Raw genomic sequence first — 72,089 nt, 5'->3', positions numbered from 1 at the left:
TGTTTGTATTGTTGTATGTTATGCTCACTGTATGTTATGTTCATGTTTAATGTGGGTGGATTTGTGTATTGGGGGTGGGTGTTGTGTTATGTTGTAAATAAAATTCCAATAATTTTTTTAAAAAAAAATTACGAAAGAGGAATGTCTTTAGCAGCTGCTAAAAAGGCAACACAGAAGGCACATGTAGAATGTCTTTGGAAACCTCTGAAGATATTGTCACCAGATTTGGCACACTGGTTCATGAGATGGAGGAGCTGGTTTTTATTTACATTTAGAAAGTTCTGGATGTCATTTTGAATAAAGTCTCCACTGCTTTGGACACCTCTGAAGATACAGTCACCCAATTTGCCATGGTGCTCCCCAAGGTGGAATAGAAGGTACAGTGGTACCTCGGGTTAAGTACTTAATTTGTTCCGGAGGTCTGTTCTTAACCTGAAGCTGTTCCTAATCTGAAGCACCACTTTAGCTAATGGGGCCTCCTGCTGCTGCTGCTGCTGCCGTGCCGCAGGAGCACAATTTCTGTTCTCATCCTGAAGCATTATTTCTGGGTTAGTGGAGTCTGCAACCTGAAGCGTATGTAACCTGAAGCGTATGTAACCCGAGATACCACTGTATTTATTTCTGCAACACAAAAATCAAAGAAGTGCATATGTGGTGGAAATGTGATGTTTAATCAATATGGTTTGTGGTATATATAGCTACATATGATCGTTGAAAACCTCAACATTCCCCTAAACCTATGAATGTCCCCCTCCTACCAATTTGTTGCTTAGAAATAGGTAATGAGATTGTTTGAATGTTTTCAAGAAGACGAGAGCGAGAGAGAGAGAGAGAGAGAGAGAGAGAGAGAGAGAGAGAATGAATATAAAAGTTGGAAGAAACAGAAATGCACATCATGTATACAAAAGGAAAAAATCCATAAATATAGAGTTTATAATGAATGCCTGTGTAGGACACACACACACACACACACACACACACACACACACACAAGCATTAACATCTAATAGTAAGGAAAATACAAGTAACATACCAGATAATTAGCAACCTTGCTCCCTGCCCCCATTCTGAAAATAAGAAAACACAAGGCATCCAAACACCTGGAGGGCATGATGCTGGCAACCACTGCTACTGTATGATTTCTTATATCCCTCAAGTAAGCTTTTAAATCAAATTTTGTACCACGGATCATTTAACTGAAGTCTGTCCACGATGTTATTGTTGCAGAGATGGTCATGGGTGGAATGGACTCAGATATAACTCATACCAAAGAGGGGCCCCTTTCACTTCAGTGTTACGCACTGTGGGTTCATTTTCTTTCAAGACACTGTCCACTGGACTCTTTATTTATGCAGTTAATGGGGACAGAATGCTTCTGTACACATGCCAGTAAGGGGATAAAGCAAGCAAGTTGTGCCGTCTTGGCAGGAGGGAGTGGAAATCATTGTTCCTCCTTTGAAGAACCTAGAGCTTTACTGTGGCACACAGAACCCTCCTGATTCCAATATGTCCCCCAGGGTTCCGCTCCTGCTCCTTGTTATCTGTGCTTTTCTCTGCCTTCCACATGAAGGTAAGTTCCTTCTCCCAGGGCTGAAAGAAGGCAGTTCACTCAAGGTATCATAGACAAAAGCATTTTAAAAAGAGAAATGCATGCAGTGGTGATGCTTGCACCATCAGTAGCACATAAGGGAAGCATGCTGCAGGTGGTGGCAGCACTGTAACTGCTGGGGAGGAGATGGTTTGGGGCAAGGAGGCAGGGAGGTCAAGGAGCTGGTGGTGATGCCTGAGGGTGGTCGTGCACTTCCAGGCTGCAACAGTAACTGAGCACTCACTGCAACCTTGACCCACCATGTCCCAGTCCCAGTGAGTGCCACATGCATGATCCAAAGACCTTTCACTTGTGTTGTAAAAGTTGCATTACGTATAGAATGAGAGAGGGACACCATTCCACTGTCAAACAGCTCTTACCATCAGACGTTTCCCCCTTGATGTTTAGTCAGAGTCTCCTTTCTTATAACTTGAAGACATTGGTTTGAATCCTTTCAAAAAAACACACACCTTGAAAACTCTATATCAAATAAATGGAAGAAGAGGATATAGAAAAAAGGTGACCATAAGCAGAAGATCCTATACACGCTTCAATTTGCAGTCATTCTTCAGGTTGTTTTTAGTTCCTGTCTACAGATCCTGATTGCAGAAGTCTCTGTCATCACAACAGATATGTCGAGCCTCAGTTCCATCAATATTGGTGCTGGTGTTGCAAATTCCAGTATTCTTTGACTTGCAGCCTAGAATTTTCTGCTGAACTTTCCCATCTATTATGGTGACAGGCAGAATGAAAGTAGAGAGAGAAAAGGAGAAGACATTTATATTTATGCTTTCTGGACACCGAGGCTACTACACCTCACATCTACAGTTTACAACAAATGAAGTCCTCTCCTGGGTCTTCATTCTCCCCACTTGTGAGTGTGGTGAAACTATCAGCCATGCTAATTACAGGATCCAGGTTGTGCCACAGTTGTGAATCAGCTGGCACACTGGCAATGCTTTTTTTCAGCAGTAACACCTATGGGCCCATAGTACCTCTGACTCATGAGAAGACTGTCCTTGGAGCACAAAGGGGACATCCTCTGTGGGCTCTGAAAAGGGTTTTTTTCATGAGCTGGAGGTGCAGCGGGGCTTTGATGAGGCTTTTCAGCTTCTTGGCTAACACCTGATGCGCAAGAAGAAGCCTCCCTGAGCGTCACTCTGCAAGCCGCTCTGTACCTGTGGCTCACATGCGCCAGCCAGAGAGGCAAGGCTGCATGCAGGAGGGACGGTTGCGGCTTGCAGAGATCCCCTCACAGCCCTGCCTCTCCAGCTCGTACACGTAAGCAGGAGGGACAGGGCTGTGCTCCCGGACTATTTTTGTGGAAAAAGCTGCACTGCACACCAGTATGATGAACAAGCATGCAGAGCAAATGGTTTGCATATGGAAGGTCTCCAGTTAAAATAGATCAGGTAGAGGGTGATCTGAAGGACACTCAGGAGTTGCTCCTAGCTAGTGCTCAATAATGGATCATTGCTCAGTTTTGTGCCTATCCTTCTAAACTCAAGGATAGACACAAAACTGAGCAATGATCCATTATTGGGCACTGGCCAACTTCTTGTGGACTGCAGCTCCCACCAGCCCCAGCCAGCTTGGTCAATTGCAAACTCCAATGGGGACTGTAGTCCAACAAATATAGAGCTTCACCTATTCTCCATCGCTGCTTTAGGCCATGGGTGCTCTTCCGGGATTCCGGACTTTGGACATACTGTTGCAGGGGGATTTACGGTTTCCACCAGAGGGAAAAAAACTTCAAAAAGTGAAAGGACTGTAATAATATGGAATTTCTGCAGCAAGTAATATTGATGAAATTTTCATGGCCAGCATCGTGTCCCTGGTTGCCATGTTAGTTATAGCAATGTATGTTTCCTTATAAAGGTATTTCTGTGAAATATTATACCACCCTTCATAATTATATGCCATGAGGAAATGCACAGTGATACCTCGGGTTACATACACTTCAGGTTACATACGCTTCAGGTTACAGACTCTGCTAACCCAGAAATAGTGCTTCAGGTTAAGAACTTTGCTTCAGGATAAGAACAGAAATTGTGCTCTGGTGGCACAGCGGCAGCAGGAGGGCCCATTAGCTAAAGTGGTGCTTCAGGTTAAGAACAGTTTCAGGTTAAGAACAGACCTCCGGAACGAATTAAGTACTTAACCCGAGGTACCACTGTTCTGTATTCCCTCCGCAAAGTTTTTTTGAAATTTAAAAACGTGGGTCATCTTATACACGGAATATAGCAATAAAATATATAAATAAATATGGAACTTTCCACCATATATGCTCTTGCAGTCGCAGCCCGGGGCCTCCCTAGTTTGCTTACCTTCTCCCCCCCCCACTCCCTCCCTCCTGCTCTCCCTCAGGAAGCATCCTGCTCAAGTTGGCCGCTCAAGTTGGCGCACTCAGCCTGCCCTACAACTGCAGCGCCACTCACGAGTAGCCGGGCGCAGAATCCTTGCTGCACAAATGGACCATCTTCAGCCTCCCTCCCAGCTGTAGGGTGGGCTGAGTGTGAGGAGGCAAGCAGACTAAGAATGCCCCACGGAAAAGGCAAAAAGTGCTAAAACAAAAAGCTTAACCCCCCCAAAAAGAGCTCAACTCTGCCCCCCCCCAAGACAGCTCAGTGATTGCTGGTGAGGGAACAGTGGCATGTTAGACGGGCGTGGCTATTAGCCCCTGGGCAATCCTCCCAAAATAAAAAGCTCAACAAGTCAGGGTAATTTCCCCCATTTTCTTAATTTGGACTCCCCCAAAATATGGGGTGTCGTATACATTGGGGCATCCAATACATGGGAAAATATGGTAGGTCTCTTACCTCTGGTCAACTTGAAGACATGGCACATTTGAAATTTAGGGTTAGCGTCGCATGTAATTTCAGGTGTACATGGACTCCCTTCAAATAGGGCCATGCAAACTCGACATTTCAGTGCATCTGCATCAAAAGGGAGAACCTCAAGGTTATCAGAATACCAGTCTTGAAATTCAGGTGATAATAAATGGGTAATCAATGTATAAGAACACAAGAAGAGCCTGTTAGTTCAGGCCAATGGCCCAGCTGGTCCAGCACCCTGTTCTCACAGAGGCCCAACAGACCCCTTTGGGAAGTTCACAAGTAGGACGTGAGCTCAATAGCACTTCAGCCACTGGTGAATCCCCTGGTATTTGGATACATATTGCCTCTGACAGTGGAGGTAAAAAATGCTATAGAGCCCCTTTCAGACTCTAAGATACCAGCCTTGAACCTCAAGTGTAATCTATGTAGAAGAACCTCAGAAGATCAGGAGAGTGGCCCATTGAGTTCAGCATCCTCTTCCCACAGTGCCTGACCAGATGCCCACAAGTAGGACCTGAGCTCCACAGCACTTTCTTCACTTGTGATTGCCAGCAACTGGTTATCAAAGGTTTATTGCTTCCATCTGAAAAACTGTCTCCCAGCACTGGGGAAAGGAACTTACCTCCAGAAGGAAGGAAGAGGCTAACACAGATACCAAGGAGCAGCATTTGAACCATGAGGGACATCTTGCCACAGCAGAGCTCTTGGTTACAGAGGAGGCAATGGTGATCTCCACTCACTTCTACTGGGGCAAACAAGCAGCTTCCTTTTATCCATTTGATGATGTGCTTGCCCAGATACCCTTAAGTGCACTCCATCCCTATCAGATACAGAGGGTCAGAAGGGCAATGGCTTGCAAAATAACAATTGCACATTGTAATGATCACATTCTAGTGAGCATGAAGCCATCAACATATGTACAGATCAGGGATTAAGATTGTAGTCACCAGTTGCAAAACCAGGAAGTTAGGAAGCATTCAAGCAGATATCTTCAGTAGTCTATGCCAGGCTCGTCCAACTCCCAAAAGATTGTGATCTACTACCAGTATAAAAAACCTGGCAGTGATCTACCCATTGTCATTGGAGGGAGGAGGAGCGTGCGTGGGGTGGGTGGATTGCCCAGAGTTGTTGAGCTTTTTGGGGGGAGGATTGAACAGAGTTTTTTTAGCTTTTCCCTTGTAACTTTTTGAACATGATAAGGATCCCGCAATCTACCAGGATCAGCTGGGGATCTACATGTAGGTCACAATCGACTGGTTGGACATCCCTGACCTATGCAATTCCACAGAAGGAAACAGGTAGCGAGGCCAACTTTGAAACACCTGTGGTTGTAGAATGGGTTTTCCCTATGTTCAGATCTATGCTATACATTGACAGCACTCTTATACTACTTTGGGTTTGAGAATCCTCGAAACTGTAGCTATTTAAGAGTGCTGGGAATTGTAGCACTGTGAGGTCAACACCCTTAAGAAACTACAGTTCTTGGGGAAGCCATGGCTGTTTAAGTGGTGTAGGAGTTCTTTAAATGTATGGTGTTGCTGCAACCTCTGTTAAATGAGAGAAAAACATCGTATTGCTCTTGGGTCTGCCCAATACATCATCTCTGGCTGTCCAAAGTCATGAAATGGGCAGCCAACAAGGGTTGTGTTTATCATTGTTTTCAAAGGGAAAATGTCTCTAATATTTATAAAAGTTAACTATCCAGTATTGCGATCTCCGAAATTTCATTCCCTTTCAACAACTTTATTTATTTCGTTATTGCTTCATTTATGAATTGCTTCCCATGAGACATCCCATGGAGATTTACCATTGCAAATTGCTTCATTTTGCAATGTGTCTCCCCACCATACAGGGTTTAAAAAGCCCTTGTTAAATGTTAGCCCTGCTTGCAATTGACTTTGGAGACCAGATCCTGGTTGAGAGTTCCCTGGATCAGCCCAGATCAAGGAGAAAAGTCAGATACTGTTTCTTAGGCGGGGGGGGGGGGAGAGATAACATGAATAAATTCACTCCAGATGAAATACTGATATCAACTTGGATGAAGATATCCACTAAAAAGGCTAGTTGAAAGTGGAATGTTTTGAGTAGGTGCTAAAAAGACAATAGAGAAGGCACCTGTCAGATATATAATGGGAGGAAGTGCCGCTATCTTCCATGAAGACTTTGTGAAGATATCTGGCATATTGATTTCTGAAATGTAGGAGCTGTTTTTTGTCTACATTTGGAAAGCGTTGAATGCCATTTTGGATCAAGATGGCAGACTAGACTGTTCCAAACTACACTAATTTGGACACCTCTGAAGAGGCATTCACCCAATTTGGCATGATGCTCCCCAAGGTGGAAGAAAAGATATTTATTTGGTTGGAGAATCATATCACAAAATTAAAATAAGTGTAAATTTCCAGGGATAGTTCTTTTAAGGTTCACATCTTGTCTTAGAATGTACAAAACAGTGTAATCCTCCCCTCACTTCGGTGTTACACTGAGTGTTCGTTTTCTTTCCAGTCAGTGCCCACCAAACTCCCTATGTCCACAGTTAATGGGGACAGAATGCTTCTGTACACATGCCAGTAAAGGGATAAAAGAAGCACTCCCTCTTGTTGGGAGGGAGTGGACATCATTGTGTCTCCTTTGAAGAACCTAGAGCTTTACTGTGGTGCAAAGAACCCTCTTGATTCCAATATGTCCCCCGGGGTTCCGCTCCTGCTCCTTGTTATCTGTGCTTTTCTCTTCCTTCCACATGAAGGTAAGTTCCTTCTCCCAGAGCTGAAAGAAGGCTGTTCACTCAAGGTATCATAGACAAAAGCATTTTAAAAAGAGAAAGGGGACAATAGTAACTCATTTCAATACATAGGAAAGCATGAGCAAACCTCAGCCGTGGTTCTGAAACGTGATCTTTCTTAGGGGGCACGATGAGGCAGGTGTCAGCAGGAGGGTGCTACAGGTGTAAATGACTTTCAGACTTTGAAAAGCTGGCATCACTGGGTCAAGTTCATCCATTTTGTTGAATTAAACTAAATAGTTTTAACAGGATTTTGAAAAAATGTGCAATTAATGTTTAGTGTCTGAATTGTATTGTGCTATTATCTTCCTTGGTGGGTTGTGCTGTTCCGAAAGGGAACAGCTCTGACACGGACTTTGAAAAGCTCCATCCTTATCAGAGACAGAGGGTCCCATGGGCAATGGCTTGCAAAATAATAATTGCACATTGTAATGAACACATTCCAGTGAGGCATGAAGCCCTCAACATATGTACAGATCAGGGATTCAGATTGTAGTCACCAGTTGCAAAACCAGGAAGCTAGGAAACATTCAAGCAAATTTCTTCAGTAGTCTATGCCAGGCTCGTCCAACTCCCAAAAGACTGTGATCTGTTCCCAGTATAAAAAACCTGGCAGTGATCTTCCCATTGTCATTGGAGGGAGGAGGAGCGTGCCTGGGGTGGGTGGGTTGCCCAGAGTTGTTGAGCTTTTTGGGGGGAGGATTGCACAGAGTTTTTTTAGCTTTTCCCTTGTAACTTTTTGAACATGATAAGGATCCTGCGATCTACCACAACCCTTGGTGGGTTGTGCTGTTCTGAATGATGCTTTTTAAAGGGTTGGGGATATTGCAGATAAGTTTATGGAACCAAGGGGGTGGTGGCACAAAACAAGTCTGTGAACCATAGTGCATGCATGGATGAAAAAGGTAAAAATTCTGCCTGCAGTAATGCATACAGTGGTAATGCTTGCACCAGCAGTAGCACATAAGAAGTTGCTGCAGTTGCTGAGGTATTGGTTTGGGGCAGAGAGGCTGGGAGGTCCAGAAGCTGGCGGTGACCCCTGAGGGTGGTCATGCAGTTCCAAGCTACAACAAACAGCAAATGAGCTCTCACTGGAATCTTGACCCACCATGTCCCAGTGAGTGCCACATGCATGATCCAAAGACCTTTAACTTGTGTTGTAGAAGTTGCATTGCTAATGAATCATAGAGTTGGAGGATACCCAAGGATCATCTAGTCCAACCCCTTGCAATGCAGGCATCTCAGCTAAAGCATCCATGACAGATGGCCATCCAACTTCTGCTTAAAAACCTCCAAGCAAAGAGAGTCCACAACTTCCCGAGGGAGACTATTCCACTGTTGAACAGCTCTTACAGTCAGAAAGTTCTTCCTGATGTTTAGTTAGAGTCTCATTTCTTGTAACTTGAAGCCATTGGTTCGAATCCTACTCTCCAGAGCAGGAGAAAATAAGCTTGTTCCTATTTCCATGTGACAGCTCTTAAGACATTTGAAGATGGCTAACATATCTCATCTCAGTCTCATCTTTTCCAAGCTAAACCTACCAAGCTCCTTCAAAAGCTCCTCATAAGGCCCATTCAGTGACTTCACAAGCATATAATCTAATCTTAAAGGGTGTCAAATAGTTAATATTTTGCATCCATTCAGCCAGAATTATCCTTAATTTAAGGATTCTGCACTGCATGTTCATATGGAAAACTTCAGTGACTTCAAAGAATAGATTATTCATTCATTGTCACTTGAGGTCAAGCTTGGTATTATAATCAGGATGATTTGTCTTTCAAAGTTGATACGCTGCAATGTCGGGAAAGCTCCTCCAGTCCATGGGAAGAATTTTTGCCTCCTCGTGCCTGTGAAGCTGATCCTGAAAGGCAAACCTGCCATGCCCTAAAGGTGTACCTTAGTAAGTAATCTAATCTTCCTCTTCTTTGGGCTTATTTGAGCAATAATGTCAATGCAAATTTCACTGACATCAAATTCCATGTTTACAGTTCCATCTGCTTCCCACAGTTTGGTACATATCTTGTTGCAGAGTACAGATGTACCTTGGTTTTTGAGCAGCCTAGTTCTCGAATTTGTTGGCTCCCGAACGATCGAAACCTGGAAGTGACTGAAAGCTGAATGTCCAACAAGGCTTCCGCAGCTTCCGATTGGCTGCAGGAGCTTCCTGCAGCCAATCAGAAGCCACACTTTGGTTTTCAAATGTTTTGGAAGTCAAAAAGACTTCCGAAACAGATTCCATTCGACTTCCAAGGTATGACTGTTTGTCAAAACATCTGAGTCCAGGAAGGACAGCCACTTGCACACTGATGACTAATGATTCATTACTGTGCCCTTTGCATACTCTGGAACTGGCTCTTCAGGGATTCAGCAGAGGTCTTTTATAAGACCCACTACTTGATTTTCTCTTTTAATGTGGGGATGCAAGGGAATGAAATGCGGACTTTCTGTATGTGAGTTGTGCAACTGCCAGTGTCATAGCGGTACACAAGGTTGTTCCTCTCCCTCCGCATGGTGGTGCACTCACAGAACAGTGCTGGACTAAAATCCTGTCTTGAATGGAATGGTGTTGGACACTCAAAAATATATATCTTACTATATAATGTTTTGGTAAGAATTGCGGCTAGAGAACAGCAGGTGGAGTGTGGAAACCAGGCAGGCCAGGTTACAGGTTGGCAGAGCAAGCAGTTGGGTGGTCCCAAGTGGGCATTCACATGTTCTCCATATTCCTGCTGCCACCCATTTGCCCACTTGCATGTGTGCACAAAAGGACATAGGAGGACATAGGAGCCAACTAAGCGGGGTCCAGGAGTGAGAGCTGGGCCGTAAAGAAGGCTGATCACCGAAGAATTGATACTTTTGAATTATGGTGCTGGAGGAGACTCTTGAGAGTCCCATGGACTACAAGAAGATCAAACATATCCATTCTGAAGGAAATCAGCCCTGAGTGCTCACTGGAAGGACAGATCCTGAAGCTGAGGCTCCAATACTTTGGGCCACCTCATGAGAAGAGAAGACTCCCTGGAAAAGACCCTGATGTTGGGAAAGATGGATGGCACAAGGAGAAGGGGACGACAGAGGACGAGATGGTTGGACAGTGTTATCAAAGCTACGAACATGAGTTTGACCAAACTGCAGGAGGCAGTGGAAGACAGGAGTGCCTGGCATGCTCTGGTCCATGGGGTCACGAAGAGTCGGACACAACAAAACGACAAAACAACAACAACGGGTGCCTGGGCACCCACAAATTTTAAATGATCAGCCCCCCCAGTTTCTTTTTGGTGGTGCACACACTCCCTGTGGCATGTGCAAGTGACATCAGCACACCACGGGGTGTGCTGGCGTGTGCGCATGTGCACATGCCGTGGTGATGGTGGCACACCCTGGGCACCCAATGTTTCGGGTTCAAGGCAGTGCACCTGCAAACGATGTCGAGAAGGGAAGCCTGGGGTCCAAATGAGTGGGTGGCCTGGCTGAATGAGAGAGAGGTCATGTGAAGGGAGTGGGCACCCAGCCAGGCAGGGTTGGTGAGCAATGCAAGCAGGGATAGCAGCACCTAGTATATATACCTATGAAAATATAAATGGAAATGCTTACTCATTTCCCCCCTCTTTCCATTCATTTTATTCTCTGCCATCACAGATGGTGATCTTCAAATACAAACACTAAGCTGCAGGACAAAGAAAGATGCAAAGTGTGGCACCTCAGAGCCCGCCCCGTTCCCAGACCAGTGGACCGAATTCTTCTGCTGCGAGGACAGTGACTTCTGCAATGACAAATTTCTCACGGCACTGGAAGCAGCTTGAAGATCCTCCACACATCAGCGTGTGTGTGCATTGTTTGTGCCCTTTAGTTTTCCTTTGTCCCATACTCATATTGGTTAAAGGCATGACTCTGAGTGTGATTATGGCTCTGAGTGCGGAATGCTAAAGCGTTTCCATTAAAATATATATATTTAAAAGTAAGATCTTAAGTGTCGTCCATGGCTACCAAGTTAACACCTTCAAAATGCAGACTCCCTTGGGGGGTGATGAACTCTCCCTCCTTGGAGGTTGGATGCTATCTTCATTGTATGATATCTTCATTGGAGGGCATTGGACTAGATGCCCTTGGGGTCCCTTCCAACTCTACATTTCTAGGATTCTATGATACACCAGGACCTCGGTCCCATAAGCCAATCAATCTTGGGTTGCCAGAGGGTCTAATTTAGCCTGTGAGGCCATTCTTTCCAAACCATGCCCATCCATCCTTCAGCTGACATCATTGGTGAGATAGGAAGGGCAGGGCTTAATCATGCACTGGCTGTGCACCATGTTCCCAGCAGGAAACAAGACTTCTGCTGCAAAACCATCAGGATTTAATCCCTGCTCCTCAACTGATGAACAAGTCCCTATTCTGAGAATTTGTTTTTGTATAGTAGCAAACAAAAGAATATTGGTTCCTTTAAGCAGACTGGCACATCTTTGTCTTATAAAGAGCCATGTTTTTCTGTCCTTCCCACTCAAACCGGTACAGCTCCAAGGGTTCAACCAATCTAGCCTGACTATTACACATTTTGGATAATTTGTCCCTCTTTTCATCCTTCCAATAAATTCAAGAAAGCATGAGCAATCCCTTCTTTCCCTTTCTCATCACAACTCTGTGAGCAATGTTTGATTATTTTAATGTTATATTTAATGTTATATTTTGTATTTTAAAATTGTTGTAAGCCGCCCTGGGACCTGAGTGAAGGAAGACAAAAATGAATTAATAGTAATAGAAATAGAGTTAATAACCACAGAGTTGTCATTGTAACTTAAACTAAAAGGTTTATTGACTGATAACACTCAGTACAGAATCAATATATTAGGAAGAACAGGAAGAGAAACACAGATCCTTCAAAAGCATATCAATGTACTGTAAATCTGAACGGTTCAATGTGCATAGCGAAACAAAGTAACAATAATTCATTATTAGAATGTGGATTAAATAAACAAATGAATGATTGATAAAGCAAGTGATTTTGATTCTGTTTAAATATTGTTTTCAACTGCCTTCCATATTTACCATGTTTGTGGGGGTGCTGTGACTATTAACATCCAACTTCTGGTGGCAGTATAAAGGCACTTCTGTTCTCAAACATTTACAGCGAAACCCAAATATTTGGAAACTGAGGATACTTATCCGGCCCAAATTTCTTCCTCTTATAGCATGTGTCACCATAGCAGGCACCACCACCCTCCTTCCATGGGAAGTAAACCAAACATTTCAAGCTACTAAAACAAGGAGTGTACAGGATGTGTCCCTGTTCTAGAAAGTAATGCTTATCTTATCTTGTCCCACAGTGTAGTTGGAGATTCCGTATTACACTTACGGTATTACACTTACAGACAATCTGCTTCTTTTGATCCCATTGAGGCATGACTCCACAGGCACTTCAAGAGTCATTTTTCCTCTACTAGTTGCATGAAGAGTGAGTGTAATGGGCTATGAAATCTCCTACATATCGGATGTTTCCCTTTTCCTCTCCATGGATTGTCAGTGGTCTGTTGGCATCTTGATGAGTATATCATTACCTGCATAATGAGTAGGCTTTTTTGGCTGAAGAGCTGCAAGTGGATTGTCAATCCACTACAGAGGTGATAATACATGGTTTGTGGTCATCCATCTGCCTCGAAAAACATATGGAGTGTGCCTCTGAGGGTGAAGTCAAACTGCTGTGTTGGCAACAGTCAAGTGACCTCCCTGGGATGCAAGCAGTGCATATGGAAGTCCTGGGCTGTCCAGATGACAAGACCCTCCTCTTGGCCTCACCGGTGTGGTCCAAAGGAAAGCAGAGCTATATTTTTTTGGCACCAGCTTGACTGCAGGAGTTGCCAGAAGGATCTGTACAAGGTGCCATCCAACAGTCTTAGGGACTCCAAATTTGTATAGAGGTTACTCTCTAGGCCTTTTCTTTTCCAGAATATATTCCACAAGGCAGTGGAGGTTTCAGATCAGATCTTTCTTTCTCTTACATGGACTACCTTCCCAAGTCAATGAACCCACCTGCCTCCCACTTCCGTCAACACCATGTGCAGAAACTCCTGACACCATCCAAGATTAAGATCAGATGGGGCCTTCTTGGTACTTCCATCACCCTCAGACGTTTGAGGGGTGGCAGCCCAGAAAACGGCATTATTTGCGATGTCCTATAAGCTTGGTATTATCAGTTTACCTACAATATTGACTAGACTGCTTCAGTCAGCAGAACTGGAACTGTCACAGGCACCACTTAATAATATCCATTCTGCATTTGTAAGAACTTGATCTTTTTGTGTGGTAACACCTTATACTTTGGAACTCCCTACGTATTCCAGTCAGGCAGATCCCTTCACTGTACTTTTTTTGACTCCTGCTGAAAACATTTTTGTTTAGACTGGCCTACCCAAATGTTTAGGAAAATGGATGGAGGTTTCAATCTGTTTTTAGTCTTTTGTTTTCACTTTTCAAAAGTCTCAAATTATTGTTGTCAATTTTTCTTATTGCTTTATCCTTTCTGTAAACCTCTTTGATGACTTTATATGATGGAGAGGTGTATGAACTTTATGAAATAAATCCATAAATAAAGTCATTTTCTTTGTAATAATAATAATAACAATAATAATAATAATAATTGTCAGGGAACTGACATCGGAGCAGAGGGGAGAGACGGTACTTCTTGATTCTGCAGAAGAAGGAACGAGTAAGGGTAGAGAGAGAGAGTCATCTGGGGAAGAATGTCCAGGTGACACCAGGAAGAAGGAAGAGGGGGAAAGCATCTTGTAGAAGAGGCTCCGAGACTCTGGCACTGAAGGCAGTGAAGAGAGTGGAGGGCCACCCCTAGGGACGCCCACTCTGCGCAGAAGGGTTTCGCGCAGAGAGGGGAGGCGGAGATTATCCGTCAAGGAGCTTCTATGCTGGAGGAAATTTAGAAGCCGCCCACACACAGATTCGTCCAGCGACTGAGCAGCAGCAGCAGCTAGGCTGCTCAGTCAGGGAAAGACACCACCAACTTCTAAGCAGTTTGGAACAGCTGGAGGTTTACACACAAGCAACCCCATTTCTCGTGACAGCAATCCGTGAGTCCTCTACGTTGCTTGTGTGTTAGAGCACTGGGAAACAGTCATGAGTCAAACAGACGGAGCAGGCGCAGGAGGTGGAGCCGGAGACGGACAGAGTCTTGAGGAGAGAAACCGAGATCTGGAGAGGCAACTGGCTCTACTAGCGGTGCAGCTGGATGAAAGGAGGACGCATGACGCCCAGGGGAAGGTTACCCCCATCGCAAGGAAGGCACCGGGACTTGTGCAGAAGTTTGGGGGCAACCCCAGAGATTACAACGCTTTTAAAACAGAAGTGCAGTATGCGTTGGACCTGCAGTACGATGACTTTGCCGACGATGGGGGGACAGTTGCTTTCGTGGTGGGGCACCTGGAGGGGCGAGCCAGAGATTGGGTTCGACCCTTAATGGCAGCGGAGAACGCTGCCTTAAAGGACGTGAGAAAGTTCTTCTCAGCGATGGATCACATGCTTTCGAGTGATGTGGAATTGAGTGTGACGTGCAAAGAACTGATGCGGTGCAAACAGGGGAACCAGTCAGTGAGAGAGTACTGGTCGAGATTTGCTATGCTGATCCATAAACTTGGGTGGGATCTGAGTTCAGAACCTATTCAAATGTTGTTTGAGGAGGGCTTATCCTCTTGGGTGAGAGACGAACTTTCCCGCTCACCCCGCCCTCAATCGATGGACCAGCTGACCAAGTTGGCGCTCGCTGTGGGAGTCCGACAAGAGATGCGCGCGCTGGAAAGGCGGGAAGGGAGAGCTGAGCGTTGGCAGGAGAACCGGATTCCAGACATGCCAGTGTCGGCAGTGCCGCCCGAGGAGCCAATGGAGATTGGAGGAGCGCGCGCGCGCGGATTTTCAAACTCCAGTGAGGTGCGTAAGAAGGAGGGGGAAAACCAATAAGAGGTGTTTCCTATGCCAGCAGCCGGGACATTTTGCCAGAGCATGCCCTCAGAAGAGGGCGTGGCAAGGAATGGTGGGGGCTGTGGGGAGTGAGGAGGAAAAGAAGGAGGAGCCGGGAAACGGCAAGGCTTGGCTGCAGGAAGGAGGGCACAGCAGCCAGGCGAGCAACCAGTAGTAGTGCCCAAACCAGACCCTCCCCGAGCAGCCATAGCAATTGAGGTGGTGCTAGAACTCCCAAACGGACACCCCATCAAAGTGAAGGCGCTGCTGGATTCAGGCAGCTCTTGCAACTTCTTTAGCAAGGATTTTGCGCTAGAACACCAGCTCCAGGTGGTGCCTTTAGAACATCCCCTGCAAGTAACCACCATTGATGGGAGAGAACTTTTGGGAGGGGATGTAACCCACCAGACCCCTCCCATGAAAATGACGGTTTCCAGACACACTGAGACCATTGCCTTCCACGTAGCCACCCTGGCAGGACCACCCATCATACTAGGAATGAGTTGGCTGGCACTGCAAGACCCAGTAGTAGGGTAGCACCAGCGGACAGTCACCTTTGGGTCAGCTCACTGCGGAGAGCATTGCCACGGAGGGGAAACCTCGAGGATGGCAGTAGCCAGGGTGGCAGGGACGGTGGTGGGGGAAAAAGGGAGAGTACCACCTCAGTATGCGGACTTGGAAGAAGTCTTCAGCGAGAAGGAGGCGGATCGGCTACCCCCCCACAGGCCCTTTGACTGCCAGATCAACTTGCTCCCAGACGCTCAGCTGCCAGTGGGCAAGCTGTACGCCATGTCAGATAGGGAGATGCAGGAATTGCGGAAGTTTATTGACAAGAACCTGAAGCGAGGGTTCATAAGGGAATCGAGGGCAGTGGGGGGTAGTCCAGTGTTCTTTGTGGACAAGCGAGACTCTCATGAGCCCAGGCTCGTAGTGGACTACCGTGGTTTGAACAGGGTGTCGGAACCAGTGACCTTTCCAATGCCCAGAATTGATGACATTTTGGCCAGGGTAAGGAAGGGGAAGATTTTTACCAAGCTGGACCTTCGGGGGGCGTACAACTTGATAAGGATGAGGGAGGGGGATGAATGGAAAACCACCATGTTCACCCCTCTGGGAGCCTTTGAGTACTTAGTTATGCCCTTCGGATTACAATCGGGATTGAGCACCTTCCAAGCTTTCATGCACCACGTGCTGGGGTCCTTGCTGTACAAGAATTGTGTGGCTTTTCTGGACGACGTACTCATCTATTCAGAGAATGAAGAGCAGCATGTGAAAGATGTCAGAGAAGTGCTGAAAAGGCTGCAGGAGCATCAGCTGTGGGTCAAACTGGAGAAATGCCAATTCCATGCACGAGAGGTGGAGTTCCTGGGCTACAGGTTGTCAGCGAAGGGTCTGGCCATGGACCCAGGCAAGGTGCAGGCCGTGGTAGAATGGCAGCCTCCCAAGAACCGGAAGGATGTACAGAGGTTTTTGGGGTTTGCAAATTTTTACCGGAAATTTATCCAGAACTTCGCTCATTTAACAGCACCCATAACAGATTGTCTCAGCAGCAAGAAGAAGTTCGTATGGACGGAGGAGGCCCAAAGGTCCTTTGAAAAGCTCAAGAAGGCGTTTGCGTCGGAAGAGCAGTTCCTGCACGTGAATCTGCGAAAGCCAATAAGGCTAGAGACTGACGCATCAGACAGAGCTATAGGGGGAATATTGCTTCAGCACGCAAATGGGGAGTGGAAACCGTGTGCCTTCTTTTCCAGGAAGCTTAACAAGTCGGAGCAAAACTACACAGTGTACGATCGAGAACTGCTGGCAATTCACGAGGCTTTTCGACGGTGGCGACATTTTCTCATAGGCGCACAGCACAAGGTCCAGGTGTGTACAGACCACAAGAACCTGGAGTATTGGAGAACGGCAAGAGTGCTCAACCAACGACAGGTGCGGTGGGCTCAAGAGTTTTCCAAGTTTAATTTTGAAATTAGGTACGTGCCCGGGAAGGAAAATGTCAGAGCAGATGCCCTCTCTCACAAGCCTGAATACGAGGAAGGGGAGGGAGGACCAGAAGCACGACATGTCATTCCCGAGGACAAATGGGTGTGTGGGGGAGTGTTCGTCGGGAGGCAAGAGCTAGCCCGGTTGACGAGGGATGATCAATATGCACAGGCCAAAATGCAAGTAATTGATGTCACTGGGGAAACTCCGGGGGGGGGTTGAAGTTAAGGACGGAGCATTGTACTATAGGGGGGCCTTGTACATACCTGAGGGGGAATTGAGAAACAGAATACTCAAACAAATGCATGACAACCCGACGGCAGGACATTTTGGACAACATAAAACTATGTTACTAGTCACCAGGCAGTTTTGGTGGCCACGGGTGAGGGAGGAGGTGAAGCAGTATGTACAAGGGTGCCCGGTTTGCCAGAGAGCGAAGGGGGAGAGGTCGGCACCTGCGGGGTTACTGCAACCCTTACCTACACCAGAGAGACCATGGGAGGTGGTAGCTATTGACTTTATGACTGATTTACGCAAAGCCAGGGGGAAAACGGCAGTTATGGTGGTGGTTGATTTGATGACGAAAATGTGCCATTTTATTGCGTGCTCGCATGCGGTGACTGCAGAAGAAACGGCCAAGTTGTTTGTAGAGCATGTTTTCAGGTTGCATGGCGCCCCCTTGAGGATTTTATCCAACAGAGGCCGGCAGTTCACATCCCGATTCTGGAGAAAGCTTATGAGTCTGCTGGACGTGGAGGTGGTGTTCACAATGGCCAGGCATCCGGAGACGAATGGACAGGCAGAGAGAGCGAACAGTGTGCTGCAACAATATCTACGCTGCTACGTCAACGAGAGGGAGAAGGACTGGGTGGACAAATTAGCGTTGGCTGAGTTTGCATACAATAACGCAGAGCATGTGTCCACAGGGATGAGCCCGTTTATGGCAAATTACGGGTGTCACCCCAGGGCGTTCCCTGGGGAAGGGGAGGGAAGTTGGAGTGTTCCTGCAGCGGAGGAGTTTGTGGAAGAGATGCAGGCTTTACACCAACAGCTTAAGTTAAACCTGGAGAGAGCCAAAGAAGTGTATAAGAGGCAGGCAGACCGGCACCGCAAGGAGGGGGAAAACCTAGGAGTGGGGGACCAGGTGTGGTTGTCCACCAAGGGGTTGCCTTTCAAGGGAGGGTGCAAGAAGCTACGGCCAAAGAGGCTGGGACCATTCCAAGTAGTTCAGCAAGTCAATCCGGTGACCTTTAGGCTCAAATTGCCATCTCACATGAAACTGCACCCTGTGTTTCACAGGTCCCTACTTACACCTTTCAGGGGAGGGAGGGAGTGTCTGGGTCAGCAAAATGAAACACCCTTGCATCCACAGATGGAGGAAAGGGAACTCAGTGGACATGCAGCTGAGATTCTCGATTCCAGGTGGAGAGGGGGGAGGGGGGAGTATTTGGTGGCATGGGAGGGGGAGCCAGCTGAGGAAAAAGCATGGGTCCCAGCAGAAGAAATGAGGGATGAGTACCTGCAGGAGGAGTTTCATAGAAGGTACCCGAGAAAGCCCAAACCAACAGAGAGATTCTGGAGGGAGCAATTTGGCACCACCGATGAGGAGGAAGAGTTTGCGGATTTTCCCACCTCCGATGAGGAGGGAGGGGGTTGGCCCGAAGAAGAATCCGAGTGGGGAGATTGGGAAGAGGAGAGAGAGGGCAGCAAATGGAGAGGGGTGTTTGAATTGTCAGATGGAGAGGAGAGTTCTTTCCGAGGGTTCCCTGCGTCACCGTCAGAGGGAAGGACGGGGGGAGGGGAGGGCCCTGGGAGGGAGGTGGATGTCAGGGAACTGACATCGGAGCAGAGGGGAGAGACGGTACTTCTCGATTCTGCAGAAGAAGGAACGAGTAAGGGTAGAGAGAGAGAGTCATCTGGGGAAGAATGTCCAGGTGACACCAGGAAGAAGGAAGAGGGGGAAAGCATCTTGTAGGAGAGGCTCCGAGACTCTGGCACTGAAGGCAGTGAAGAGAGTGGAGGGCCACCCCTAGGGACGCCCACTCTGCGCAGAAGGGTTTCGCGCAGAGAGGGGAGGCGGAGATTATCCGTCAAGGAGCTTCTATGCTGGAGGAAATTTAGAAGCCGCCCACACACGGATTCGTCCAGCGACTGAGCAGCAGCAGCAGCTAGGCTGCTCAGTCAGGGAAAGACACCACCAACTTCTAAGCAGTTTGGAACAGCTGGAGGTTTACACACAAGCAACCCCATTTCTCGTGACAATAATAATAATAATAATAATAATAATAATAATAATAATAATAATAGGGACAAAGTCATTACTTTAACTTAAACTAAATGGTTTATTGACAGAAAATGCTCAGTAGAGACAACATTGTAGAAATAAGAGTAGGAAGAAAAGTATAAAGACAGATCTTCAGAAGCCAATCATTCTACTGAAAATCTGAATGGTTCAATGTGCCTAAAAAAACAAATTAGCAATAATTTGTGATAGGAATGGTGGATTAAATAAACAGAATAAAACTGAATGATTGGCAAAGGAAGTGCTTTTTATTTCATTCAAGCAGAGGTTTTAAACCTTTTTGAGTCCATGGCTCCCTTGTCCAACTACATTCTTTCTGTTGCATCTCTGTGGGGCTCAGGAGCCCAGTTATATCACACCTTGCCTGCAGAGCTGGCAGCCTCTCACCCTCTCTTGTGGAGTGTTCCCTCAGCCTCCTCTCCTCTCCCCTCTCCTTGGGAGTCCTCTGGGCAGTCGTAGCTGCCACCCCTGGTCTCTTAGCTGTCTGCCCCCTTCTGCAAAGAGAGGTGTCTCTGCTCCACGGGGGCCTGGGAAGTACTCCCTGGCCAGCCCCAGAGACACCATTTGCCTGGGGAGCTAGTAGCCAGGGCTGCTGCAATAAACAGTTATGCAAGCCTTTGGGGGGCAGAGAAGCAAGAGGGCATCAGAGGAGGGAGGGAGGGAAAGAGGGACAGAAGCCAGTGTTGTCAGTGGCACCCCTAACCATCATTCAAGGCACCCCAGGGTCGAAACCCACTCAAGTATCACATTCTAGGCCCACCCAAATTTTATCCTGCCCAAGCTAGTTCCAAATTACTGGTCTGTTTCCTAGCAGTTGGAACTATAGAACATGTTAATTTAGGAGAAGCTTAATGTTGAATACCCAGAGCGGGACTCACAAGAAACTGCCCACTTCTGATGGTGTCAAAGTGATACAGTGGTACCTCGCGTTAAGTACTTAATTCGTTCCGGAGGTCCGTTCTTAACCTGAAACTGTTCTTAACCTGAAGCACCACTTTAGCTAATGGGGCCTCCTGCTGCCGCCGCGCCGCCAGAACACAATTTCTATTCTTATCCTGAAGCAAAGTTCTTAACCTGAGGTACTATTTCTGGGTTAGCGGAGTCTGTAACATCAATCGTAGGTAACCTGAAGTGTGTGTAACCCGAGGTACCACTGTACAGTGATGGAAAGCAGCAATAATTAGGATGGATCTACACAGGCCTGTTTAACGTTATTAGAACAATTTTAGATATATCATTCTAAAATGTCACAGGGCATAATTGTAAAATAAAGCATTTCTTACCTCTACTTTTTTTTTGGGGGGGGGGGGGGTGAAAACGACTGTAGCTAAAAATGAGGAGTGTAGATCCACCTTTAGTCTTGCTTTATGTTCCATAACAGGTAACCACTTCCTTTATTGTCAGGCCACACAATCAGACAAAAGGTCAAATTTAAATAATGTGCATAGGAAAATAAAACTGGGAAGGAGACATCCCACAGGAAAAGTCCATTTGCATTTCTCAGGATACAATGGCTCTTCAATCAGTTTTCTGACCAGTTTATAATTTATCACTGCAAAAGTCAACACAGCACAGGTGTTCAATATAATAGTCAATGTAAGTATGTCCGAGAGATTTATTTCCTATTGTTATGTGCTGAAGTTCTCACCCTGGGCCATCAGGGGAAACTGTAGATAGTTATGCAAATAAGGGATCGAAAGTGACGTTCAGTGATTGGATAGTTTTAGAAAGTTGTTACAGTTACGCTGTACTGGAGCTCTTTATAAGCAGGCTGACTGAACCCTTCAGTTCAGTTCTGTCCTGGCCTGTGAATAAGCAAGAGCTGTTGAAGAATCGCTGTGTCATCTGATATGTTCACCCACAACTTAACACCTATTGTCTCGTGTTTATCACACCCCGTCTCAGGAGTCAACATGCATCCTTTTTCTTTAGCAAACAGGTTCCCATCTATGATTGAAATGGATACAATGAATTGTGTTCTCTATGCTTTGGTCCAGAACTTTTTTTCAGCTGGACCCCTCTCAGGTAGGTACCATTGCCATTATAAGAGAATGAGGAAGGCATTCATGGTGAATTTACCTGTCTATCAGCTGATGTCACGGCCAATGTCAGCTGACGAGCAGGAGGACAGGGTTAAATCCTGTGTTTCCTGTGCAGTGCTGTTCCCAGAAGCGAGCAGGATCAAACAGCCTAGGCAGAAGGATTTAATAAGAGTGGAAATTAAAACAGCAGATCAGGGTCTTAAAAGAGTTTGGGAGCATTTGGGAGTTTTCCACTCCATCTTGGCAATTGCAGTGTGATCAATCTTAGAAGGGAAGGGAGAACACTTCTCTCCCCCTTCCCTTTTAAAGCCAATCTCACTGTGGTCTCAAAGCGGGGTGGGGTGGGGGACATGCAAAGACTGGGGAAAGCCTTTGGGAGTCTCTTCTTCCTTCTTTGAGATTGTAGCAAGATCTGACTAAAAAGGGACAGGAGGAAATTTAAGTCCACTGGCCACCAAAGCCTTCACACAACAGCAGCAGCCACTGCCTTCCTTCCATTGCTGTTGGCTGGTTGAGGTGGGGGACAAAGCATTCACCCCAAAGGAGAAAAATAAGCTTCGCCCCACCCTTTCTGCTGCTGCCACCACCACTGAAAGGGAGAGAAGGAAAGCCAGCAGGGTTCCCAGGCTCCTACTGCTGCTGGGCAAATCACCAGGAAGAACTTGTTTTTCTCTCCTCCCACAGCATCAGGAAGTGTTTGGGAACCCTGCAAGGGATTTTGACAGGTGGGTGGGGACACCTGTCTGTCAACTGCATAATGTCATCCCATAATTGACAGGCCACGCTAACCTGTCAAATTTGGCCCCTGAGGGAGATCTTGATAATGTTCCCCAGCCCCGATCTATTCCATTCCTGGATTTTTGGGGGGTCCACTTTTTGCACAGAATCAGCCAGGGTCACCCTGATCAATGTCCTTGGGCAGAGAGGGAGATTTGTAGCAATTTGGACCATTTGTAGCAATGTGGATCAATCTGGAACACAAAACACTCCAGACAATGTATCTCCAAAGTATTGCAAAACAGCACCACCACATAAGGAGAAAGCCAGAGTGGGTGGGGTGGGAGTGGAACTGCACTTTGCAGAATGACAGCACTAGTTTTGTGATCCAAACTCACTTGGTGAGGAGGGGAAGTGAAAACTAGCAGCTCGGTCTCACTAACTCACTCTTTTGTAAGTTCTTTGGATGCTAGAGTTTGGTAGCATTTGGTCTGCTTATTTAGAACCCAGCCTTCTTCATATAACTGTTTTTCAGTCCTTTTCTCTTAAATGGAAACTGAATCAGACTCCAAACCAAATGCAGTGGGTGGGGTCTTGCACAGTGTTAGTGGCTATTGCTTCATGTTATTTTTGCGTAGCTTTAAAAGAAGATGATAGGGATGCAGGTGCTGCTGTGGTCTAAACCTCTGAGCCTAGGGCTTGCCGATTGGAAGGTTGGTGGTTCGTATTCCCATGACGGGGTGAGCTCCCGTTGCTCGGTCCCAGCTCCTGCCAACCTTGCAGTTCGAAAGCACACCAATGCAAGTTGATAAATAGGTACTGCTCCGGTGGGAAGGTCAACGGCGTTTCCATGCTCTGCTCTGGTTTCGCCAGAAGCGGTTTAGTCATGCTGGCCACATGACCTGGAAAAACTGCGGACAAACACCGGCTCCCTCGGCCAGTAAAGCAAGATGAGCGCCACAACCCCAGAGTCGTTCGCGACTGGACTTAACTGTCAGGGGTCCTTTGCCTATTTAAAGGAGGAGGAGCTAAATTTGTGGAGGCAATGCTATCAATGGCTCCTAGGGTTGTGAACTGCCCCAGCCCCTGTCCTACTCAAATTCTGGAAAAGGTGACTACTTTCAAAGGGGACATAGTGTAGAGGGAGGGAGGGTTGGCACTGCAAGGAGATGAAGGGAGAGTTGAAGTGAAGCAGACATAAATAGCTCCTCAGTTTCCCCTTTGCATTAGCCATGCCTGCCCAAGTTTTCCCTCAAACCCCCACCCCTTGAGGTGAACCCTGCCCAATTCATGCTTCCTCTCAACAGCTGTTGAGCAAAGGCAGTGATCCTGTAGGGTGCAGGCTGCTGCTTTTCAATTGACTTCCTGCAGAGCAGTGGCGTAGCGTGGGGGGTGCAGGGGGGCCGGCCGCACCAGGCGCAGCATCTGGGGGTTAGGGTTAGGGGCGCAAATCCATGGGTTAGGGGGCGCAAATCCACGGGTTAGGGGGCGCAAATTACTTGCCTTGCCCCGGGTGCTGACAACCCACGCTACGCCACTGCTGCAGAGAAGCTTAGAAATGAGCACCCAGCAGAATTGAACCCCCTGCAAATTCTCCTTCCCCTGACCCAATCCCAACAAATTAACCCTCCCCGCCCCCAAATAAACTTTAACCCAAGAACTAGAACTAATTCAGGACTGCATCTGAGGCAGACGTATAGTCCTGTTGTAGGGGGTCCCCAAGTTGGGGCCATGGAATGGATATGGGAGGCTATGAAAAAGCAATACATATATTTGCATAAATATACTATCTATGCTGCGTTTCTCTGATCGACATTTTGCCAGAAAGGTGGTAGTGTGTGTGAATTTACCACACACACACACCCCTCCTCTGAAAGAATTCATCAGTGATGAATATTCCAGCTTTCTTTTAAAATAGTGTCCCATGCACAGCCCTGGCAGTCATATTAGGCAGAAGAAGAACATGTGGAGGACTAGTTTTGTGCCAACTGTTTCCTGCCCATCTAGGAAAACAAATGCAGCAGGCCTCTCATTCATCACACCTTGCTCCATTGCAGTGTAGGTATTTTCCATTTGCTAACTTTGTAGCCATGGCGTTTAGTGCTTGCTTCATTTAATGGAAACTCTTAATTCAGACACCTTGATTGACAAATCACACAGAGGCACACAGATTTCCAAAAATACACATGGGGAAAGGGAGCTGAAAAGTCCAAAGACATATGTTGGTGTGTGGAGGATCTTCAGTCAGCTTTAGGACCTGTCTATAAGCCAGCGTTGCAGAAGTCTCTGTCTTCACAACAGAGGATTTCCATGTAACCAGTAACTTTACCACCTTGGCTGATGTTCTTTCTAGTGCCACACTCCGATAGAGCTTTCACACAAAACAAAACCACTTCTTTCAGTTCCCCATCTATGATGGTAGTGGGAACAATAAATTGAGAGAGAGGATAGGAAGAAGCATTAGCATTTTATTTCCACTAATAGTGACATATACTTTGCATTAGATGTCAAAACACTTCCCAGCCCCCACCTTTTTAAAGGTTGATACACATTAAGCTATTCTTCTGCCCATTGTGCAAAAAGGATAAGGGCATGACCCCAAAACATTTCTCTGGTGAAAACTGGGACATCCCATTCCATAATGATATTTTTACTATTTATACCCCACACATCCTAGTGGGTTGCCCAACACTCTGGGAAGCTTCCAACATATATAAAAACATAATAAAACATTGAACATTAAAAGAAACCCTTCCATATACAGGATTGCCTTCGGATGCCTCAAGGTTCGGATAACTCCATGCCCTCCAACATTTCTCCAGTGAAAGGGACATCCTAAGGAAAAGCGGGATATTCCAGGATCAAATCAGAAATTGGCTGGCTTCTCTAAATCAGGGACATCCCTAGAAAATAGGGGCACTTGGAGAATCTGTAAGGGATGTCTGAAGAATGATTTTTGTTAAGGATTCTTTGTGGTGGAAAAGAAATGTATTTGCATTTGATCCAGGGTATGCAATGTGGTGACACTAATGTTTGAGAGTACAGCGATAGCTCTGTTGTACAGCATGTGGACAGCACATTATCTACAGAAGTTTGAGGTTCAGTTCCTGGCACCTGCAATTCATAAAATCATAGAATTGTAGAATTGGAAGGAATCATCTAGTCCAACCACCTGCAATGCAGGAATCAAAGGGGATTCAAAGGAATTCACAGGGGATCAGGTAGCAGGTGAGGTGAAAGACCTCTGTCTGAGATCCTGAGCAGTTTCTCCCAGGAGGAGAAGTCTAAGACTATTACAGGTCAGGAGTGAGATAATGTGTTAGGAAATGGATGTCCCTCCAGGATACATGACATCCCATCCTGCTACAGAGAAACAAGAAACAAAATTCTGGTAAGGAAAAGGGGGTTGTAAACAGAGAATTGTGAATTATGGTGCTGGAGGAGACTCTTGAGAGTCCCATGGACTGCAAGAAGATCAAACCTCTCCATTCTGAAGGAAATCAGCCCTGAGTGCTCACTGGAAGGACAGATCCTGAAGCTGAGGCTCCAATACTTTGACAGATCCTGAAGCTGAGGCTCCAATACTTTGGCCACCACATGAGAAGAGAAGACTCCTTGGAAAAGACCCTGATGTTGGGAAAGATGGAGGGCACAAGGAGAAGGGGACGACAGAGGACGAGATGGTTGGACAGTGTTCTCGAAGCTACCAGCATGAGTTTGACCAAACTGCAGGAGGCAGTAGAAGACAGGAGTGCCTGGCATGCTCTGGTCCATGGGGGTCACGAAGAGTCAGACATAACTAAACGACTAAACAACAACAAACAGAGAATTCCTCCAGCATGCCACATCCTTGAAATGTGCGTGGTCAACGGCACTTCCATCATTACCATGCAAGCAGTGAGGAGGCTAACCCAATCTCCGGTGGCAGTAGGAAGTGCATCTGTAGTATATTTCCCCACCATTTACCAATCAAACCCAAAGAAATTTAAACTGGGGGAACTCACTCATTGCATACTCTTTTGAGGCAGCATATTTTGTGCCTTTGCAGGGTAGCGGTTTCAAACCTTGCATCAGATTGTAGAATGCACATTCCAAGGCATCAGCTAGAAAAAATACAGCTTTGTTATTTCTGGGAGGTACACCCATTGAGTTTGCCCTGGACGGGGGTGTCCTCTCAGTGAAGGAGCTGGTACACAGTTTGTGGGTGCCACTGGAGCCACCATTGTTGCTTTCAAGGAAATTGTATCCCTGTTTAGGCATCTGTGTAAAACCTGGTGACTGTGGAAAAGTTGGTTGAAATCAGCTCATGAAGCTAAGGTGCCCGCCATTATTTAAGCTGCTCTACTCAGGAGTGAGGGGTGAAGGGTGAATTTGGGGTTTTATGCAAGTTCAGATGTAGTAGGAACATGCTCCAGTGAGAAGGAGGAGAATTTTGCATGATAATTTTATATTTGACACTCCTAATTCCTGCAACTGCACGTCTTCTAAATATGAATGGAGGAATAAGTAGCATTGCCTATGTGATGTTTGCATGCAATGTCCAAATCAAGCACGCTGCTCTGTGCATGGTGCCAGTTTTATGCCTCATCACACATACACATACACACACACACACACACACACACACATAGAGAGAGCAGATTTCAGAAGACAAAAACCGGCCCCAGGCAAGGGGGATGGTGAAGAACATCTTTGGATTCAGACTTAAAGGTGAACATACCGACTCCACACATCCTGGACCAATAAATGAACTGAAGCAAAACTATCCTTTAATACCTTTCATTATCTGATCCCATAATGGAATTATCACAGTTAAGACAGCAGAGGGATCCATTCTGCAGCATAATGGTGTATCAGACTTACACAGTTCACATCTCAGAATGTATTGCAGAGGCTTCTCTTGAGCAGCTTCTCAGTTATGTGGAGAAACACCACTCTTTCCTTTCTAACAAATTTAGCACCAACATACCTTTCAACACCCATCTGGCCTGAAACACAGCCACATTCACGAAAATTGTGTATCTTACATTGACCTCATGGATCTTTAGTGCATGATCATATCCCATGCTATTTTTCCAGGTACCTAAACTCACAAAACACCTCCTTTGTTCTCTTATAATGGTAATGGTGCCCACCTGAGAGGTGCCGGAACTGAGTTCCAGAAAGTCCTACCTGGGAAAAAGCATGCACTGCCACAGTAGGATTTTTCACCAGAGTGATCTGCACCCACTTCCACTAGCACAGAAAGTAGATCTGCCTAGGAATCTGTCTAAGCTAAGTGTTCACAATGTTGTTGTTTTTTCCTGTTTGCAGAAGGATTGTGTGCATTTGCACACTCTACGCAGGGCTACCTCTGAAGGCGAACAGAAAACCTCAGGTGCACAGAGAGAGAGAATATAATGCTTTTATATAATTTGGTCTTTCTATCATTGTTTGCAGACTTGAGAGGGCTCTCTAGCTCGAAAGATTAAAGCTGCTTGGAAGTTGACATCTACAACTCATCTTTGATCAAAACTCCTTCTCTCAGCCCTGGAATAAGGAACTTACCTTCAGGAGGAAGATAGATGAAAGCACAGAAGGCAAGGAGCAGGATTTGAACCATGGGGAACAGCTTGGAATCAAGAGGATTCTGTCTGCCATGTAGCAATTCCGGGATACAGAAGAAGGTGCCTTGGTCTCCACTCACTTCCAGCTAGGTGGACAAACGTTTTGCTTTTATTGCATTGATGGCATGACTGCATAGGCCCCTCAAGCCACCTCATTCTGTACCTATTTTTGGTAAGGACAGAGTCTTGTAGTTTTCTTGGCATGGATCGGACCTCTTAGGTGCCATGAACTCACAAACTGGCTGGACAGTGATCAAGAGTGGACTGGGAGATTGCAACACCACTAGGACTGAAACCAACAGAGAAGGGGATCCAGCACAGGAGGAACGGATGTTACTGCTGCAGTTTTCTGATGCAGATCTTCACTCAGACCTTCTTATGTGGTTGAGAGGGGGTGCCATTTTGTGGTTAACCTCAGATGTCAAAATGCATTGGTTAAAATGCACCCCTGGCTGTGGATGTGTGGTAATGGAGAAAGGACGGCCATTTAAATCCCAAAAATGTTGGGTGGCCGCTAGCAAAATTGACCTTCGGTGGGACAGAATTTTGCCACCCAGCCCCAAATGTCTCAGGTGATGATATTTTTGCTAATAAGAGGTTAGCTCCAACTTTGAATTGTGTGATTACTGACTGGCATGTTCTGGTGACAGCTAGGTAACAGATGTATCTTTGTACAATAGTCTGCTTTATAGCTATGCAAAAGAGAGAGATTTACACACACACACAAACAAAGAGGCATTAATATAGTTTAAGGGCACAGTTCATAAACATGTCCTTGGCAGTGTGCAGCAGAGCCAGAGAGTTGTGCAATCTGGAGGGGATGTGGACTTGGGAGAGCTTCAAGGGCCGGAATCGATGCAGGGAATATAAAGGCATATAAGGGAAGAAGTCAGAGTACTTAAATAACATTCAAGAGTGCTTATAAAATTAATTCTGGATCAGGCATGCACACAGTGCACTGATAAAGGACTGCTCAAAAGGCAATGTACAATTGCATTAAGACTTCCCTGTAATGTCACATTTGGCAGATTCCTTTTGCCTGCAGTTTTCCTAATTTGCTTCCCATCTGGGATGGTCAGTGCAAATGAATGGAGAGAGAGAGAAAGAGAGAGAGAGGGAGGGAGGGAGGGAGCAATAGTTACATACACTTCAGATTAAATGTCAAAACCTCTTTCCACCCAATCTGTTTTATCTTCAGTTCAGCATTGTACAGAAAGGATAAGGGAAGCAAAACCCATGGCTGATTTGAGTTTAGGATTCTATGACTGAAAATCAATTTATTTCCACTCTCTCGAAGCTGCACAGCATACTGGCATAATGTTTATGACTGAGCACCCCACTATGTGTGTTGCATACAGAAGGTCACATGTTCAATCCCTGGCATCCCCGAATATAAAAGGATCAGTGAGCAAGTGGGGTGGGCGACAGGCCTCTGGCTAAGAACCTGATTAGCTTCTCCCATTATGAGAATTCAAAGGGCATCATGTTATTCATCAACTCAGGATTAGATATTAATGACTCTAATTCATTAATTGAAAAAACCATGAAAAACCTGATTTATTGGCCCTCCCTCATTTATCTTCTCTCCTCCTAAGTGGACGTGATGTTCTCTTGGATTTTGGTTGAGGTATGCCATCATATGGGGGCGGGGAGGAAGCACCTACTCCATTTTGGTGAAGGCCCATGCCACAGCTGCTTTTGTCCACGTGAGCCTGAAGCCTTAATTACTTAGGATCCATTTGCCCGCTTACCCAGGACGTAGAGGAGACAAGAAGCACCAGGGATTCAGTTCCTTCGGAGAAAAAAGTTTATTGTGATCTGCGCAGAGGCAACCAGCAGAATTGCTTCCAAAGGCTGGCGGCCCCTAATACCCATAAGCAAGCAATATTTATACCCCTGCAGCAGCTCCCGACCACCCCACCACCAGTAACTCATATCATATTCCCTGATTTACCTTATTGCCTCATTGGGTGTTGCTAAAGCATTTCGCCAGTGCACTCCTTTCGCTTATCAGTCAAGCCTACATATCTTGTTTGCTCCAGCTGCATTCCTCCTCCTCACCTCCGGGCATTGCCTTCCAACTGTCAGTGCACTTCCTGCCTACTCCCTTCATTCCCTCCTCTTCTACTGAACAACCTAGCCTCTAGGTTCGTTCGCAGGGACAGGTCTATACTCATGCATGAGGGCAATGGCCCGGGGACCCATCATGCGGGACATCATCTTTTGCATCATCTGCTGCAAGCATTGCATCAAGCAGGGAATACAGAGGCAGAGAAGCAACAAGATTATTAGGGGTCCTACTATCAGGACCAACAGATGGCGAAGCCAACTGCCATCAGGCAACAGGAATAGAGCCAGGCCCATGGATCAACAGCAGGGGTGGATAGTGGGTTGTCGGCTATCATAGTTTCCATGTGGTCAATAGTAGCAGATATACTAACATTGTTATCAGGAATGAACATACAGAAGTGGGAGTGAACAAAAGCACAAACTCCTCCCTCTGACGGCAAGATAATATCTAGAGCAAAGCGGTTCTGGAGGATAACATGTCTCATAGCTGAAACTTCTTGGTTCACTTCCCTCAATGCTTTTATAGTATCATTAAACAAACCTTCAGTCCAGTTAGCTAAGCGGTGGAGATCCCTATAGTTCATGGCTACTCCTACTGAAGGTAATAGGGCATGGGCGACTTGGGTCTCAACATATTGATCGATAGGCACATTGACATTCCGACGGTTGCGTAGCCTGAGAGAAGCGGGTAGCTTTTCAACCTTATATAAAAGGGGGACCACAAGGCCCAGTGTACATAGTCCAGTAAGGTTGTGGGGAATAGATTTATAAGCTGTATCTCCACAGCATAACCATAGCTCCCTGTGGAGCAAATAAGGAGTGTTAGAATTTTGGTCTGACCAATTAAAAGCATCAGTAAACACATGACTAATGTACCACTGCTCTTCTGTGATATTAACCAACATAGGGATGGAGGAATTATAGTTCCAGTTCACTCCCTGCAAACCTTGCTCCGTTGTTTTTAACATTGCACTGGTGTCAGAGTGATAACAGACTGAGGTGCTACCATATGTGATTGTAGTTGTGCAGGAACAGTTGAATTTAAAATTCATTGTACGCAAACAATTTGGATAATCACCCCACGATTCGGACCCTTGTGAGAAATTAAAAGAAATATGAGCTGGCTCAAAAAGCGTAAGCATCACAGGGGGCTTTTGGATATCATTGGGGTTGATCTTATTAGTTATGGTGAAGTTCTTACTAATGGGTATGCCATGCAACATTAGGCCCGAGCGTCGCGTGTGTGGTGGTATATGCATGCATAACCAACAATTAGAGACCTTCAGGAGAGTGGCAAACCTAATCACATCCCTTACATAGATGTTCTTCTCCCACATCCTATGGTATTTCTCCCTCCTGGAGGTTTTGTTCATTAGGCCTGTCCTTTGTTGTGGACCTAGGCCTGTATTACCTTCTCCCAAAGTTAGACAAACAAAGCACATCAGGAGAATCATTAAGGGAATGGAAATGGAAGGCCGCCTTTTTCCACAAATCATATGGCGCTCGTGCCAGCAAAAATATAACAGCATCCATATGATCAGGGCGGTACATATTACTCCTACCCACCATGCCCAATGGTTCCATGGTTCCTCCCATCACTCCTTAATCATGATAAGGGTCTGGGGAAGGGTTTGGCCTGCCTGGGCGTTTGGGGTGATCAGGATAAAGGGGTCGTGGAAACCTCCAAGCGTCAAATCCTATAGTATGCAAATAGAACCCTTCTAGTCCTGCGGGGTGACTATATCCTTGGTGGGTGGAGGGCAAACACAAGTCCCATGGGGAAGGAGCCCAAGGTTGGTGGATTACCACACACCCACAAGAGTAGGTGGCAGCATTGACACGGCCGGCACTTGATATCAAAATACCCACGGGCTCTTCCTCACACCAAATAATACACACTAGAGTTCTTTCGGGATTCAAAACATTATCAGGTGGTGTTACTCGAACTGCAGGCACGTTGGTAGCGCTGCCGGCGGGCACTCCTCCCATCCACTTCTTCAGCCGTGCGTAGAGGTATCAGCGTCCGGAGTGATACCAGCAGGGCGGTCGTCCGCTGGGCGCCTGGAGATGGTCAACCGGAGGGGGTCCTTGGGATGCGGGGACACAGTCCAATCAGAGACTACTTTCTTCACTTGAGTGTGGTGGACCCAAGGGGTAACGCCAGCGACCTTCACAGCAGTGGGTGTAGAGAGGAGAACAGTGTAGGGTCCCTTCCAGCATGGTTGTAGCGGGGTTTGGGCCCAGTCTTTCACCCACACTTCGTCACCTGGCTCGAACTGGTGCAAAGGCTCGACTAAAATGCAAGGAGTCCGAGCTTGGGTCCACCTGTTGAGAGAGAGAAGAACTCGGGAGAGTGACTGCACATAATTATTCAACTCCACATCTTCAACAGGGATAGGTGAAAGCATGCGCACATAAGGAACCAGTCTCCCAAACATCACTTCAAAGGGTGACAAGTGAGTACGTTTCGATGGGAGACTACGGACTCTAAGCAAAGCCAAGGGCAACATGGACACCCAATTAGACCCTGTTTCTTGGGTCAATTTGGACAGTTGATTTTTCAAAGTCCTATTCATTCTTTCCACCTTCCCAGAACTTTGGGGTCTATATGCAGTATGTAATTTCCAGTTTATTTGCATTATTTTTGCTAATTCCTGTAAAACTGAATGCACGAACGCTGGGCCATTATCTGATCCTATAGAGCGGGGCAAACCATAGCGGGGAATGATTTCCCGCAGCAGACATCTAGTGACTTCAGATGACCGCTCAGTCTTAGTGGGCCATGCCTCAACCCATCCCGTGTACGTACATACTGCCACAAGCAAATAATGATACAATCCACATCGAGGTAATTCAGTAAAGTCCACAACGAGGTCCTCCATGGGTGCCGTCCCACTGTGCTGAACTCCTGGTGGAGTCAAGTGTCCAGTTCTAGGGTTGTTCCTTTGGCACAACGTGCATTTCCTGGAAGCTTGGGCAGCCAGTTGGTAGAGGTTGGCCACATAAAAACACTTTTCCAGCTGCTTGGTCGTGGAATCAGGTCCCACATGGGTGGACTCATGGTACCGCTGAATTGCTTGCCGGGACAATGATCCTGGGATCCATATCCGGTCATCAGGGGTGAGATACCATCCTTCTTTAGAGAGCCTTAGCTCCTCAGCGTCTGCTGTGGCCATCTCATGGGCAGAGTACCTTGGTTTCAAGGTGCTATCCAGAATTTCTTCTGGTACCAGGGCCCCAATGAAAGGTGTTGGGGATGACCCCCGGGCTGCTTCCTTTGCTACCCGGTCAGCCAGGCGGTTTCCCCTGGCCTCTTCAAAAGGTCCAGTTTTGTGTCCATAACAGTGTATCACTGCCACTGCTTCAGGTTCCCAGACAGCGTCCAGAAGGTCCAAGAGCGCCTGAGGGTGCGCCACTTGACCCCCTCTGGAAGTGAGCAGACCTCGTTCCTTCCACAGTGCCCTGTGGGCATGCAGGGTGAGGAAAGCGTACTTTGAGTCAGTATAGATATTGATCTTTTGCCCTTTTGCTAGGCACAGGGCCCTGGTAAGTGCCGTTATTTCTGCCAGTTGGGCTGAGGTTCCCGGTGGGAGTGAGCTGGCCTCGACCACGTTGTTTTCCAGGGCTACCACTGCATATCCTGCCTTTCGCTGTCCAGCCTCAACAAAGCTGTTTCCATCCACAAACCATGAAGGCCAATGTGGGTTCGCCTCATCTTTAAGGTCAGGCCTGCTGGAATACACTTCATCCATGACCTCTACACAATCATGGGTCGGTCCTTCACCTTCTCCTACCGGTAAAAAGGTAGCTGGGTTAAGGGCTGTGGTAACCTGAAACTTCAGGCGTGGATGTAATAACAGCATCTGGCACTTCCTCATTTTCGCTTGTGATAGGAAATAGGTGCCTTTCATGTCAAGTAAGGCTGGGACTGCGTGTGGAGTCACACAGGTGGTGTCCTGTCCGAACATGAATTTATCTGCCTTTGTGAGTAGGGTGGCCACTGCCACAACCGCTCTCATACAGGGGGGCAACCCCTGTTCTGTTGGGGTTAGCTTCTCTGACAAGTATGCAATGGGTTGCTGCCAATTTCCCAGTTTCTGGCGTAAGACTCCCTTGGCTACCCCCTGGTCTTCATCTATGAACAGGGTAAAAGGCTTCTTGGGGTTTGGGATGCCAAGCGCTGGGGCTTGTTGTAATGCCACTTTGAGATCCTGAAAAGCCTGCTGCTGTTCCCTGCCCCATATAAAAGGATCCTTCTCTGTTCCCCTAGTTGACTCATGCAGGGGCCGAGCAATGCTGCTGTAGTTAGGTATCCATATCCTACAGAACCCTGCGGATCCCAGAAAGCCACGGAGCTCCCTGCGGTTCTTTGGCTCTGGTATCTGGATAATAGCCTGTTTTCTTTCCTCCCTTAGAGTTCGCTGTTGGTGAGAGATGTCAAAACCAAGGTATTTTACAGTTGGTTGACATATCTGCGCCTTCTTCTTGGATACCCGGTATCCAGCCTCGGCCAGGTGATTTAACAAGTCCTTGGTGGCTTCCATGCATGTTGTTTTGTCCAAATAGGCTAATAAGAGGTCATCTACATACTGCAGCAAAACCCTAGTTGGGGAGGTGGGGAAGCTAGCCAAATCTGAGGCCAATGCCACCCCAAAAAGGGTTGGGGAATTCTTGAACCCCTGTGGTGCCAGTCCCTGGGTCAGTCCATTGAAATGCGAATAAAGGCTGACTTTCTTCTGCTAATCTGCAGCAGAAAAATGCATCTTTTAAATCCAGCACTGTGAAGCACCGAGCTGTTGGTGGAATAAGGCTCAATAATGTGTATGGGTTTAGCACATTTGGGTGGAGCGTTTCCACGGCCTGGTTCACCAGCCTCAAGTCCTGGACTGGTCTGTATCCTCCTCCCTCCTTCTTTACAGGGAGTAAGGGGGTGTTCCACTGTGACTGGCATGGTTTCAGAATGCCATACTGAAGAAGCCGACCTAGATGGGTCCATACTCCCTCTGCTGCCACCCTCGGAATAGGATATTGGTTCACAGCTACTGGGTTGGTGAATGGCTTTGGCTTTACAATTATTGGAGGTATATATTTGGCCATGCCGGGGGGGTTGTCCTCTGCCCACATTTCAGGGTTTACCTCATTGAGGGACAATTCCCTCCTCTTCTTTTACCATCATGAGGCGCCAATGTTCCCTCAATGGTTCCTCTAGGGCCCACTCTCTGACAGGCCCAGTGGACATGGCAACTTCCCCAGATGGGTTGAAGAAAATTTGAGCTTGTAGTTTTGCCAATAAGTCTCGGCCCAACAATGGGATGGGGCATTCCGGAATGTACAAGAATTTATGTTGTACTACCTGGCCTCCTAATTTACAAGTTACAGGCTGTAGAAAGGGGGCTTTTTGTGATTTCCCAGTTGCCCTAATTATGCTGATTGTTTTGGTGGCAGGCTTAGTCACAGGGATTGGGACGACAGAATAAGCTGCTCCTGTGTCCACTAAAAAGGGCATCATTTGGTTCCCTGCTTGTATCTTGACCATGGGCTCACGGGAACCTATATCTGCTGGGCCCGGTCTGTCCTAATAAGTCTCTTCATCTTCCCTCAGGCTCATGGCTACCGGCTGCCGCAGCAGTGGTGGCATCAATGGAGGCCCTTGGCCTCTTCCTCTACCCCTCCCTTGATTCCCAGGAGCCCAGGGTCTTGGACCCGGGCCTGGTGTAGCCTGGGCGGGTTCGGACATCCTAGCTCCTCTTCCCCTGGCTTCTTGTTGTGCTTGTGGGCATTCCCATTTCCAGTGCCCTTCCTGCCGGCAGATTGCGCATTGGTTCTGTCCCAAGCGACTTCGCCCTCCTCCCTGGGCGGCTTCTCCTCCCGAAGGGCCGCTAGCCCGTAGCGCCATTAACTTCTTAACTTGGTATTTCTCTTTCTTTTTCTGAGCTTCCTTCTCTCTCTGGTTATAAGTAGTCTGTGCTATTTCTAGCATCCACTCTAAGGAATGTCCCATGAACCCTTCATTCTTCTGGATTTTCCGGCGAATATCGGGAGCTGCCTGGGCTACGAAGGCGGCCTTCACAATAGGGGCATTTGCTCCGTCATCTGGGTCCAGGGGAGTATACTGTCTATATGCCTCTTTCAGTCTTTCTAAAAATGCTCCGGGTGGCTCTTCAGGCTTCTGAACCACTTCCCTAACTTTCATCAAATTAGTAGGCTTCCGGGAGGCCCGCCTCATCCCAGTCAATACATGTTGGCGGTACGTATTTAAAGAATTTTGGCCTCCTACTCCTTGGTAATCCCAGTTAGGGGTTTCTCGGGGGTAGGCATTATTTATGGCCACCTCACCCAGGTTTTGAGCCCGCAAATGCGCTCTTGCCTCAGTGTGGACTCTCCTAGTTTCTTCTGTAGTTAGTAGTGAGTCCAGGAGGTATTGTACATCATCATAAGTGGGATTATAGGTTTTAAAAATCCCGTCAAACAATTTTATAATTTTCGCTGGGTTCTCCTCAAAAGAGGGGTTCTGATTGCGCCAATTACATACATCTGCACTTGAGAAAGGCACATGTTGGACGGTATATGTTCGCGGCGCTGGTGCCCCGTTCGCCCCTGGGGGTCCCGGTGGGTCATAAACCCGGCGCAGGGGGGCTATCTTCTCTGCTCTCTCCTTTTGTTCCTTGGCTGCCTTATGCAGGGCGGCTCTATCCCAAGCCTGTTCCCAATGTCTCTGTTTCTTCTTCCATTGGTCCCTTTTACACTCCGTGGCACTCACTAAGTGCCCACTCACATCTATTTCTTTCTTAAAGTCCTCTACAAAATCTCTAACTCTTTTCCTTTGTTCTTCAGTCCACCTCTTTCCACCCTTTGTCAACTTTACAATAGTCTGTCTAAACTCCTCATCCTCTTCCTTTTCCTCATCTGATTCATCATCTTTGGCCGCCCCTGGCTCTGGCGGTGCTGTTGGTGGGGCATATGGGGGAGGAGGTCTCAATACACCTCCTTCTTCTTCTTCCGGGTCCTGTAAGACCGGGGGTTTTGGCTGCGTTCTGACCGCACACAGGCGGGCACCCTGGTCTATTCTACTGCGGCAGGATTTCAGCCACAAGGGATTCTTTTCCACATTAGTTTTCCAGGTGGAGATATAAGGAATCTGGTCCAGGTGAACATTAACTATATTTCGCCACAGGGGGTCTATTAACTGCAGGTCGAGAGTGCCCTCTGATGGCCAGCCAGTTCCTTGCGTGGGCCAATCTACTTCACATAAAGTTCTGAGTCTCTCTTTCTTCAACTTAAAACCCCAGTCGTCATCTTTTGTAGCTGTTCTCCAGTTATCCAGGAAACACTGCAAGGGGGTACATTTACTGCCTCCAGACCTCATGTCTAACAGAATACTACGCTCCTATATGGGACTTCTCTTCAAACACACCGGTTTCGCTACAGACCGTTTCTTGGACGAGCTCTCGCTGCCAAGAAACACATGGTCCTACACTCGCTTGGCCAAGGGGATGCTAAGCCCCGGCCACTCATACATTCATCCTTTCAATGGAGTATTCTTCACACCACACAAAACACAGGCTCCTCTCTGTCCTCCCCTCCTACCCTACTGGCGGCACTTTACTGCCACGGCCAGTTTCCTTCCTGGCGGCACTTTATTGCCATGGCCAGGCGAGGTTGATCAAGCTTCTAGCCCCTTTCCCTTAGGGCTTACCTTTCTCCTATTGTGGGTCCCTTTCCTCAGCCGTCCTCATTTCTCCCTCGACCGGGTGTCTCCACTCCGGGACGGTGTGGCTGGCTCCCCCTACAAACTGGCAGGGTGCACGCTGGAGCTGCGAGCGCCGGTCCAAGCTGTTCACCGCGGTCGAGCCTGGCCTCCGATCCGATGGGTTGGGGCAAATCCCGGACGAGCCCCCAAATCTGAAGCCTTAATTACTTAGGATCCATTTGCCCGCTTACCCAGGACGTAGAGGAGGCAAGAAGCACCAGGGATTCAGTTCCTTCGGAGAAAAAGTTTATTGTGATCTGCGCAGAGGCAACCAGTAGAATTGCTTCCAAAGGCTGGCGGCCCCTAATACCCGTAAGCAAGCAATATTTATACCCCTGCAGCAGCTCCCGACCACCCCACCACCAGTAACTCATATCATATTCCCTGATTTACCTTATTGCCTCATTGGGTGTTGCTAAACCATTTCGCCAGTGCACTCCTTTCGCTTATCAGTCAAGCCTACATATCTTGTTTGCTCCAGCTGCATTCCTCCTCCTCACCTCCAGGCATTGCCTTCCAACTGTCAGTGCACTCCCTGCCTACTCCCTTCAAGCCGATCCCATTCAGATGTGTCGCAATGTGTGTGTGTGTGTGTGTGTTTTAATGAAATGGGGGTATTATATGTAAACTCTATTAGAATCAGTTCTGGATCAGATATCAACTGATATATTTCATTCAAGTTCATTTAAAATGACCATTCGTGAATTAATTATTATACAGTGGTACCTCTGGTTAAAGACACTTTAGGTTACAGACACTTCAGGTTACAGACGCTTCAGGTTACAGACTCCGCTAACCCAGAAATAGTACCCCAGGTTAAGAACTTTGCTTCAGGATGAGAACAGAATTTGCGCAGCGGCAGCAGTGGGAGGCTCCATTAGCTAAAGTGGTACCTCAGGTTAAGAACAGTTTCAGGTTAAGAATGGACCTCCAGAACGAATGAAGTTCTTAACCCGAGGTACCACTGTATATGGTTAATGATTATAATGGTGGTGTTGTATCCCCACAATTATATATTCTTTTTTCTGTAAGTGGGCTGATAATGATTGCTTGTCACACCACTCCCCCTTTTCCTTTGATCATCCTAAGTGGACATGGTGTTGTCTTGGGTTCTTGTTGAGATGTGTCATCAGTGGGATTAAAGAAGGCGCTTGATCCAGTTTGCTGATTCGGGATTTGCTTTGACCCAGAACCCTCCTGATTCCAATATGACTCCAGAGAATCAGATCCTGCTTCTTGCAATCTGTGTCCCGCTCCTCCTCAAACCTGGAGGCAGATTGACTGACAAGGGAAGAGGGAAGAATTTTCACTCGAGTGTAACCTGCAGAAAGCAAACCTTGTGCAATTCCTTGGCTTGGCTTGGCTGGCAATGGATCGACATGTCAAAAAAATAGATGAGAGTGGCCCAATTGCTTTCTAAATCCGGCCCATGGATGGTCCAGGAATCAGCGTGTTTTTACATGAGTAGAATGTGCATTTTTTAAAAAAATGCATCTCTGGGTTATTTGCGGGGCATAGGAATTTGTTCATATTTTTTTCCAAAATACAGTCCGGCCCCCCACAAGGTCTGAGGGACAGTAGGCTGGCCCCCTGCTGAAAAAGTTTGCTCATCCCTGCTATAACGAATTGAAATTAATTTAAAAATAGGATTCATAGTTAATTATATACACGTAAATGCACTTATAATTGTGGGGTGTATCTATTACAGCTTCTTATTTTGTCCACAAGTGGGCTGATAGGACCACACTGCAGTCTCTTTGATCCTCTTCAGGGGACATGGTGTTGTCTTGGATTCTTTTGGAGATGTCTCTTCATGGGGATAAAAGGAAGCCTCTTCTCCAGTTTGCTGAAAGCCAATGTGACTTGAGCTTTGCTGTGACCACAGAACCCTCTCAATTCCCAGATGTCCCCAAAGAATCAGATTCTGCTCCTTGCAATCTCTGCCTTTCTCCTCCTCACATCTGGAGGTAAGGTCCATTGACAAGGGGTCGGAGAAGGGCAATTAAATAGTCCCGAGATGTTATGTGTGATGTTGTTGGGGCCAGTAATGGTGTTGTCCGGGTGTATGTGGCAGCAAAGTTGGCATCTGTGTTTATTTATTTTCTTTTTTGGGTCTGTCTTGCAGCAAGTTCTCTCTGGGTATCAGTCTGGCTCTGTTGATCTGTTGTCTAACTTCATCTGCTGGGTATTTTAGTTCTAAAAAGGTTTGCTGTAGATTTCTTAGGTGACAGTCTCTGTCTGTAGAATTGGAACAGATGCGGCTGCAAGACAGACCCCAAAAAGAAAATAACAGAACACCTCTAGTCATCACATACAGCTCCCAAGTTAAAACAGTACAACGCATCATCAGAGATCTACAACCTCTCCTGGACAATGACAGTTCTCTTTCTCAAGCTCTGGGAGGAAGACCTTTCATTGCCTACAGACAGCCACCCAATCTTAAACAACTCCTAACCTACAATAATACTGCAACCAGACTTAACACGGACACTGGCACCAGAGCCTGCAATAAACCCAGATGCCAACTTTGCTGCCACATACACCCGGACAACACCATTACTGGCCCCAACAACATCACACATACCATCTTGGGACTATTTAATTGCTAATCGTCTAACATTGTGTATGCCATCAAATGCCAACAGTGTCCTTCAGCTCTCTATATTGGACAAACAGGCCAAACCTTACGCCAAAGAATAAACGGACATAAATCTGACATCAAGAATCACAAAACAGAGAAACCAGTAGGAGAACACTTCAATCTCCCAGGACATTCTGTACAAGATCTCAAAGTAGCTGTTTTACTACAAAGGAATTTCAGAAATAGACTGGAAAGAGAAGCTGCTGAATTGCAACTCATTACCAAACTTAAAACCATGGAGAGACCTGGTCTGAACAAAGACATTGAATTCTTATCTCATTATACATGACTAAGCCATTTTTCACCTTCTCACCCCTTGCCTTTTCCTGTAAGACCTATTGCAGTCATTAAGAGTCGTCAACAGGCTCATCTCAGCTATCTGCCAATCACCCATTCCCACCACCCTTCTGAGTAATACCCCTCCCCACCTCCTCACTATATAGAAGGATCTGGCAACTTCTGTTTCAGTCTATCTGAAGAAGTGTGCATGCACACGAAAGCTCATACCAAGAACTAACTTAGTAGGTCTTTAAGGTGCTACTGGAAGGAATTTTTTTATTCTGGAATACAATGTATGATGAGCTTAAAAAAATGTTTAAGTATAACTTTATGAAAAAGTACAGAAGCGTTTCTACTAGGGATATCGGACACAGGTATAGCAAGAGAAGATCAGAAAATAGTCCTCTATGCCACAGGAGTGGCAAGGATCCTAACTGCTAAAAAGTGGAAAAAAGAAACTGTGCCAACAAAAAAGGAATGGCAAGACAAACTGTTAGAGTATATTGAACTGGCTAGATTAACAGAGGCAATTAGAGATCACACTAGACAAGAGTTTCAAAAAGCTTGAGGGAAATGCAGAGAATACTTCACAAAACAGTGCCCTAAAATACATACCTGGACTTGTTTCAATTAATGTCTGCAAGAGACTTTGTGGATATTTAAGTTATAATTAGAAAAATCTTAATAATTATTCATAAAAGAAACAGTTTATAAGAAGTAAATAAAGAGGCCAGATACAGGATAAAGGAAGTCTTTTATTTGGTTGTTTGTATTGTTGTATGTTATGCTCACTGTATGTTATGTTCATGTTTAATGAGGGTGGATTTGTGTATTTGTGTATTTATTCCAATAAAAAATTAAAAAAAATAACGAAAGAGGAATGTCTTTAGCAGGTGCTAAAAAGACAACACAGAAGGCACATGTTGAATGCCTTTGGAAACCTCTGAAGATATTGTCACCAGATTTGGCACACTGGTTCATGAGATGGAGGAGCTGTTTTTTATTTACATTTAAAAAGTTCTGGATGCCATTTTGATGAAAGACTCCACTGCTTTGGACACCTCTGAAGATACAGTCACCCAATTTGCCATGATGCCCCCCAAGGTGGAATAGTAGGCATTTATTTCTGCAACACAAAAGTCAAAGAAGTGCATATGTGGTAGAAATGTCTAGATTTTAAATCAATATGGTTTGAGGTATATACATACAATCCCTGAAAACCTCAACATTCCCTAAACCTATGAACCTCCCTCTCCTACCAATATGTTGTTTAGAAATAGGTAACGAGATTGTTTGAACGTTTTCAAGAAGACGAGAGAGAGAGAGAGAGAGAGAGAGAGAGAGAGAGAGAGAGAGAGAATATATAAGTTGGAAGAAACATAAATGCACATCATGTATACAAAAGGAAAAAAAATCCATAAATATAGAGTTTATAATGAATGCCTGTGTAGGGGACACACACACACACACACACACACACACACACACACACACAAGCATTAACATCTAATAGTAAGGAAAATACAAGTAACATACCAAATAATTTGTTAGCAACCTTACTCCCTGCCCCCATTCTCAAAATAAGAAAACACAAGGCATCCAAACACCTGGAGGGCATGATGCTGGCAACTATTGCTACTGTATGGATTTCTTATTTCCCTCAAGCAAGCTTTTAAATCAAATTTTGTACCACTGATCATTTAACTGAAGTGTGTCCACAATGTTATTGTTGCAGAGATGGTCATGGGTGGAATGGACTCAGATATAGCTCATACAAAACAGGCCCCCCGTCACTTCAGTGTTACACTTTGGGTTCATTTTCTTTCCAGTCAATGCCCACTGGACTCTCTATTTTGCAGTTAATGGGGACAGAAAGCTTCTGTACACATGCCAGTAAGGGGATAAAGCAAGCAAGTTGTCCCGTCTTGGCATGAGGGAATGGAAATCATTGTTCCTCCTTTGAAGAACCTAGAGTTTTACTGTGGCACACAGAACCCTCCTGATTCCAATATGTCCCCCAGGGTTCCGCTCCTGCTCCTTGTTATCTGTGCTTTTCTCTGCCTTCCACATTAAGGTAAGTTCCTTCTCCCAGGGCTGAAAGAAGGCTGTTCACTCAAGGTATCATAGACAAAAGCAGTTAAAAAAGAGAAAGGGGACAATAGTAACTCCGAGAGACAATGTTGTGGGATGTAAACACAGGAGCAGTCAATGACAACATTCCTAGAGTGTACATGTTAGAACATGGGAGGGATGTCTGTCCAGCAAGCAGGTAAACTTCCTGGGGACGGACTTCCTCCACATGTGACCAGAGGTGGGTGTGGCCTCACCTGTGCAGGTAATGACAAAAGCACAGGGCAGGCAGCCATCTCTCTCTCTCTGCCATCACCTTTCGAAGAAGCAGGATGCCCTCTTGGCTCTCAGCCAAGAGAGGAGAGGGCTATCTTCCTATAAGATAGATTCTAAGTGTATTTTACCTTTTTAAGCCTGTCTGCCGTCTGGGATCATATTGTGAACAGATCGTGAGTAAACTCTTTTATACTTTTATAAAGACTGTGTTGTGTCTTGTATTTTAAGAGGGAACAAAGGGGAAATTACCAGAGTAATTATTATAGAGATTCTAGCGAACCTGTGCACACGTTACCGTTGCGAACTTAAAGGGGAATGTCTATAAACTCTGCTGATATTTTGGGAACTTGTTAGCACAAGTTGGATAAGGATATAATTAGTCAATATATCCTCTCCTGCACCCCAGAACATTCCCACAAAGGGTTAGTGGCCCCAGTATTGCATATTTCTGCGTATTTTTGAAGGATTGCATTGGATTGTGATTTTGAGTTGAGTAGTATTTTTCTGAGTTAACTTCCTGGTAAGCACATGGTCCTTTGTTCCATTGTGCAGTGGGGATTAAGCAACCCCCCCCCCCTTCCCTCAGAGTTCACAGTGACCCAAGGCAGTGAAGAATTGTTTTGTATTTTGAGATTTTTGAGATTTTGATTTTAAAATTTTGAGAAATTTTGAAATTTTGAAGAATTTTCAAATTTTGGATTTTAAGATGGCTAGAGCAGCTTTTGATAGTGATGCAAAGCTTGGAATGCCTGTGCTGAATGAGTACAATTTCATGCACTGGAAGCAGCGCTTGATAGCATGTTTAGATTATAAGCATATTTTGGAAGCTTTAAAGCCTCAGCCTACAGGATCGTCTGAGGAGGATTTAGCCAAGATAAGTGCTTGGAAACGCATGAACAGCGAAACTAGACACATAATTTTGAGTGGACTTCGTGATGAGCAGCCATCATTAATAAATAGTACAGATGATGCATCTCAAATCTTAAGAGATATTGAGCGCGTATATGGAGAATCTAGCATAAACAGCTTCAGAAACTTGGTGTGTAAATTAACCAGATTGAGGATGAATTCAAAAGAGGAATTCACAGCAGAGCACATCAACAAGTTTACTGAGATTATTCAAAGAATTGATTTGACTCCCAAAGCTTTTGATGAGGATACAAAGATAGCATTTTTGTTATCATCACTTGGACCACGCTTTAGCGCATTTGTAAGTTTGATGGCTCATAGACAAGGTCTGACTTTTAAAGACTTGATTGGTTATTTAAAAGAAGAATGCAGAGATAGAGCTGAATCTCCAGTGAGAAATGCTAGAAGCAAGGACAGCAGTTATGCATCTAGGCAATGTACAAAGTCCAAAGAGATGCCTAAGAAAGTGATTTGCTTCAATTGTAACAAAGAAGGGCACATTGCAAAGAACTGCAGAGCTCCTAAAGCAAAGAAACCCCACCCCTTTCAGCCAAAAGGGGAAAAGAAGGGGAAATGTGAATGCACATGGTTACTGCAAGAAAGGAATTTAGCTGTCCAGAATCGTGAAAATAAACGTAATAAATGGATTTTAGATTCAGGTGCCAGTTCACATTTTTCATATAAAAAGGACTATTTTAATGAGATTAATGAAATAAATGATGAAGAAGGATCTGAAATTGAGATTGCAGATGGCAACATTGTTAAAGCAAAAGGTGCAGGTTCCATGAGCCTGAAATGCAATATAAACAATGAATGCATTGAGAACACAATCTCTAGAGTTTTGTACGTTCCAGAGCTGAGCTGCAATTTAATCAGCGTGTCCACTTTGGACAAGAAAGGTTTCCAGGTCACATTTGGAAATGGAGAATGTAAAGTGACTAGAAATGACAAAGTGTTTGCTCAAGCAAAGCTAATAAATGGTGTATATGAGCTTGATCTTTCAGAGAACCAGTCTGCAAAAGTGGCACATTCCAGCCAGAAGGATGAAGCAGATCTGGACTTATGGCACAGAAGGCTAGGACACAGGGACGCCAGCCTCATTCTGGATCTACAGAAAAGAAATCTTGTAAGAGGTTTGCAGGTAAAGCAGAGCAACAAAGCTCCAGCAAAGTGCATAAGCTGTATTACTGAGAAGGCTATAAAACCTTCATTTCCACGTTGTGCAGAAGAAGCAACAAAGTGCTTGACATAGTGCACACTGACATATGTGGACCCATGAATGTTCCCTCACTGGGAAAGAATAGATATATTTTAATATGTCTGGATGACTTTTCAAGATTTTGTGTTGTATATTTCCTCAAAGAGAAAAGTGAGACAGTGGACAAGCTCCAGGAATACATTGCCATGGTCAAGAACAAATTCCAGAGAGCTCCAGCTGTGTTAATGAGCGACAATGGAGGTGAGTACTGCTCAAATGAAATGCAGGCTCTCCTGGCCAAGGAAGGAATTGCACACGTAACCACAATTCCTTACACACCACAGCAGAATGCCATAGCTGAGAGAAAGTTTAGGTCCATTATGGACATGACAAGGTGCATGCTAAAGGATGCACGTTTGCCACACAAGCTGTGGGCCGAAGGAGTGTACACGTCGGTCTATTTGCAGAATAGACTGCCAACTAAAGGTGCAGAGCGCACACCATTTGAACTTTGGCATGGGAAAGCTCCCAATTTGTCGCACATACGGGTGTTTGGAAGTCCGTGTTACTTCCACGTGCCCAAGGAACACAGACACAAGCTTGACTCCAGGGCAAAAGCAGGTATCCTTGTGGGATATGCTTCTGGAGGCAAAGGATACAGAATTATGGACTTACAAACTGGAAAGACGAATGCATACCATGCGGTTTATTTTGATGAATATGGAAAAGTAGACTCTAAGAACACTGTTGTGGATTCTTCAGATGAGTCAGAAAGGACTCAAGAGTTTGTATATTTCCCTTTTGAGACCCCACAAAGTAATTATCTGCCTTTGAGTGTTACAGCGCCCCCTACAGGCGACGCACCAGAAGACGCAGAGGACCAGAACCCTGGCGGCACCAGAGACGAAGATGAGGACTCAGATGGGGACATGCCTGCGTTGGAGGAGGATGAGGAAGCTGATGCAGTCGCAGAACCAGAAGTCAGACGCTCATCCAGAACCAACAAAGGTGTCCCACCAGTATGGTTGTCCTACCTTGCAGGGTCGGCGTTTCCACAGGAACCTTCCACTTGGGAAGAGATACAGGAGATGCCAGCTGCAGAAGCCAGTCTCTGGAGGAAGGCCGCGCAGGAGGAGATGGATGCACTGCATCAGAACAAGACCTGGACACTCACTGAGCTGCCTCCCGGTAAGAAGGCCATTGGCAGTAAATGGGTTTTCAAGGTTAAGAAGGGGTCAGAAGGAGAAGTGCAGCGCTACAAAGCTAGACTTGTGGCACAGGGATTTTCACAGCGTTTTGGTGAAGACTATGATGAAGTTTTTGCACCAACTGTGAGGTACAGCAGCGTAAGAATGCTTTTAAGCATTGCAGCCTCCAAGAAAATGAGGGTGAAACACATTGACATTGCTACCGCTTTTCTACATGGGCAGATTTCAGAGGAAATTTACATGAAACAGCCCAATGGTTTTGTAAAACCACATGAGGCACATCTAGTGTGCAAACTGCAGAAAGGACTTTATGGACTTAAACAGGCTGCCAGAGCCTGGAACCAGAAGTTGCATAAAATGCTGACGCAACTTGGGTACAAGCAAGGCGACGCTGACAAGTGCTTGTACAGTAAGTCAAATAATGGACAATTCTCATATATCCTAGCATTTGTTGATGACCTGATTATTGCCACAGCAAGTGAGAAAGACTATACACAGATAGTAAAACACCTTAGCAAGGAGGTGGAGGTCAAGGAGCTAGGAGATGTCCAGTACTACCTCGGGATCCAGGTGGAAAGAGAAGAGGACGGCTCATTTCTTCTCAGCCAAAGACAGAAGATCCACGAGCTAATTGAGCACATGCAGATGCAAGACGCACATCCAGTTGCTACACCGATGGCTACTGACTTCCTGAAGAATCAGCAGGATTCGAAGCAGTTGCCAGACAACAATGACTACAGGTCGGCGATTGGTAAACTTTTGTATTTAGTTACCACATGTAGACCTGACTTGGCTAATGCTGTGGGGATTCTTAGCAGAAAAGTGAATTCTCCCACTGAACATGATTGGGCAGGTGTAAAGAGGGTGGTGCGATATTTGAAGGGTACCATGAATTGTAAATTAAGGTTACCAGCCGTCAAAGACCCTAAGTTGGTTGGGTATACAGATGCTGATTGGGCTGGGGATAATGCTGATTATAAATCAACAAGTGGTCATGTTTTCATGTTTGGGGATGGACCTGTTTCATGGGGCAGTTATAAACAGAGCTGTGTAGCATTATCTTCCACAGAATCAGAATACGTTGCAGCAACAGAAGCCTGCAGAGAGATCGCCTGGCTTGATCAACTCATAAAGGACTTTGGGTTGGTGAGAAAAGGGCCTGTCAGCTTGCTTGAGGACAATCAAAGTTGCCTGAAGCTGACGCAGAGTGAGAAGTTCCTGGCCAGAACAAAACACATTGGGGTTAAATACCACTACATACGCCAGATGATCCAGGATGGACTTGTGGAACTATCCTACTGCAGCACCCAAGAGATGACTGCTGACATCCTGACGAAACCCCTACCAAGAGAGAGTTTCCATAATCTACGTGCCAAGCTGGGACTCTGGGTGGTTGAATAAAGTTGTTTATGTTTTGTATATGTTGTATTGCCTGAGAAGGGGTATGTGGGATGTAAACACAGGAGCAGTCAATGACAACATTCCTAGAGTGTACATGTTAGAACATGGGAGGGATGTCTGTCCAGCAAGCAGGTAAACTTCCTGGGGACGGACTTCCTCCACATGTGACCAGAGGTGGGTGTGGCCTCACCTGTGCAGGTAATGACAAAAGCACAGGGCAGGCAGCCATCTCTCTCTCTCTGCCATCACCTTTCGAAGAAGCAGGATGCCCTCTTGGCTCTCAGCCAAGAGAGGAGAGGGCTATCTTCCTATAAGATAGATTCTAAGTGTATTTTACCTTTTTAAGCCTGTCTGCCGTCTGGGATCATATTGTGAACAGATCGTGAGTAAACTCTTTTATACTTTTATAAAGACTGTGTTGTGTCTTGTATTTTAAGAGGGAACAAAGGGGAAATTACCAGAGTAATTATTATAGAGATTCTAGCGAACCTGTGCACACGTTACCGTTGCGAACTTAAAGGGGAATGTCTATAAACTCTGCTGATATTTTGGGAACTTGTTAGCACAAGTTGGATAAGGATATAATTAGTCAATATATCCTCTCCTGCACCCCAGATCATTCCCACAAATGTGAGGGTCAATTCACACCATCATTTCAATACAAAGGAAAGCATGAGGAAACATCAGGGGAGGTTCTGAAAGTGTGGTCTTACTTAGGGGGCAAGGGGGCAGCAGGGGTGCTGGAGGTGTAAATGACTTTCAGACTTTGAAAAGCTGACATCAAGTTCATCCATTATGTTGAATTAATTAATTTAAATAGTTTTTATTGGATTTTGAGGGGGGAAAGTGCTATTAATTATTAGTGTCGTAAACTGTATGGTGCTATTATCTTCCTTAGTGGGTGGTCTGTTCTGAATAATGCATTTTAAAGTGATGGGGACATTGCGGATGAGTTTATGGATGGTGGGGATGGCCCCAAAGAAGTTTGTGAAACAGTGCCATAGTGCATGCGCTGATGGATTTATGTGCATCAAGTGAAAAGTCTGCCTGTAGTAATGCATGCAGTGGTAATGCTTGCACCATCAGTAGCACATAAGGGAAGCATGCTGCAGGTGGTGGCAGCACTGTAACTGCTGGGGAGGAGATGGTTTGGGGGAAGGAGGCAGGGAGGTCAAGGAGCTGGTGGTGACGCCTGAGGGTGGTCGTGCACTTCCAGGCTGCAAAAGTAACTGAGCACTCACTGCAACCTTGACCCACCATGTCCCAGTCCCAGTGAGTGCCACATGCATGATCCAAAGACCTTTAACTTGTGTTGTAAAAGTTGCATTACTTATAGAATGAGAGAGGGACACCATTCCACTGTCAAACAGCTCTTACCATCAGACGTTTTCCCCCTGATCTTTAGTCAGAGTCTCCTTTCTTATAACTTGAAGACATTGGTTTGAATCCTACCCTCCAGAGCAGGAGAAAACAGTTTGTTTCCCCATTTCCATGTGACATCTCTTAAGACATTGGAAGATGGCTCAGTCTCAGTCTCATCTCAGTCTCCTCTTTTCCAGGCTAACAAGCTCCTTCAAACGCTCCTCGTAAGGCTTGGGTTCCCATTCAGTGATAATCTAATCTTTAAGGGCACCAAATAGTTGATATTTGGATCCATTCAGCCAGCATTATCCCTAATTTAAGGATTCTGCAGTGCATGGTCATATGGAGAACTGCAGTGACTTCAAAGAATAGATTATTGCACACCTAGATATGTCTAGGTGCAATGAAATCTATCTCTGCAGTGCCTTTCTGCTCCACAGTTGCAGGCCTTGTGCATTTGTGAAGCACTGGAGAAAACTTGTATTGACCCCATCGTACATGCAATCACATTAACGTGGCCTTTTGTTTTATCAATATCATCATATGCATCTATAGCACAGGGAAGCAGGCAGACAAGGTGGCAAATGAAGTATAGGTTGTGAAAGTTGTGGCAATGCTTGATAGATGACTCAGTTTCACTCCAGAAATCACATCTCCAAAATCTGAAAATAATATGAATGTTTTTGATGCTTTGTTGAAATTGTTTTATTGTGTATATTAATTACATTTGGATCTCATCATTGGTGTTATGATTATAAAGCACTTAAAAGCCACTATTGCATGGGTGCAGGATAAATAGATGATAGATTGCTAGATTGCTAGATAATAGAGATAGGTAGATAGATTGCTAGATAGATAGATAGATGATAGATAGATAGATAGATGATAGATAGATAGATAGATAGATAGATGATAGATAGATAGATAGATAGATAGATAGATAGATAGATAGATAGATAGATAGATAGACAGACAGACAGACAGACAGACAGACAGACAGACAGATAGATAGATAGATAGATAGATAGATAGATAGATAGATATAGGCAAATAGATGATTGATAGATAGATAGATAATCATCGTCATCTTGCTCTGCTGTAGCTGTATTTGTGTGTAGCAGTTCCCTTTAATTTTTTTCAAAAAAAAAAACCACCTTGAAAACTCTATATCAAATAAACGGAAGAAGAGGCTATAGAAAAAAGGTGACCATAAGCAGAAGATCCTATACATGCTTCAATTTGCAGTCATTCTTCAGGTTGTTTTTAGTTCCTGTCTACAGATCCTGATTGCAGAAGTCTCTGTCATCACAACAGATATGTCGAGCCTCAGTTCCATCAGTATTGGTGCTGGTGTTGCAAACTCCAGTACTCTTTGACTTGCAGCCTAGAATTTTCTGCTGAACTTTCCCATCTATTATGGTGACAGGCAGAATGAAAGTAGAGAGAGAAAAGGAGAAGACATTTATATTTATGCTTTCTGGACACCGAGGCTACTACACCTCACATCTACAGTTTACAACAAATGAAGTCCTCTCCTGGGTCTTCATTCTCCCCACTTGTGAGTGTGGTGAAACTATCAGCCATGCTAATTACAGGATCCAGGTTGTGCCACAGTTGTGAATCAGCTGGCACACTGGCAATGCTTTTTTCCAGCAGTAACACCTCTGGGCCCATATTACCTCTGACTCATGAGAAGACTGTCCTTGGAGCACAAAGGGGACATCCTCTGTGGGCTCTGAAAAGGATTTTTTCATGAGCTGGAGGTGCAGTGGGGCTTTGATGAGGCTTTTCAGCCTCCCGGCTAACAGCTGATGCGCAGGAAGAAGCCACCCTGAGCTTCACTCTGCAAGCCGCTCTGTACCTGTGGCTCGCATGCGCCAGCCAGAGAGGCAAGGCTGCATGCAGGAGGGACGGTTGCGGCTTGCAGAGATCCCCTCTCCAGGGGGATCCACGTAAGCAGGAGGGACAGGGCTGTGCTCCCGGACTATTTTTGTGGAAAAAGCTGCACTGCACACCAGTATGATGAACAAGCATGCAGAGCAAATGGTTTGCATATGGAAGGTCTCCAGTTAAAATAGATCAGGTAGAGGGTGATCTGAAGGACACTCAGGAGTTGCTCCTAGCTAGTGCTCAATAATGGATCATTGCTCAGTTTTGTGCCTATCCTTCTAAACTCAAGGATAGACACAAAACTGAGCAATGATCCATTATTGGGCACTGGCCAACTTCTTGTGGACTGCAGCTCCCACCAGCCCCAGCCAGCTTGGTCAATTGCAAACTCCAATGGGGACAGTAGTCCAACAAATATAGAGCTTCACCTATTCTCCATCGCTGATTTAGGCCATGGGTGCTCTTCTGGGATTCCGGACTTTGGACATACTGTTGCAGGGGGATTTACGGTTTCCACCAGAGGGAAAAAAAACTTCAAAAAGTGAAAGGACTGTAATAATATGGAATTTCTGCAGCAAGTAATATTGATGAAATTTTCATGGCCAGCATCGTGTCCCTGGTTGCCATGTTAGTTATAGCAATGTATGTTTCCTTATAAAGGTATTTCTGTGAAATATTATACCACCCTTCATAATTATATGCCATGAGGAAATGCACAGTGATATCTCGGGTTACATACACTTCAGGTTACATACGCTTCAGGTTACAGACTCTGCTAACCCAGAAATAGTGCTTCAGGTTAAGAACTTTGCTTCAGGATAAGAACAGAAATTGTGCTCTGGTGGCACGGCGGCAGCAGGAGGGCCCATTAGCTAAAGTGGTGCTTCAGGTTAAGAACAGTTTCAGGTTAAGAACAGACCTCCGGAACGAATTAAGTACTTAACCCGAGGTACCACTGTTCTGTATTCCCTCCCCAAAGTTTTTTTGAAATTTAAAAACGTGGGTCATCTTATACACGGAATATAGCAATAAAATATATAAATAAATATGGAACTTTCCACCATATATGCTCTTGCAGTCGCAGCCCGGGGCCTCCCTAGTTTGCTAACCTTCTCCCCCCCCCCCTCACTCCCTCCTGCTCTCCCTCAGGAAGCATCCTGCTCAGTTGGCCGCTCAAGTTGGCCCACTCAGCCTGCCCTACAACTGCAGCGCCACTCACGAGTAGCCGGGCGCAGAATCCTCGCTGCACAAATGGACCATCTTCAGCCTCCCTCCCAGCTGTAGGGTGGGCTGAGTGTGAGGAGGCAAGCAGACTAAGAATGCCCCACGGAAAAGGCAAAAAGTGCTAAAACAAAAAGCTTAACCCCCCCCAAAAAAAGCTCAACTCTGCCCCCCCCCCAAAGACAGCTCAGTGATTGCTGGTGAGGGAACAGTGGCATGTTAGACGGGCGTGGCTATTAGCCCCTGGGCAATCCTCCCAAAATAAAAAGCTCAACAAGTCAGGGTAATTTCCCCCATTTTCTTAATTTGGACTCCCCCAAAATATGGGGTGTCGTATACATTGGGGCATCCAATACATGGGAAAATATGGTAGGTCTCTTACCTCTGGTCAACTTGAAGACATGGCACATTTGAAATTCAGGGTTAGCGTCGCATGTACTTTCAGGTGTACATGGACTCCCTTCAAATGGGGCCATGCAAACTCGACATTTCAGTGCATCTGCATCAAAAGGGAGAACCTCAAGGTTATCAGAATACCAGTCTTGAAACTCAGGTGATAATAAATGGGTAATCAATGTATAAGAACACAAGAAGAGCCTGTTAGTTCAGGCCAATGGCCCAGCTGGTCCAGCACCCTGTTCTCACAGAGGCCCAACAGACCCCTTTGGGAAGTTCACAAGTAGGACGTGAGCTCAATAGCACTTCAGCTACTGGTGAATCCCCTGGTATTTGGAGACATATTGCCTCTGACAGTGGAGGTAAAAAATGCTATAGAGCCCCTTTCAGACTCTAAGATACCAGCCTTGAACCTCAAGTGTAATCTATGTACAAGAACCTTAGAAGATCAGGAGAGTGGCCCATTGAGTTCTCACAGTGCCTGACCAGATGCCCACAAGTAGGACCTGAGCTCCACAGCACTTTTTTCACTTGTGATTGCCAGCAACTGGTAATTAAAGGTTTATTGCTTCTATCTGAAAAACTGTCTCCCAGCACTGGGGAAAGGAACTTACCTCCAGAAGCAAGGAAGAGGATAACACAGATACCAAGGAGCAGTATTTGAACCATGAGGGACATCTTGCCACAGCAGAGCTCTTAGTTACAGAGGAGGCAATGGTGATCTCCACTCACTTCTACTGGGGCGAAAAAGCAGCTTCCTTTTATCCATTTGATGATGTGCTTGTCCAGATACGCTTAAGTGCACTCCATCCCTATCAGATACAGAGAGGGTCACATGGGCAATGGCTTGCAAAATAACAATTGCACATTGTAATGATCACATTCTAGTGAGCATGAAGCCCTCAACATATGTACAGATCAGGGATTAAGATTGTAGTCACCAGTTGCAAAACCAGGAAGTTAGGAAGCATTCAAGGAAATATCTTCAGTAGTCTATGCCAGGCTTGTCCAACTCCCAAAAGACTGTGATCTACTCCCAGTATTAAAAAACTGGCAGTGATCTACCCATTGTCATTGGAGGGAGGAGGAGCGTACGTGGGGTGGGTAGATTGCCCAGAGTTGTTGAGCTTTTTTGGGGGGAGGATTGAACAGAGTTTTTTTAGCTTTTCCCTTGTAACTTTTTGAACATGATAAGGATCCCGCAATCTACCAGGATCAGCTGGGGATCTACATGTAGGTCACAATCGACTGGTTGGACATCCCTGACCTATGCAATTCCACAGAAGGAATCAAAAACAGGTAGTGAGGCCAACTTTGAAACACCTGTGGTTTTAGAATGGGTTTTCCCTATGTTCAGATCTTTTTTTAAAAAAGTTTTTTTATTGATTTTCATACATTAAACCAAACAAAAAAGACATACATTCACACTAAAAAGAATACATAAAAAATTAACATAGGACAACAACAAATTAACTACATTAACTACAAAACACATAACACTAACTGACTTCCCTTCGTCTCGGTATCGGAATGTGTTATAAAGTTTTTCTATCTGCAGTTTCCCTATGTTCAGATCTATGCTATACATTGACAGCACTCTTATACTACTTTGGGTTTGAGAATCCTCGAAACTGTAGCTATTTAAGAGTGCTGGGAATTGTAGCACTGTGAGGTCAACACCCTTAAGAAACTACAGTTCTTGGGGAAGCCATGTCTGTTTAAGTGGTGTAGGAGTTCTTTAAATGTATGGTGTTGCTGCAACCTCTGTTAAATGAGAGAAAAACATTGTATTGCTCTTGGGTCTGCCCAATACATCATCTCAGGCTGTCCACAGTCATGAAATGGGCAGCCAACAAGGGTTGTGTTTATCATTGTTTTCAAGGGGAAAATGTCTCTAACTAATATTTATAAAAGTTAACTATCCAGTATTGCGATCTCCGAAATTTCATTCCCTTTCAACAACTTTATTTATTTCGTTATTGTTTCATTTATGAATTGCTTCCCATGAGGTATCCCATGGAGATTTACCATTGCAAATTGCTTCATTTTGCAATGTCAAGAGGGTAGACCAAACAGTACCAAGCTACACTGCTTGGGACCTCACAGAAGATTCCATTGCCCAATTTGGCATGGTGATTCCTGGGACTAAGGAAGGTGTGTTTTTTTCTATAATTGGAAACCATTGGACTCCATTTTAAATCAAGATTGTGAGCTGAACCTTCCAAAACTGTAAAACAATCTGATACGAAACTAATGTTGGGATAGCGCCAGGGGTCAAAGAATCTTAAAATGTGAGAGTTGGAGGGAACCACATGGATCATCTGGTTCAACCCCCTGCAGTGCAGGAATCACCTGCCCAATGTGGAGTTCACATCCATGATCCTGAGATTAAGAATTCCATGTTCTACCAACTGAGGTAGCAGCGTCAATAGGTCTCTCACCATGGGTTATAGCCCCCATGGCAATGTGTTTCCCCACCATACAGGGTTTAAAAAGCCCTTGTTAAATGTTAGCCCTGCTTGCAATTGACTTTTGGGACCAGATCCTGGTTGAGAGTTCCCTGGATCAGCCCAGATCAAGGAGAAAAGTCAGATACTGTTTCTTAGGCAGGGGGGAGAGAGATAACATGAATAAATTCATTCCAGATGAAATACCAATATCAACCTGGATGAAGATATCCACTAAGAAGGCTAGTTCAAAGTGGAATGTTTTGAGTAGGTGCAAAAAAGACAATAGAGAAGGCACCTGTCAGATATATAATGGGAGGAAGTGCCGCTATCTTCCATGAAGACTTTGTGAAGATATCTGGCATATTGATTTCTGAAATGTAGGAGCTGTTTTTGGTCTACATTTGGAAAGCGTTGAATGCCATTTTGGATCAAGATGGCAGACTAGACTGTTCCAAACTACACTAATTTGGACACCTCTGAAGAAATACTCGGATGTTACTAAGAAGAAAAAGGATTACAACAAAGAGATGGAAAGATTGGACTTGTGAATATCAAAGCAGCAGAAATATGAGATGATTAGACCCTTTCTGAACTCGAAGCATGGGTACCCCCAACAAAAATTTAAAATTCGCCTAAATATTTGGAGTTTATTATGTATTGGTATAATTTCGAATTAATGTGATATGATTGGTTTGTTAATTGCAAATTTAATAAAAATTATTTAAAAAAACAAAAACAAATCAGAAACTGGCTGGCTTCTCTAAATCAGGGAAGCCCCTAGAATATAGGGACACTTGGAGGATCTGTAAGGGATGTCTGAGGAATGATTTTTGTTAAGGATTCTTTGTGGTGGAAAAGAAACGTATTTGCATTTGATCCAGGGTATGCAATGTGGTGACACTAATGTTTGAGAGTACAGCGATAGCTCTGTTGTACAGCATGTGGACAGCACATTATCTATGGAAGTTTGAGGTTCAGTTCCTGGCACCTGCAATTCATAAAATCATAGAATTGTAGAGTTGGAAGGAATCATCTAGTCCAACCACCTGCAATGCAGGAATCAAAGGGGATTCAAAGGAATTCACAGGGGATCAGGTAGCAGGTGAGGTGAAAGACCTCTGTCTGAGATCCTGAGCAGTTTCTCCCAGGAGGAGAAGTCTAAGACTGCTACAGGTCAGGAGTGAGCTAATGTGTTAGGAAATGGATGTCCCTCCAGGATACATGACATCCCATCCTGCTACAGAGAAACAAGAAACAAAATTCTGGTAAGGAAAAGGGGGTTGTAAACAGAGAATTATGAATTATGGTCTGGAGGAGACTCTTGAGAGTCCCATGGACTGCAAGAAGATCAAACCTATCCATTCTGAAGGAAATCAGCCCTGAGTGCTCACTGGAAGGACAGATCCTGAAGCTGAGGCTCCAATACTTTGGGCCACCTCATGAGAAGAGAAGACTCCTTGGAAAAGACCCTGATGTTGGGTGAGATGGAGGGCACAAGGAGAAGGGGACGACAGAGGACGAGATGGTTGGACAGTTTTCTCAAAGCTACCAGCATGAGTTTGACCAAACTGCGGGAGGCAGTGGAAGACAGGAGTGCCTGGCATGCTTTGGTCCATGGGGTCACAAAGAGTCGGACACGACTAAACGACTAAACAACAACAAACAGAGAATTCCTCCAGCATGCCACATCCTTGAAATGTGCATGGTCAATGGCACTTCCATCATTACCATGCAAGCAGTGAGGAGGCTAACCCAATCTCCGGTGGCAGTAGGAAGGTGCATCTGTAGTATATTTCCCCACCATTTACCAATCAAACCCAAAGAAATTGAAACTGGGGGAACTCACTCATTGTATACTCTTTTGAGGCAGCACATTTTGTGCCTTTGCAGGGTAGCGGTTTCACACCTTGCATCAGATTGTAGAATGCACATTCCAAGGCATCAGCTAGAAAAAAGAAACCCTTGTTATTTCTGGGAGGCACACCCATTGAGTTTGCCCTGGACGGGGGTGTCCTCTCAGTGAAGGAGCTGGTACACAGTTTGTGGGTGCCACTGGAACCACCATTGTTGCTTTCAAGGAAATTGTATCCCTGTTTAGGCATCTGTGTAAAAGCTGGTGACTGGGGAAAAGTTGATTGAAATCAGCTCATGAAGCTAAGGTGCCCGCCATTATCTAAGCTGCTGTGTTCAGGAGTGAGGGGTGAAGGGTGAATTTGCTGATTCATGCAAGTTCAGATGTATCAGGAACATGCGACAACAACCCAGTGAGAAGGAGAATTTTGTGTGATAATTTTGTATTTGACACTCCTAATTCCTGCAACTGCACGTTTTCCAAATATGAGTGGACATTGCCTATGTGATGTTTGCATGCAATGTCCAGAGAGAGAGCAAGCACAGATTCCTGAAGACAAAAACGGGCCCTAGCAAGGGGGATGGTGGATAGCATCTTTGGATTCAGACTTAAAGGTGAACATACCGACTCCACACATCCTGGACCAATAAATGAACTGAAGCAAAACTATCCTTTAATACCTTTGATTATCTGATCCCATAATGGAATTATCACAGTTAAGACAGCAGAGGGATCCATTCTGCAGCATAATGGTGTATCAGACTTACACAGTTCACATCTCAGAATGTATTGCAGAGGCTTCTCTTGAGCAGCTTCTCAGTTATGTGGAGAAACACCACTCTTTCCTTTCTAACAAATTTAGCACCAACATACCTTTCAACACCCATCTGGCCTGAAACACAGCCACATTCACGAAAATTGTGTATCTTACATTGACCTCATGGATCTTTAGTGCATGATCATATCCCATGCTATTTTTCCAGGTACCTAAACTCACAAAACACCTCCTTTGTTCTCTTATAATGGTAATGGTGCCCACCTGAGAGGTGCCGGAACTGAGTTCCAGAAAGTCCTACCTGGGAAAAAGCATGCACTGCCACAGTAGGATTTTTCACCAGAGTGATCTGCACCCACTTCCACTAGCACAGAAAGTAGATCTGCCTAGGAATCTGTCTAAGCTAAGTGTTCACAATGTTGTTGTTTTTTCCTGTTTGCAGAAGGATTGTGTGCATTTGCACACTCTACGCAGGGCTACCTCTGAAGGCGAACAGAAAACCTCAGGTGCACACAGAGAGAGAATATAATGCTTTTATATAATTTGGTCTTTCTATCATTGTTTGCAGACTTGAGAGGGCTCTCTAGCTCGAAAGATTAAAGCTGCTTGGAAGTTGACATCTACAACTCATCTTTGATCAAAACTCCTTCTCTCAGCCCTGGAATAAGGAACTTACCTTCAGGAGGAAGATAGATGAAAGCACAGAAGGCAAGGAGCAGGATTTGAGCCATCGGGATCAGCTTGGAATCAAGAGGATTCTGTCTGCCACGTAGCAATTCAGAAGGAGGTTTCTTGATCCCCACTCACTTCCAGCTAGATGGACAAACTTTCTGCTTTTATTGCATTGATGACATGACTGCATAGGCCCCTCAAGCCACCTCATTCTGTACCTATTTTTGGCATGGACAGAGAGTCTTGTAGTTTTCTTGGCATGGATCGGAACTCTTTGGTGCCATGAACTCACAAACTGGCTGGACAGTGATCAAGAGTGGACTGGGAGATTGCAACACCACTAGGACTGAAACCAGCAGAGTAGGGGATCCAGCACAGGAGGAACTGATGTTACTGCTGCAGTTTTCTGATGCTGATCTTCACTCAGACCTTCTTATCTGGTTGGGAGGGGGTGCCATTTTGTGGTTAACCTCAGATGTCAAAATGCATTGGTTAAAATGCCCCCCTGCTGTGGATGTGTGGTAATGGAGAAAGGACTGGCATTTAAATCCTGAAAATGTTGGGTGGCCGCTAGCAAAATTGACCTTGGGAGGGACAGAATTTTGCCACCCAGCCCCAAATGTCTCAGGTGGGGAAATGATATTTTTGCTAATAAGAGGTTAACTCCAACTTTGAACTGACTGGCATGTTCCGGTGACAGCTAGGTAACAGATGTATCTTTGTACTATAGTCTGCTTTATAGCTATGCAAAGGAGAGAGATTTACACACACACACAAACTTTTCCTTGTCCTTTGAGGTGAGCAAGAGGCATTAATATAGTTCAAGGGCACAGTTCATAAACATGTCATTGGCACTGAGCAGCAGAGAGTTGTGCAATCTGGAGGGGATGTGGACTTGGGAATCGATGCAGGGAATATAAAGGAATATAAGGGAAGAAGTCAGAGTACTTAAAAAACATTTAAGAGTGCTTATAAAATTAATTCTGGATCAGGCATGCACACAGCGCACTGATAAAGCACTGCTCAAAAGGCAATGTACAATTGCATTAAGACTTCCCTGTAGTGTCACATTTGGCAGATTCCTTTTGCCTGCAGTTTTCCTAATTTGCTTCCCATCTGGGATGGTCAGTGCAAATGAGTGGAGAGAGAGGGGGGAGGGAGCAATAGTTACATACACTTCAGATTAAATGTCAAAACCTCTTTCCACCCAATTTGTTTTATTTTCGGATGTGTGGTAATGGAGAAAGGACGGCCATTTAAATCCTGAAAATGTTGGGTGGCCGCTAGCAAAATTGACCTTCGGTGGGACAGAATTTTGCCACCCAGCCCCAAATGTCTCAGGTGATGATATTTTTGCTAATAAGAGGTTAGCTCCAACTTTGAATTGTGTGATTACTGACTGGCATGTTCTGGTGACAGCTAGGTAACAGATGTATCTTTGTACAATAGTCTGCTTTATAGCTATGCAAAAGAGAGAGATTTACACACACACACAAACAAAGAGACATTAATATAGTTTAAGGGCACAGTTCATAAACATGTCCTTGGCAGTGTGCAGCAGAGCCAGAGAGTTGTGCAATCTGGAGGGGATGTGGACTTGGGAGAGCTTCAAGGGCCGGAATCGATGCAGGGAATATAAAGGCATATAAGGGAAGAAGTCAGAGTACTTAAATAACATTCAAGAGTGCTTATAAAATTAATTTTATAATTAATGCACACAGCGCACTGATAAAGCACTGCTCAAAAGGCAATGTACAATTGCATTAAGACTTCCCTGTAATGTCACATTTGGCAGATTCCTTTTGCCTGCAGTTTTCCTAATTTGCTTCCCATCTGGGATGGTCAGTGCAAATGAGTGGAGAGAGAGGGGGGAGGGAGCAATAGTTACATACACTTCAGATTAAATGTCAAAACCTCTTTCCACCCAATCTGTTTTATCTTCAGTTCAGCATTGTACAGAAAGGATAAGGGAAGCAAAACCCATGGCTGATTTGAGTTTAGGATTCTATGACTGAAAATCAATTTATTTCCACTCTCTCGAAGCTGCACAGCATACTGGCATAATGTTTATGACTGAGCACCCCACTATGTGTGTTGCATACAGAAGGTCACATGTTCAATCCCTGGCATCCCCGAATATAAAAGGATCAGTGAGCAAGTGGGGTGGGCGACAGGCCTCTGGCTAAGAACCTGATTAGCTTCTCCCATTATGAGAATTCAAAGGGCATCATGTTATTCATCAACTCAGGATTAGATATTAATGACTCTAATTCATTAATTGAAAAAACCATGAAAAACCTGATTTATTGGCCCTCCCTCATTTATCTTCTCTCCTCCTAAGTGGACGTGATGTTCTCTTGGATTTTGGTTGAGGTATGCCATCATATGGGGGCGGGGAGGAAGCACCTACTCCATTTTGGTGAAGGCCCATGCCACAGCTGCTTTTGTCCACGTGAGCCTGAAGCCTTAATTACTTAGGATCCATTTGCCCGCTTACCCAGGACGTAGAGGAGACAAGAAGCACCAGGGATTCAGTTCCTTCGGAGAAAAAAGTTTATTGTGATCTGCGCAGAGGCAACCAGCAGAATTGCTTCCAAAGGCTGGCGGCCCCTAATACCCGTATGCAAGCAATATTTATACCCCTGCAGCAGCTCCCGACCACCCCACCACCAGTAACTCATATCATATTCCCTGATTTACCTTATTGCCTCATTGGGTGTTGCTAAAGCATTTCGCCAGTGCACTCCTTTCGCTTATCAGTCAAGCCTACATATCTTGTTTGCTCCAGCTGCATTCCTCCTCCTCCCCTCCGGGCATTGCCTTCCAACTGTCAGTGCACTTCCTGCCTACTCCCTTCATTCCCTCCTCTTCTACTGAACAACCTAGCCTCTAGGTTCGTTCGCAGGGACAGGTCTATACTCATGCATGAGGGCAATGGCCCGGGGACCCATCATGCGGGACATCATCTTTTGCATCATCTGCTGCAAGCATTGCATCAAGCAGGGAATACAGAGGCAGAGAAGCAACAAGATTATTAGGGGTCCTACTATCAGGACCAACAGATGGCGAAGCCAACTGCCATCAGGCAACCAGGAATAGAGCCAGGCCCATGGATCAACAGCAGGGGTGGATAGTGGGTTGTCGGCTATCATAGTTTCCATGTGGTCAATAGTAGCAGATATACTAACATTGTTATCAGGAATGAACATACAGAAGTGGGAGTGAACAAAAGCACAAACTCCTCCCTCTGACGGCAAGATAATATCTAGAGCAAAGCGGTTCTGGAGGATAACATGTCTCATAGCTGAAACTTCTTGGTTCACTTCCCTCAATGCTTTTATAGTATCATTAAACAAACCTTCAGTCCAGTTAGCTAAGCGGTGGAGATCCCTATAGTTCATGGCTACTCCTACTGAAGGTAATAGGGCATGGGCGACTTGGGTCTCAACATATTGATCGATAGGCACATTGACATTCCGACGGTTGCGTAGCCTGAGAGAAGCGGGTAGCTTTTCAACCTTATATAAAAGGGGGACCACAAGGCCCAGTGTACATAGTCCAGTAAGGTTGTGGGGAATAGATTTATAAGCTGTATCTCCACAGCATAACCATAGCTCCCTGTGGAGCAAATAAGGAGTGTTAGCATTTTGGTCTGACCAATTAAAAGCATCAGTAAACACATGACTAATGTACCACTGCTCTTCTGTGATATTAACCAACATAGGGATGGAGGAATTATAGTTCCAGTTCACTCCCTGCAAACCTTGCTCCGTTGTTTTTAACATTGCACTGGTGTCAGAGTGATAACAGACTGAGGTGCTACCATATGTGATTGTAGTTGTGCAGGAACAGTTGAATTTAAAATTCATTGTACGCAAACAATTTGGATAATCACCCCACGATTCGGACCCTTGTGAGAAATTAAAAGAAATATGAGCTGGCTCAAAAAGCGTAAGCATCACAGGGGGCTTTTGGATATCATTGGGGTTGATCTTATTAGTTATGGTGAAGTTCTTACTAATGGGTATGCCATGCAACATTAGGCCCGAGCGTCGCGTGCGTGGTGGTATATGCATGCATAACCAACAATTAGAGACCTTCAGGAGAGTGGCAAACCTAATCACATCCCTTACATAGATGTTCTTCTCCCACATCCTATGGTATTTCTCCCTCCTGGAGGTTTTGTTCATTAGGCCTGTCCTTTGTTGTGGACCTAGGCCTGTATTACCTTCTCCCAAAGTTAGACAAACAAAGCACATCAGGAGAATCATTAAGGGAATGGAAGTGGAAGGCCGCCTTTTTCCACAAATCATATGGCGCTCGTGCCAGCAAAAATATAACAGCATCCATATGATCAGGGCGGTACATATTACTCCTACCCACCATGCCCAATGGTTCCATGGTTCCTCCCATCACTCCTTAATCATGATAAGGGTCTGGGGAAGGGTTTGGCCTGCCTGGGCGTTTGGGGTGATCAGGATAAAGGGGTCGTGGAAACCTCCAAGCGTCAAATCCTATAGTATGCAAATAGAACCCTTCTAGTCCTGCGGGGTGACTATATCCTTGGTGGGTGGAGGGCAAACACAAGTCCCATGGGGAAGGAGCCCAAGGTTGGTGGATTACCACACACCCACAAGAGTAGGTGGCAGCATTGACACGGCCGGCACTTGGTATCAAAATACCCACGGGCTCTTCCTCACACCAAATAATACACACTAGAGTTCTTTCGGGATTCAAAACATTATCAGGTGGTGTTACTCGAACTGCAGGCACGTTGGTAGCGCTGCCGGCGGGCACTCCTCCCATCCACTTCTTCAGCCGTGCGTAGAGGTATCAGCGTCCGGAGTGATACCAGCAGGGCGGTCGTCCGCTGGGCGCCTGGAGATGGTCAACCGGAGGGGGTCCTTGGGATGCGGGGGCACAGTCCAATCAGAGACTACTTTCTTCACTTGAGTGTGGTGGACCCAAGGGGTAACGCCAGCGACCTTCACAGCAGTGGGTGTAGAGAGGAGAACAGTGTAGGGTCCCTTCCAGCATGGTTGTAGCGGGGTTTGGGCCCAGTCTTTCACCCACACTTCGTCACCTGGCTCGAACTGGTGCAAAGGCTCGACTAAAATGCAAGGAGTCCGAGCTTGGGTCCACCTGTTGAGAGAGAGAAGAACTCGGGAGAGTGACTGCACATAATTATTCAACTCCACATCTTCAACAGGGATAGGTGAAAGCATGCGCACATAAGGAACCAGTCTCCCAAACATCACTTCAAAGGGTGACAAGTGAGTACGTTTCGATGGGAGACTACGGACTCTAAGCAAAGCCAAGGGCAACATGGACACCCAATTAGACCCTGTTTCTTGGGTCAATTTGGACAGTTGATTTTTCAAAGTCCTATTCATTCTTTCCACCTTCCCAGAACTTTGGGGTCTATATGCAGTATGTAATTTCCAGTTTATTTGCATTATTTTTGCTAATTCCTGTAAAACTGAATGCACGAACGCTGGGCCATTATCTGATCCTATAGAGCGGGGCAAACCATAGCGGGGAATGATTTCCCACAGCAGACATCTAGTGACTTCAGATGACCGCTCAGTCTTAGTGGGCCATGCCTCAACCCATCCCGTGTACGTACATACTGCCACAAGCAAATAATGATACAATCCACATCGAGGTAATTCAGTAAAGTCCACAACGAGGTCCTCCATGGGTGCCGTCCCACTGTGCTGAACTCCTGGTGGAGTCAAGTGTCCAGTTCTAGGGTTGTTCCTTTGGCACAACGTGCATTTCCTGGAAGCTTGGGCAGCCAGTTGGTAGAGGTTGGCCACATAAAAACACTTTTCCAGCTGCTTGGTCGTGGAATCAGGTCCCACATGGGTGGACTCATGGTACCGCTGAATTGCTTGCCGGGACAATGATCCTGGGATCCATATCCAGTCATCAGGGGTGAGATACCATCCTTCTTTAGAGAGCCTTAGCTCCTCAGCGTCTGCTGTGGCCATCTCATGGGCAGAGTACCTTGGTTTCAAGGTGCTATCCAGAATTTCTTCTGGTACCAGGGCCCCAATGAAAGGTGTTGGGGATGACCCCCGGGCTGCTTCCTTTGCTACCCGGTCAGCCAGGCGGTTTCCCCTGGCCTCTTCAAAAGGTCCAGTTTTGTGTCCATAACAGTGTATCACTGCCACTGCTTCAGGTTCCCAGACAGCGTCCAGAAGGTCCAAGAGCGCCTGAGGGTGCGCCACTTGACCCCCTCTGGAAGTGAGCAGACCTCGTTCCTTCCACAGTGCCCCGTGGGCATGCAGGGTGAGGAAAGCGTACTTTGAGTCAGTATAGATATTGATCTTTTGCCCTTTTGCTAGGCACAGGGCCCTGGTAAGTGCCGTTATTTCTGCCAGTTGGGCTGAGGTTCCCGGTGGGAGTGAGCTGGCCTCGACCACGTTGTTTTCCAGGGCTACCACTGCATATCCTGCCTTTCGCTGTCCAGCCTCAACAAAGCTGTTTCCATCCACAAACCATGAAGGCCAATGTGGGTTCGCCTCATCTTTAAGGTCAGGCCTGCTGGAATACACTTCATCCATGACCTCTACACAATCATGGGTCGGTCCTTCACCTTCTCCTACCGGTAAAAAGGTAGCTGGGTTAAGGGCTGTGGTAACCTGAAACTTCAGGCGTGGATGTAATAACAGCATCTGGCACTTCCTCATTTTCGCTTGTGATAGGAAATAGGTGCCTTTCATGTCAAGTAAGGCTGGGACTGCGTGTGGAGTCACACAGGTGGTGTCCTGTCCGAACATGAATTTATCTGCCTTTGTGAGTAGGGTGGCCACTGCCACAACCGCTCTCATACAGGGGGGCAACCCCTGTTCTGTTGGGGTTAGCTTCTCTGACAAGTATGCAATGGGTTGCTGCCAATTTCCCAGTTTCTGGCGTAAGACTCCCTTGGCTACCCCCTGGTCTTCATCTATGAACAGGGTAAAAGGCTTCTTGGGGTTTGGGATGCCAAGCGCTGGGGCTTGTTGTAATGCCACTTTGAGATCCTGAAAAGCCTGCTGCTGTTCCCTGCCCCATATAAAAGGATCCTTCTCTGTTCCCCTAGTTGACTCATGCAGGGGCCGAGCAATGCTGCTGTAGTTAGGTATCCATATCCTACAGAACCCTGCGGATCCCAGAAAGCCACGGAGCTCCCTGCGGTTCTTTGGCTCTGGTATCTGGATAATAGCCTGTTTTCTTTCCTCCCTTAGAGTTCGCTGTTGGTGAGAGATGTCAAAACCAAGGTATTTTACAGTTGGTTGACATATCTGCGCCTTCTTCTTGGATACCCGGTATCCAGCCTCGGCCAGGTGATTTAACAAGTCCTTGGTGGCTTCCATGCATGTTGTTTTGTCCAAATAGGCTAATAAGAGGTCATCTACATACTGCAGCAAAACCCTAGTTGGGGAGGTGGGGAAGCTAGCCAAATCTGAGGCCAATGCCACCCCAAAAAGGGTTGGGGAATTCTTGAACCCCTGTGGTGCCAGTCCCTGGGTCAGTCCATTGAAATGCGAATAAAGGCTGACTTTCTTCTGCTAATCTGCAGCAGAAAAATGCATCTTTTAAATCCAGCACTGTGAAGCACCGAGCTGTTGGTGGAATAAGGCTCAATAATGTGTATGGGTTTAGCACATTTGGGTGGAGCATTTCCACGGCCTGGTTCACCAGCCTCAAGTCCTGGACTGGTCTGTATCCTCCTCCCTCCTTCTTTACAGGGAGTAAGGGGGTGTTCCACTGTGACTGGCATGGTTTCAGAATGCCATACTGAAGAAGCCGACCTAGATGGGTCCATACTCCCTCTGCTGCCACCCTCGGAATAGGATATTGGTTCACAGCTACTGGGTTGGTGAATGGCTTTGGCTTTACAATTATTGGAGGTATATATTTGGCCATGCCGGGGGGGGTTGTCCTCTGCCCACATTTCAGGGTTTACCTCATTGAGGGACAATTCCCTCCTCTTCTTTTACCATCATGAGGCGCCAATGTTCCCTCAATGGGAACCTCTAGGGCCCACTCTCCGACAGGCCCAGTGGACATGGCAACTTCCCCAGATGGGTTGAAGAAAATTTGAGCTTGTAGTTTTGCCAATAAGTCTCGGCCCAACAATGGGATGGGGCATTCCGGAATGTACAAGAATTTATGTTGTACTACCTGGCCTCCTAATTTACAAGTTACAGGCTGTAGAAAGGGGGCTTTTTGTGATTTCCCAGTTGCCCCAATTATGCTGATTGTTTTGGTGGCAGGCTTAGTCACAGGGATTGGGACGACAGAATAAGCTGCTCCTGTGTCCACTAAAAAGGGCATCATTTGGTTCCCTGCTTGTATCTTGACCATGGGCTCACGGGAACCTATATCAGCTGGGCCCGGTCTGTCCTAATAAGTCTCTTCATCTTCCCTCAGGCTCATGGCTACCGGCTGCCGCAGCAGTGGTGGCATCAATGGAGGCCCTTGGCCTCTTCCTCTACCCCTCCCTTGATTCCCAGGAGCCCAGGGTCTTGGACCCGGGCCTGGTGTAGCCTGGGCGGGTTCGGACATCCTAGCTCCTCTTCCCCTGGCTTCTTGTTGTGCTTGTGGGCATTCCCATTTCCAGTGCCCTTCCTGCCGGCAGATTGCGCATTGGTTCTGTCCCAAGCGACTTCGCCCTCCTCCCTGGGCGGCTTCTCCTCCCGAAGGGCCGCTAGCCCGTAGCGCCATTAACTTCTTAACTTGGTATTTCTCTTTCTTTTTCTGAGCTTCCTTCTCTCTCTGGTTATAAGTAGTCTGTGCTATTTCTAGCATCCACTCTAAGGAATGTCCCATGAACCCTTCATTCTTCTGGATTTTCCGGCGAATATCGGGAGCTGCCTGGGCTACGAAGGCGGCCTTCACAATGGGGGCATTTGCTCCGTCATCTGGGTCCAGGGGAGTATACTGTCTATATGCCTCTTTCAGTCTTTCTAAAAATGCTCCGGGTGGCTCTTCAGGCTTCTGAACCACTTCCCTAACTTTCATCAAATTAGTAGGCTTCCGGGAGGCCCGCCTCATCCCAGTCAATACATGTTGGCGGTACGTATTTAAAGAATTTTGGCCTCCTACTCCTTGGTAATCCCAGTTAGGGGTTTCTCGGGGGTAGGCATTATTTATGGCCACCTCACCCAGGTTTTGAGCCCACAAATGCGCTCTTGCCTCAGTGTGGACTCTCCTAGTTTCTTCTGTAGTTAGTAGTGAGTCCAGGAGGTATTGTACATCATCATAAGTGGGATTATAGGTTTTAAAAATCCCGTCAAACAATTTTATAATTTTCGCTGGGTTCTCCTCAAAAGAGGGGTTCTGATTGCGCCAATTACATACATCTGCACTTGAGAAAGGCACATGTTGGACGGTATATGTTCGCGGCGCTGGTGCCCCGTTCGCCCCTGGGGGTCCCGGTGGGTCATAAACCCGGCGCAGGGGGGCTATCTTCTCTGCTCTCTCCTTTTGTTCCTTGGCTGCCTTATGCAGGGCGGCTCTATCCCAAGCCTGTTCCCAATGTCTCTGTTTCTTCTTCCATTGGTCCCTTTTACACTCCGTGGCACTCACTAAGTGCCCACTCACATCTATTTCTTTCTTAAAGTCCTCTACAAAATCTCTAACTCTTTTCCTTTGTTCTTCAGTCCACCTCTTTCCACCCTTTGTCAACTTTACAATAGTCTGTCTAAACTCCTCATCCTCTTCCTTTTCCTCATCTGATTCATCATCTTTGGCTGCCCCTGGCTCTGGCGGTGCCGTTGGTGGGGCATATGGGGGAGGAGGTCTCAATACACCTCCTTCTTCTTCTTCCGGGTCCTGTAAGACCGGGGGTTTTGGCTGCGTTCTGACCGCACACAGGCGGGCGCCCTGGTCTATTCTACTGTGGCAGGATTTCAGCCACAAGGGATTCTTTTCCACATTAGTTTTCCAGGTGGAGATATAAGGAATCTGGTCCAGGTGAACATTAACTATATTTCGCCACAGGGGGTCTATTAACTGCAGGTCGAGAGTGCCCTCTGATGGCCAGCCAGTTCCTTGCGTGGGCCAATCTACTTCACATAAAGTTCTGAGTCTCTCTTTCTTCAACTTAAAACCCCAGTCGTCATCTTTTGTAGCTGTTCTCCAGTTATCCAGGAAACACTGCAAGGGGGTACATTTACTGCCTCCAGACCCCATGTCTAACAGAATACTACACTCCTATATGGGACTTCTCTTCAAACACACCGGTTTCGCTACAGACCGTTTCTTGGACGAGCTCTCGCTGCCAAGAAACACATGGTCCTACACTCGCTTGGCCAAGGGGATGCTAAGCCCCGGCCACTCATACATTCATCCTTTCAATGGAGTATTCTTCACACCACACAAAACACAGGCTCCTCTCTGTCCTCCCCTCCTACCCTACTGGCGGCACTTTACTGCCACGGCCAGTTTCCTTCCTGGCGGCACTTTATTGCCATGGCCAGGCGAGGTTGATCAAGCTTCTAGCCCCTTTCCCTTAGGGCTTACCTTTCTCCTATTGTGGGTCCCTTTCCTCAGCCGTCCTCATTTCTCCCTCGACCGGGTGTCTCCACTCCGGGACGGTGTGGCTGGCTCCCCCTACAAACTGGCAGGGTGCACGCTGGAGCTGCGAGCGCCGGTCCAAGCTGTTCACCGTGGTCAAGCCTGGCCTCCGATCCGATGGGTTGGGGCAGATCCCGGACGAGCCCCCAAATCTGAAGCCTTAATTACTTAGGATCCATTTGCCCGCTTACCCAGGACGTAGAGGAGGCAAGAAGCACCAGGGATTCAGTTCCTTCGGAGAAAAAGTTTATTGTGATCTGCGCAGAGGCAACCAGTAGAATTGCTTCCAAAGGCTGGCGGCCCCTAATACCCGTAAGCAAGCAATATTTATACCCCTGCAGCAGCTCCCGACCACCCCACCACCAGTAACTCATATCATATTCCCTGATTTACTTTATTGCCTCATTGGGTGTTGCTAAACCATTTCGCCAGTGCACTCCTTTCGCTTATCAGTCAAGCCTACATATCTTGTTTGCTCCAGCTGCATTCCTCCTCCTCCCCTCCAGGCATTGCCTTCCAACTGTCAGTGCACTCCCTGCCTACTCCCTTCAAGCCGATCCCATTCAGATGTGTCGCAATGTGTGTGTGTGTGTGTGTGTGTTTTAATGAAATGGGGGTATTATATGTAAACTCTATTAGAATCAGTTCTGGATCAGATATCAACTGATATAGTTCATTCAAGTTCATTTAAAATGACCATTCGTGAATTAATTATTATACAGTGGTACCTCTGGTTAAAGACACTTTAGGTTACAGACACTTCAGGTTACAGACGCTTCAGGTTACAGACTCCGCTAACCCAGAAATAGTACCCCAGGTTAAGAACTTTGCTTCAGGATGAGAACAGAATTTGCGCAGCGGCAGCAGTGGGAGGCTCCATTAGCTAAAGTGGTACCTCAGGTTAAGAACAGTTTCAGGTTAAGAATGGACCTCCAGAACGAATGAAGTTCTTAACCCGAGGTACCACTGTATATGGTTAATGATTATAATGGTGGTGTTGTATCCCCACAATTATATATTCTTTTTTCTGTAAGTGGGCTGATAATGATTGCTTGTCACACCACTCCCCCTTTTCCTTTGATCATCCTAAGTGGACATGGTGTTGTCTTGGGTTCTTGTTGAGATGTGTCATCAGTGGGATTAAAGAAGGCGCTTGATCCAGTTTGCTGATTCGGGATTTGCTTTGACCCAGAACCCTCCTGATTCCAATATGACTCCAGAGAATCAGATCCTGCTTCTTGCAATCTGTGTCCCGCTCCTCCTCAAACCTGGAGGCAGATTGACTGACAAGGGAAGAGGGAAGAATTTTCACTCGAGTGTAACCTGCAGAAAGCAAACCTTGTGCAATTCCTTGGCTTGGCTTGGCTGGCAATGGATCGACATGTCAAAAAAATAGATGAGAGTGGCCCAATTGCTTTCTAAATCCGGCCCATGGACGGTCCAGGAATCAGCGTGTTTTTACATGAGTAGAATGTGCATTTTTTTAAAAAATGCATCTCTGGGTTATTTGCGGGGCATAGGAATTTGTTCATATTTTTTTCCAAAATACAGTCCGGCCCCCCACAAGGTCTGAGGGACAGTGGGCTGGCCCCCTGCTGAAAAAGTTTGCTCATCCCTGCTATAACGAATTGAAATTAATTTAAAAATAGGATTCATAGTTAATTATATACACGTAAATGCACTTATAATTGTGGGGTGTATCTATTACAGCTTCTTATTTTGTCCACAAGTGGGCTGATAGGACCACACTGCAGTCTCTTTGATCCTCTTCAGGGGACATGGTGTTGTCTTGGATTCTTTTGGAGATGTCTCTTCATGGGGATAAAAGGAAGCCTCTTCTCCAGTTTGCTGAAAGCCAATGTGACTTGAGCTTTGCTGTGACCACAGAACCCTCTCAATTCCCAGATGTCCCCAAAGAATCAGATTCTGCTCCTTGCAATCTCTGCCTTTCTCCTCCTCACATCTGGAGGTAAGGTCCATTGACAAGGGGTCGGAGAAGGGCAATTAAATAGTCCCGAGATGTTATGTGTGATGTTGTTGGGGCCAGTAATGGTGTTGTCCGGGTGTATGTGGCAGCAAAGTTGGCATCTGTGTTTATTTATTTTCTTTTTTGGGTCTGTCTTGCAGCAAGTTCTCTCTGGGTATCAGTCTGGCTCTGTTGATCTGTTGTCTAACTTCATCTGCTGGGTATTTTAGTTCTAAAAAGGTTTGCTGTAGATTTCTTAGGTGACAGTCTCTGTCTGTAGAATTGGAACAGATGCGGCTGCAAGACAGACCCAAAAAAGAAAATAACAGAACACCTCTAGTCATCACATACAGCTCCCAAGTTAAAACAGTACAACGCATCATCAGAGATCTACAACCTCTCCTGGACAATGACAGTTCTCTTTCTCAAGCTCTGGGAGGAAGACCTTTCATTGCCTACAGACAGCCACCCAATCTTAAACAACTCCTAACCTACAATAATACTGCAACCAGACTTAACACGGACACTGGCACCAGAGCCTGCAATAAACCCAGATGCCAACTTTGCTGCCACATACACCCGGACAACACCATTACTGGCCCCAACAACATCACACATACCATCTTGGGACTATTTAATTGCTAATCGTCTAACATTGTGTATGCCATCAAATGCCAACAGTGTCCTTCAGCTCTCTATATTGGACAAACAGGCCAAACCTTACGCCAAAGAATAAACGGACATAAATCTGACATCAAGAATCACAAAACAGAGAAACCAGTAGGAGAACACTTCAATCTCCCAGGACATTCTGTACAAGATCTCAAAGTAGCTGTTTTACTACAAAGGAATTTCAGAAATAGACTGGAAAGAGAAGCTGCTGAATTGCAACTCATTACCAAACTTAAAACCATGGAGAGACCTGGTCTGAACAAAGACATTGGATTCTTATCTCATTATACATGACTAAGCCATTTTTCACCTTCTCACCCCTTGCCTTTTCCTGTAAGACCTATTGCAGTCATTAAGAGTCGTCAACAGGCTCATCTCAGCTATCTGCCAATCACCCATTCCCACCACCCTTCTGAGTAATACCCCTCCCCACCTCCTCACTATATAGAAGGATCTGGCAACTTCTGTTTCAGTCTATCTGAAGAAGTGTGCATGCACACGAAAGCTCATACCAAGAACTAACTTAGTAGGTCTTTAAGGTGCTACTGGAAGGAATTTTTTTATTCTGGAACACAATGTATGATGAGCTTAAAAAAATGTTTAAGTATAACTTTATGAAAAAGTACAGAAGCGTTTCTACTAGGGA

General features: G+C 45.9%; 2 long non-coding RNA genes across 3 annotated transcripts; one reads left to right on the top strand and one right to left on the bottom strand.

Annotated features, from left to right (window-relative positions):
- Positions 1 to 1,484: 1,484 nt before the first annotated feature.
- LOC310702871 lies at positions 1,485 to 12,196 on the top strand. 2 transcript variants are annotated; one of them, XR_014523729.1, is made up of 3 exons: positions 1,485 to 1,570; positions 8,991 to 9,107; positions 10,847 to 12,196. It is a non-coding gene; the product is annotated as an uncharacterized lncRNA (long non-coding RNA). The 2 variants fall into 2 exon arrangements; XR_014523730.1 differs by lacking the exon at positions 1,485 to 1,570 and adding an exon at positions 7,010 to 7,171.
- An 11,951-nt stretch (positions 12,197 to 24,147) lies between these two features.
- LOC310702964 lies at positions 24,148 to 58,377 on the bottom strand. Its single transcript, XR_014523842.1, has 3 exons — positions 58,241 to 58,377; positions 56,784 to 56,882; positions 24,148 to 24,620 (listed from the first exon to the last, which is right to left on the bottom strand). It is a non-coding gene; the product is annotated as an uncharacterized lncRNA (long non-coding RNA).
- Positions 58,378 to 72,089: the final 13,712 nt, after the last annotated feature.

The sequence above is a fragment of the Podarcis liolepis genome, assembly GCF_965112155.1.
Source record: "Podarcis liolepis genome assembly, chromosome: 3".
NCBI lineage: Eukaryota > Metazoa > Chordata > Lepidosauria > Squamata > Lacertidae > Podarcis > Podarcis liolepis.
The sequence above is the reverse complement of the archived record's forward strand: the minus strand, read 5'-3'. Positions and strand labels throughout refer to the sequence as shown.